Source organism: Lissotriton vulgaris, chromosome 11, assembly GCF_964263255.1.
Source record: "Lissotriton vulgaris chromosome 11, aLisVul1.2, whole genome shotgun sequence".
Classification (NCBI taxonomy): domain Eukaryota; kingdom Metazoa; phylum Chordata; class Amphibia; order Caudata; family Salamandridae; genus Lissotriton; species Lissotriton vulgaris.
In genome coordinates, this window is record NC_141699.1 from 64556289 (window position 1) to 64628377 (window position 72089).

The following is a 72089-nucleotide window of genomic DNA, read 5'->3' on the forward strand; positions in this document are numbered from 1 at the left end:
GAACAAAGACAAGAAATCTGTCAGTTAGTCCTTGACCCATTAGCTGCCTAGCAGAAAGGCTAAAACAATGCATGACCAGGACTGGACTAGCATGAACACAAAGGTTTTTCTCGAACCAAAACATATGAGTCTGTCTGGATCGAAGTTATCCTCATGATTTACTGTGGCATACTGGAAACGTGCCTATTGTTCAACAACTACATGCACCTCCTGGCTCAACTTTTGAGCTATATTAAATGAACTTCAAAATGTACTACAGCATTCAAATTTACTTCAGGCTGAAAAACACACATGAAAATCAGGAAAACGTTACTTCATGCCTAACCATGTATTTGTCATGATGAACTATCAAGTCAAACAACATACGTTTCGGAAAAAAACTTGAAAAGCAAACTCACTAAGTCATGGTCGAATGTGGAGATCAAATTAAGAATAGCAGGATAAATTCTTACCCTACCAGATCAGAATCTAACCTTCTAAATTCCTGCTAGAGCACACTGTTCTATCACATCGACGTCCAATGCTAGGAAGCATCAAAAAAGCAACCTGTAACGCTTTAAAAAACTACAAACTAAATAACTCGTCCTCAGGAAGAGCCCTATATATATTGCTCTACCATAGTCCTGTTATATGACTGATAAACATTGTCCAATCCGTCAAGAGGCTGCTAAAGTTGTGCTCCTGCTTTATGGACCAATAAGTAATTAAATAGCGTCCTGACCCTGACATGTGGCCTGCCCGATATAGGTAACCCTTTTGCCATGTGATACTTTTTTAGTCTGACATATTACTAACGTTGCTCCGCGCCTGCCTCTGACATAGCATATGTTCATTCTCTTAAGTCTTCACTAAAACTATTGAAACACCAATCGTGCTTTTATGATTGAAGTGGTCTATTTGCAAGCAGCAGTTAGGTAACAAGTTCACATTGATAACCATGTTGTTGGTGTATTGATGGTAGGGTAAAGTTGCGTAGCACAACGCCTCACCAGAAGTCAAAACATTTCACATCAAACCACTCTAAATCCCTATCTGGCACAGTCTCGAAACAATCTATATAATATTACACTTGGTTTATCAAAGCACTAAAAGTATTACATAATGGCACATTATACCAGTCAGCCTGTGACAAGGCTTAGTGTGCAACACAAACCACTTTAAGGCATGCCGTTTGACGTTTAAACAAGAAAGAAGGAGCCAAGAGTTTCACACATCCATGTATGCCAACTAACTCCATCAGGCGCATGGCTCTCATAATTAAAGTGTACACTTGTTATTGCCATAAATAAAACACCCAGGAAAAGAGGCCAGAGCCCCAGTGAATCATTTGTGGGCTTCCTGCATTTCTTATCTTAATAAAGCGCAGCCGTGAGGTGATTGTGCGCCTTTGTTAACGTTTTCATGTTAATGGCTGCGTCCATGAGCTGCAATTAACAGGAAAACTTGTAGAAAAAAGAAAGGCACAGAATCACACCCCGGCTCTGTTAAGACAAGAAATGTAGCAAGTCTACAAACACAGCGTTGGCTTTTAGGTGCTTCTAAAAGCACGCGCTGTGTTTTGGCGCTGCATTTCTTTTGTTCTCCAGAGTGTGGCTGAAGGGCATATCGTGTGCTTTTGTTTAAAGCATTCGTGTTAATCGCAGCTCGTGATGGGCTCTGCAATTAACACAAATGCTTTAAACAAAAGCATACAATGAGCCCCACAGCCACACTCTAGAAAACAAAACGAATTTAGCAGGAGGAAGCACTTGCTAAATACCTCTTCCTCAGCAAGTTACAAATGCCGGTTTTTCGCGCTGGTTAGGTGGCGCGAATGCTCTTGGAGATCTGTGTGCGCGCCACACACACAGAAGTGCGCGCTCCGGGGCACTGATGTGCGCGGGCGCCCAGCCGCGCGGGTTCCAGGGAACACTGGTGGTAAGTAAAGACATTTTTGTGTTTATGCGCGCTGATGTGCTTTGAACGCTGCCCCCTCCCCTTCCCCCCCCCCTTTTCCTGCAGGTCGCATCGGTACTTCGACTGGACTATGGAGAAGACCTAAGACTCACCATGTTCCGCGCAGACATTAGGCTAGCACTGTAAGATGGTACATTGTATGCGGGGGCTACCCCTGGGGACGTAAGGAATTTGTGTGGTATGAATGTGCGCGTGAATGCCCTGATGCGTATAGCTTGACTAAATACGTTTTGCACACGTCTGGATCAATAAGAGAATGCTTTGTGTGTGACTAAAGTAGTGATCGAACAGTCGATGGAATGGGGAAAGTGGGCCTGAACATGGTGCCTACATACGACAAACAAACAAAGACATAGCACTTCCTTACTCAGAAACGACTGTCTCTCTCTGAAGCTAGCGACTGGGAGGATGGCCTGCACCAGAAACTTGACGGGTTATCGCAGTATGACAAAACGTGACTCCAGCTGGCACCCCAAAATGTGCAACCAAAATAGCGCACGCCAATGAGTGAATTCATACACCGACTAAATAAGAAAAAGTCAAGGAGTACCCCGGGTTGAGGTTCACCAAGTCCCCCCCTCCTAGAAACTATGAATGTTGTCAATGTTTTAGATTTACCCCCTTCTTCTTGCACCCTCATAGACATGGAAGTGAAAGCTGCACCATTGCTCCCCCCGACTGACACCCTCCTTTGCCTCAGCTTGGATCATCATTTGCTAAAATGTTCGAAGACCCCACCGTGAGTATAAGCACAACCGGATTGGTCCCCGACCAATTGACAAAGAGTAAGTATTTTCAACAGAGGCCACCAGCGAAGGTTGCCGACAATTAGGGAGGAAGAAAAGGTAAAAAGAGACCTCCAAATGAATTCCGGAGAATACTGAAAATACGCAGCATGTATAGAAGGAGGAAAGGAAAAGAAAAGGTCCCCTTGCCCAAAATGGCTCTGTGTCTTCGTCTTAGGTTTCTGTGTTTGATGTATGTACTGTCACACTCTATCCGGTATTTGTGTGTACGTGAACGTCGAATTTATGTTTTCCCTCGGCTTGTGTTCTTATACGTAAACCTGACCCGTGTTGCTCTATGTTGTGTGTGCACCAAGTAGCCTATTATCGTACACGTTTGTCTCTCTCTCTCCCTAGTTTTATGTCGTTCGTGTACCAAATAGCCTACTTGATGCACACGTCTCTCTCTCTCTCTCTCTCTCTCCCTCTCTCTCTCTCTCCCTCTCACTCTCTCTCTCTCTCTCTCCCTTTCTTTCTTTCTTCCTCACTGAAGGCCCCTTGCCCTCTTTTATATAAATAACGACACTGTACCTCCTCGGTATATGTATAATTGGCTTAAACTCGACAAGGGTTCGAACAAATTAACAGAAGCAAAACAACTGTATCTTGCCACACTACTACCTCTCCTTTCTGTAAAATTATGGAACTTAATTGGCTGAGAAAGAAAGGACAGGTAAGACGACTGATGTCCCCCAATCTGGCCCTGATTACGGGAACTATACGTCAGTGGTTTTTGTTGTTTTAGGGCTCTAACAACCCCACCTCCATCGCTCAGATCGCCCTGCCCATTGCCCAAAGGTAGAACGTCTAAACACCCCCGTTCCTCCAGAATAGTCCGAGTTCTGTATTAGCCGTCCCTGGATATTTTAAGAAATAGCTGATGACCTTGTTTTTTTGAAAATGCATCGCTTAAAAGTGATAGAGGTTAACCATTGTCTCCAGCAAGAAAAATGTTTAGCTTATGTTCCTCCCCGGACAGATACTTGTGAGCCCATGACAATAGCACCTCGCACTTTTCCATAAACTTAGCAGTCCCTGGAGAAAAATATGAACCAACAAGGCTTGTGCTAGACAGACGAGTCTCTACCGGAGAAGCCGGTTCGAATTTTGACAGAACAGGTAGTTGATAGATGTCAGACTTCCTGCCACGTTTGTGAAGTACAGGAATCAACACCTAGCCGACCTGATGATGGAAATTTGCAGGAGCACTCGCAAACCTGTGTCACAGCAATGATTTATGAGTCAGTAGCATACACTGATATAAGAGTTAATAGACATCCACCATAGAGTGACCGATAAACGTTTCCCCAACTACTTGGGGTTGGGAGAGAGAATGAAGTATGTAAACGTCTTCCCTACCAGTTCCCTAAGATCTGGTTTTTTGTACTTATTCAAAGATAACATGCGGTCATCGGAGGAGAGGGGTCGGACGTGACGCACAGCCTGGCTGCGGATCATGGAACATCTATGGCCTCGACCAAGGGGGAGCCACGGAGCAAAGAGATGCGGGACGAGGCACCATTCTCAGCATGGAAAGTGATAGAAAGAAGGGCTATCCAGAAGCCCCCTGCTCATTGAACAGCTCGTGCCTGAAGTCCCAGCCCGTCGAGCCCGATTGGTGGGCTCATTGCTAAAAGATTCTGCTCTCCTTGGTCCGCTTTTGATCCGATCCCACTCCACCCCCTCTTCCCTCGGCCTCCCAAAGCACGCCCCTATCCCCCCCCCTTTTCATATGGTATTTTTGAACTTGACTTAATGAAAGAAGAACAAAATGCGGGTACCCCGTCTAAGGGTACCTATGATAAAATTTGTTAAGGAACAGGACTGTGATCCGAGAGCAAAGAGCGGTCACACCCTGCAACGTGAAAAATTGGGGTTGATCTGGACCTTAGCTCCACCGCCGGTGCTCAACAGTGCCAACGAAAGAAGAAGAACAATGAGAGCCTACCAGTGATGGCTCGCTTTAATAAGGACACTGGAAAGAAGAACTCCCTTTTGGACATTACCCCCCCCCCTCTGACTGTAACTCATGTTGAGTCGAATTCCTCTCCCAACCACTTTCATATTGACTATCTCCCAATCGAGCTTTCGAGATATTATATCGGTCACTTCCAACTGTACGCATAACTTTGTATAATGACAATTGTATAACATCAGCCGTGCACCTGAATATGCTGTCTAGTTTGATCCACACGAGGTCTAGGCCTTAAGTAATGTACGTAATATCCCTTGTTCTGCCAGAATGTTTTACTATCATGTTTTTATTCAAGCGAGTTTCCCTCCTCCTACCTCAAGGTCTGACGTATGACGCAGCTGATGTAATTTTGTATGCACTACCTCCTCGCCTCTCACATCAACTACATGTAATTATGTACAATGCTGTCAAGATTATTTCTGTCCGTCCTAAGACCCTGTATTGGGAAGAAAGAACGCATAAAATCATTTGCGATGTCGAGGTTCAAAAAAAAAAAAAAATTCATGAAGATGGATGCCAGCTAGACAAGCTGGCTAGATATGTTGAAAAGGGAGGACTGTTAAAACCTGGTTTGCGATGTCAACATAATCGGCTCCACCTTGTCCCCACTCAGGCCCGTACGCTCCCGTAAGCAGCAGCCATTTTTTTAGCCATGACCCCTCTGCCCCTCGCCGATCACCAGCGCATTCCCCTAGCGTTGCGAACACCTCCCCCTCCCCCCGCACTCTCTGACCACCCCCGCTCTCTCGTGCATGGACCATACACCCCCCAGCGCGACCCTACCTCGGAAGCGCATTTCACCCCCCGACCAACACCTCCCCATCCCTTGATGAACCCCCTTCCTCTGCCCTGCCCCGCTCCCAAGCCACCACCTGGTCCTAGAGCTGCCATTTATTGGCCCCCTTACAGTAAGCAGCTGTCCCGATTCAAAGGATTCCCGACTAATCAAGGTCCCCCACCCCGTGCGATCCGATCAGATACACCCATTCCGGGAATCGACAGGGTATCCTGCTGTGGAATAGCCATCGCCTACTGTGACCGGGGTGGGGACCTCTACTGAAGATATGTGTGGGAACGGGCTCATAGTGGGGATTCCAAGGATTTCTTTCCATACATCAAAGCCTTGACAAGAATGTGCCACATGTAATAAAGCTATAAACCTGTGTATAAAAGGCCAGGCCTCAGAGATGCAGTTAGAGCACCTCCCGAAGACATTCTGTGTGCGTGTCCGAAATGACAGGCTCTCCTCATGAGAAATAAACCCTGTTCTTGCGTTCCAGCTCCCAGCGCCTGTCTCTTTATTTGGTAACTATTTGCTATGGGAAATTAGAGGCGTCCTTGCGCCAACAGCCTGGGCATTCGACAGTAACTGGCTGCTTTTCCTCAATTGGCGTCCCAACGCGGGCCCATCAGCGACATGTGGGTTCAGCGAGAGAGGTCCTGACGACGGGGTGAACGTCTAAACGATTGGAGTATACCTGCCAGGAGAAGACCCTCGTCTGGCTGCCGATCGAGTGAACTTCACCGATTCTGAACGGACCTCTCTTGAGTGACCCGCTGTCCTGACTGGGACCCCACAGGAGTGCTGTGGTAAAACTGGAGTAAGAGGACGATCGGGCGCTGGAAGGGGAAGGCGAAGAACTGTCCTCGTGGTCCGGGTAAGGTTAAGTAGGACGTTTTACACGTCTGATTGGCAGGATGGTTTTATCCATCTAAAAGTGACTATTTGATTGATTGTTTGTATCGGAATTGTTTGAAAATACTAGTATTATTCGTTGATTGGTTCATTTAGCCTTGGTCGCTACTTGATACATTGGTTCTCTTTGGAGAATTCTCTGTCTACAAACGGGGAAGAATAAAAGTATTCTATCCTCCTTTGCAGATAGTGAAGGGTAGGTAACGCAGACTTTTGTCTCCCGTTGTAACCCGTCGTGCCTATCCCTTTCTCGCCATTGATTGTTTGATTGTCCGAACATTGGTTGTTCGATATTGGTTCTTTGGAGGTATTCTCTGCTTACAAATACCGTGGAATAGAGATATTCTGTCTAGTCTTTGCAAGCAGCGAAAAGATAGGTACTGCAGACATTTGTCTCCCGTTGTAACCCGTTATGCCTATCTTCTCCCCACTGATTGGTAATTGGTTCTACCCGGACCACTTATTTGAGGTAGCTCGTCCGGGTCCACCGGAGGGCACCCCTAATAAAGAGGACATATATATAAAATACGGATTAGCCGCTGTACCTTTCTGGCAAACTATGGCATAAAAATCGCTATAGAAAAACGAAAGAAATCGAACAAAATCAATAGGCCACTGATGAGATCCTTTTTACCCCGCTAAAATAGAAGTACTAAGAATAGCCCCTTACGAGAAGCATGAAACTCCCCCACAGCCCAAACATGTCTGCCCCACCGCCCACCACGCCCAATAACGGCAACATGGTACAGATAAAAGTCAACAGATACCTACCCCCATTCCGGAAACTCCCGAAGTGCAGCAGGTCCGCGGCTACGCCCATCCGGAAGACGAGGCCCCCGGCACGTGTAGGGCGGGGCCTTGCTGGCAGCCATCGGCCGAAGAGGTCGTTGGGTGGATGCCCCGGAGGCACCACGGCCACGAGGTTGTTGTACTGGCCTTTCCATTCGTCCATCCTGAGGTGGCATCCAGCGAGCCACGGGTGGGGGGAGGGTGAATGCCTTGCTGTTGACCCCCCCACCCCTCTTATTGCCTGATCCGACCATCACATATACCTGCGCCGGGAGACGGCGTGGGGTGCACTGGGAGGGAGAGGCGGTGCGAACGAGCCTCCCCCACCTCCCCAGGGGAGGTTCCCTCAGCTGCACCCCAGCGCTTCACTCGGCCAGCTGAGTTGCGCCCGCTCTTGCAGCACAGTGCCTCGCTCGGCCAGCTGAGTTTCGCCCGCTCTTGCGGCACAGTGCCTCGCTCGGCCAGCTGAGTTTCGCCTGCTCTTGCGGCTACAGCCTCTCATCCGCCATCCGGCTGAATTGCGCCCACTCTTGCGGTGCAGCGATAGGCGGCTGCCACGGAGCTCACAAAATGGCGGTCGGCTCCACAGAATTGGGCCTGGCCTGCAAGGATGGCTCTGGGCAACCCTGGAACTCAGACGCTTGCCTGCTAGGGCATGGGCCCCATTCCCGAAAGCGTTCCCTCAGCCTTGAAGATTCTACAAAAGTCATCGGGCCCCCGACTCCCGCAGGCTTCCGGTGGGGAGCGGCTGCCATGATTGCTTGCAGAATGGCCACGACGTAGCCACGAGATGGTGGTGCTCTCATGCTGACGCCAGCTTCAGTCTGAAACATCCAGAAACACTGTAGACTACCAATTCGATCAGTTCCGGTGGAGCCCCAACGTGACCCGGTAGGGAAGAACTTGCCCTCCCCTCTTTTGACTGATGGTTCTTGTTGCCTATCACTTCTGTTGTCATTTAACAGAACTTTTTTGTACTGCCGAAAGGGGTTCTGGTCCGACCGCTGGTTGGTGGAGACATTTTGACTATATTCTGGACCTGCTCGACCTCGCCCAAAATGGCGCCGGTATAAATGGGACTCACAACTCCTTGTTGTGTACTGGTTGCCCAGCCTTGATATCACAAGATATGTATGCAGTTTTGAAGCACATGGCGGGCGGGGACGAGTACTGATTGAACATTTGGACATCCCTATTGATATTAAGTTCTGATGTGTTATTGATTACTGTACTATTGAAAGTTTGAATTGACGTTACCCATGGTACTTGCCCGCAAATGTATATCTAGATAATTTTATTGTAACTGGTCCTGTCGTACTTTAATTATAAAATTTACGTCCACCGATTCCGCAACTGTTAGACACCTTAGTTCCTGCAACCTAATGGCCCGCCCGTTACGTTTTTCTACAGTGTAAATGTCCCCTCATCATATACGATTCCAGTTTGCTCCGTGGCCGGCCCACATGGTTATAGGCCCGTATTTGTATACTGATATTTTCACAATAAAGGTTTTAAAACAAAATATGGTAGTAGCACCTAGATTGGTAAAGTTTTGAATAATAGCCACTGTTTTCGAATAAGTAAAAGGCAAGTGAAATGAAGCAGTCCGATTACATGACGGTTAAAAGGTATAGTACGCAGAAATGCTGTAAAGATAAATGGTCAAGGACTGTTGTGTTTTCCACTCCTGCAGCATAAAGCGATCGATAAGAATCCGATATTCAGACCTATCAGCAACTAAGACAGTAGACCGAGCCTCTTTTGCTCAACGACTCCCTCGTGGGACGAAGAAATGCCCTTTCTTTTCTCGAAATAGGAATATTTACTTGCAGGACAGTTGTAAATTTCCCGAGAAAATACATTAGCCTGGAACATTGTTAGTGATAAACTCTAAATGCATCTGGGTCCTCGGAACCCAAAGACTTCGTAGTCTTTGCTTTACATGCCACGTGTATCAGGGAAGTTGTTTCAGATGCCCCTAAACCACTCCAAAGGAATACCATCTAACCCCTCTAGTTTCCATGCCCGGCGAATAGGAACGACCCTGTACTACTGCAGATCATTCCTCTTCTCCGAATGAGAACATGGATCCCTCTCCCCCTCACTTTACACTGACCACCTCTGGTTTTGACCCTTCCCTGCACAAGGTCTGTGATACCACACTCGAGCGATCTATGTAATAAACAGCCTACCATTGATTGTCTTTTCCGCACTACCAGTTCCTCTGGGCTTAAACGGCGAGATGCCAGGGACTGCGTCCCGCGGAGATAAGTCGAGTACGTGGTAAGTAAAGACATTTTTGTGTTTATGCGCGCTGATGTGCTTTGAACGCTGCCCCCTCCCCCACACCCCCTTTTCCTGCAGGTCACATCGGTACTTCGACTGGACTATGGAGAAGACCTAAGACTCACCATGTTCCGCGCGGAAATTAGGCTAGCACTGTAAGATGGTACATTGTATGCGGGGGCTACCCCTGGGGACGTAAGGAATTTGTGTGGTATGAATGTGCGCGTGAATGCCCTGATGCGTATAGCTTGACTAAATACGTTTTGCACACATCTGGATCAATAAGAGAATGCTTTGTGTGTGACTAAAGTAGTGATCGAACAGTCGATGGAATGGGGAAAGTGGGCCTGAACATGGTGCCTACATACGACAAACAAACAAAGACATAGCACTTCCTTACTCAGAAACGACTGTCTCTCTCTGAAGCTAGCGACTGGGAGGATGGCCTGCACCAGAAACTTGACGGGTTATCGCAGTATGACAAAACGTGACTCCAGCTGGCACCCCAAAATGTGCAACCAAAATAGCGCACGCCAATGAGTGAATTCATACACCGACTAAATAAGAAAAAGTCAAGGAGTACCCCGGGTTGAGGTTCACCAAGTCCCCCCCTCCTAGAAACTATGAATGTTGTCAATGTTTTAGATTTACCCCCTTCTTCTTGCACCCTCATAGACATGGAAGTGAAAGCTGCACCATTGCTCCCCCCGACTGACACCCTCCTTTGCCTCAGCTTGGATCATCATTTGCTAAAATGTTCGAAGACCCCACCGTGAGTATAAGCACAACCGGATTGGTCCCCGACCAATTGACAAAGAGTAAGTATTTTCAACAGAGGCCACCAGCGAAGGTTGCCGACAATTAGGGAGGAAGAAAAGGTAAAAAGCGACCTCCAAATGAATTCCGGAGAATACTGAAAATATGCAGCATGTATAGAAGGAGGAAAGGAAAAGAAAAGGTCCCCTTGCCCAAAATGGCTCTGTGTCTTCGTCTTAGGTTTCTGTGTTTGATGTATGTACTGTCACACTCTATCCGGTATTTGTGTGTACGTGAACGTCGAATTTATGTTTTCCCTCGGCTTGTGTTCTTATACGTAAACCTGACCCGTGTTGCTCTATGTTGTGTGTGCACCAAGTAGCCTATTATCGTACACGTTTGTCTCTCTCTCTCCCTAGTTTTATGTCGTTTGTGTACCAAATAGCCTACTTGATGCACACGTCTCTCTCTCTCTCTCTCTCTCTCCCTCTCTCTCTCTCTCCCTCTCACTCTCTCTCTCTCTCTCTCCCTTTCTTTCTTTCTTCCTCACTGAAGGCCCCTTGCCCTCTTTTATATAAATAACGACACTGTACCTCCTCGGTATATGTATAATTGGCTTAAACTCGACAAGGGTTCGAACAAATTAACAGAAGCAAAATGACTGTATCTTGCCACACTACTACCTCTCCTTTCTGTAAAATGATGGAACTTAATTGGCTGAGAAAGAAAGGACAGGTAAGACGACTGATGTCCCCCAATCTGGCCCTGATTACAGGAACTATACGTCAGTGGTTTTTGTTGTTTTAGGGCTCTAACAACCCCACCTCCATCGCTCAGATCGCCCTGCCCATTGCCCAAAGGTAGAACGTCTAAACACCCCTGTTCCTCCAGAATAGTCCCAGTTCTGTATTAGCCGTCCCTGGATATTTTAAGAAATAGCTGATGACCTTGTTTTTTTGAAAATGCATCGCTTAAAAGTGATAGAGGTTAACCATTGTCTCCAGCAAGAAAAATGTTTAGATTATGTTCCTCCCCGGACAGATACTTGTGAGCCCATGACAATAGCACCTCGCACTTTTCCATAAACTTAGCAGTCCCTGGAGAAAAATATGAATCAACAAGGCTTGTGCTAGACAGACGAGTCTCTACCGGAGAAGCCGGTTCGAATTTTGACAGAACAGGTAGTTGATAGATGTCAGACTTCCTGCCACGTTTGTGAAGTACAGGAATCAACACCTAGCCGACCTGATGATGGAAATTTGCAGGAGCACTCGCAAACCTGTGTCACAGCAATAATTTATGAGTCAGTAGCATACACTGATATAAGAGTTAATAGACATCCACCATAGAGTGACCGATAAACGTTTCCCCAACTACTTGGGGTTGGGAGAGAGAATGAAGTATGTAAACGTCTTCCCTACCAGTTCCCTAAGATCTGGTTTTTTGTACTTATTCAAAGATAACATGCGGTCATCGGAGGAGAGGGGTCGGACGTGACGCACAGCCTGGCTGCGGATCATGGAACATCTATGGCCTCGACCAAGGGGGAGCCACGGAGCAAAGAGATGCGGGACGAGGCACCATTCTCAGCATGGAAAGTGATAGAAAGAAGGGCTATCCAGAAGCCCCCTGCTCATTGATCAGCTCGTGCCTGAAGTCCCAGCCCGTCGAGCCCGATTGGTGGGCTCATTGCTAAAAGATTCTGCTCTCCTTGGTCCGCTTTTGATCCGATCCCACTCCACCCCCTCTTCCCTCGGCCTCCCAAAGCACGCCCCTATCCCCCCCCCCTTTTCATATGGTATTTTTGAACTTGACTTAATGAAAGAAGAACAAAATGCGGGTACCCCGTCTAAGGGTACCTATGATAAAATTTGTTAAGGAACAGGACAAAACAGGAGAAGTGTGGCTCAGTGGTTAGAGGCGGCAGACCCGGAAGCTGAGATAGGCCCGGGACCAGGGTTCGATTCCCAATGCGGCAGGGTCTTGGGTCAAAATGTCCGCGGGCCTGATAATTCTCGCCTCGGCGCCTACTCTACCTTGGGTTCCACTCTGCAACTCTGGGCAATAGCTTGCCTAATCTTCACAACGGCCCCTTCAACGCCAGGGATGCCTGGTCTCACCTTGGGGGTGCCCAGAAGGGACCATCTCACAGGGAAAGCCAGGACGAGTTCCCCAGCGGTATACAGCGCCGGGACGCCCGCGGTGCGGGCAGCTGTGAGCTTTACAAGTATACAACATTTACAAGTATACAACAGGACTGTGATCCGAGAGCAAAGAGCGGTCACACCCTGCAACGTGAAAAATTGGGGTTGATCTGGACCTTAGCTCCACCGCCGGTGCTCAACAGTGCCAACGAAAGAAGAAGAACAATGAGAGCCTACCAGTGATGGCTCGCTTTAATAAGGACACTGGAAAGAAGAACTCCCTTTTGGACATTACCCCCCCCCTCTGACAGTAACTCATGTTGAGTCGAATTCCTCTCCCAACCACTTTCATATTGACTATCTCCCAATCGAGCTTTCGAGATATTATATCGGTCACTTCCAACTGTACGCATAACTTTGTATAATGACAATTGTATAACATCAGCCGTGCACCTGAATATGCTGTCTAGTTTGATCCACACGAGGTCTAGGCCTTAAGTAATGTACGTAATATCCCTTGTTCTGCCAGAATGTTTTACTATCATGTTTTTATTCAAGCGAGTTTCCCTCCTCCTACCTCAAGGTCTGACGTATGACGCAGCTGATGTAATTTTGTATGCGCTACCTCCTCGCCTCTCACATCAACTACATGTAATTATGTGCAATGCTGTCAAGATTATTTCTGTCCGTCCTAAGACCCTGTATTGGGAAGAAAGAACGCATAAAATCATTTGCGATGTCGAGGTTAAAAAAAAAAAAAAAATGTCATGAAGATGGATGCCAGCTAGACAAGCTGGCTAGATATGTTGAAAAGGGAGGACTGTTAAAACCTGGTTTGCGATGTCAACATAATCGGCGCCACCTTGTCCCCACTCAGGCCCGTACGCTCCCGTAAGCAGCAGCCATTTTTTTAGCCATGACCCCTCTGCCCCTCGCCGATCACCAGCGCATTCCCCTAGCGTTGCGAACACCTCCCCCTCCCCCCGCACTCTCTGACCACCCCCGCTCTCTCGTGCATGGACCATACACCCCCCAGCGCGACCCTACCTCGGAAGCGCATTTCACCCCCCGACCAACACCTCCCCATCCCTTGATGAACCCCCTTCCTCTGCCCTGCCCCGCTCCCAAGCCACCGCCTGGTCCTACAGCTGCCATTTATTGGCCCCCTTACAGTAAGCAGCTGTCCCGATTCAAAGGATCCCCGACTAATCAAGGCCCCCCACCCCGTGCGATTTGATCAGATACACCCATTCCGGGAATCAACAGGGTATCCTGCTGTGGAATAGCCATCGCCTACTGTGACCGGGGTGGGGACCTCTACTGAAGATATGTGTGGGAACGGGCTCAAAGTGGGGATTCCAAGGATGTCTGGAAAGGGGCGACCACTCGGTCCCCCCGAACGTATGGTTGGGTGCCCCGATCCTCCCGGGAAACCATTTTGGGCGGGGGGCGTGTCTCGGCTGGTATGCCCGAAGCGGCGTAGCCGGCGCGCGCCTTTTCCCGCCCAAGAGGGGTTGTCCTAGACACCTACACCGATGACCACGCCCAGTAGGCGTACCGGAGGAGGGTACACGCCCTCCCGAAGAAGAATAAATAGAGCGGGAATCCGAAGAAGCGTCCTCTTGTTCCTGTGCTCTGAAGGCTGCACCCACTCGTTGCTCGTGAGCCCTCGACGGAACAAGGAGCAATTTTGAGAACTTGTAATTCTTGTGTTTCTCTTTCAGTGACTTTAAAGCGAAGGATCCAGGACCGTGTTGATCGACTCGGAGCAGATAATCGAGACCATGTCTGGCAAGAAAGCAGGAAAGGGTTCCGAGACAGACAAGGTGCTACGCATGTTGGTGAACAGAATTGCGGGCATGGAACGAAAAGTTGGACAAGTCCCAGCGCTTGGTCGAGATATGGCGGTCGTCAAGAAGCAACTGGCCGCAATGAACAAGCCTGGTAACCCTAAGAAGGTAATAGGCCCGGCCTTGCCGGGAATCGTCCCTGAGGGTAGAGGGAAACGGGTCAAGAGGAGGGCGGTTGCAGGGAAGGTTCCGGTCCCTGAGGTGCCACCGGTCACACCAGCTAATGACCCAGTACCAATCCCAGACGCGGGTCAACCGATCCCGGTTGTGATTACGCCCGCTAACGATGAGGATATGCCTCCTGAATTGGCCACCCAGTTGGCCGCATGGCTCAATACGAAGGCAGGGGGTGCTACGGCGCCCGGAGACACGGCCGAAGAGGCTAAGTTACTAATCCAGCAGTTGCGGCAGTCGCGAGATGCCGCGAAGGCGAATCTTCCTCTTGTTTCCCCACAGGTGATACCGGAAAGACTGGCGGCTGGTCGCGAGAAAACGGCGGGAACAACGACCGAACCGGGTAAGCTCGCTTTGCTGCTGGCGGGGGAGGGCTCATTGCCCTCAAGACGGGAGAGGGTGGTACAACATATCCCGATTGCCACGAAAGAATTGATATGGGCAGACAAGTATGTCAATATGTTTTCGTTATTAACTGACCATCGCGAGATGGAATATGCTAAAACACAGAAAGATTTGTGGCACCCGAGCGTCTGGCGCGCCAAGATGGCTGAGTTTAGGGTGGAGGAGACGATAACGAATTGGGCGAAGCCCTTTGCAATGTTTACTGCGATTATTGGTGAACGTAAGCCCGAGGTATTGACTGAACTGTCTTGTTATCAAACTCGTATAATGGATTTTTATGAAATGTATGAGGGGGACGAATGGAAAGGTTACGATATGAAATTCCGTAAAGCGAAAGAGTATGATTCCTCTCTGACATGGGACTGCCTCGACTCAATTTCTTGGCATAAGCAACTCCTGCCTGGGACCGCAGGGACATCCTCCCCAGGCGGGAGTGGGTCGGGGGTTTCCCGCCATAGGCCCGCGGTGCCCTTTCGAGCAGGCGCCGGTGGTGATCACCAGCCGAAAACCGGCGGAAATGGTGGAAAGCGGGGGGTCTGTTGGGGCTTCAATCGAGGCAACTGTAACAGACCGCAGGGAACATGTAGGTTCAAGCATGTGTGTGCGGGCTGTGGGAATTCCTCACACCCGGAGAGTTCATGTAGATCGAAAAATAACGGGGCGGGAGGTAAAGGAGGGTCCAAGCAGGACTGAGGTGGATCAGTATGAACAATTGCCTACTCCCGTTGATCTCATGGCTATAACTCCTTGGTTAAACAAATACCCTGATCATGTCTCCGCTGGGGTGTTGAGGAAGGGATTCTTATACGGCTTCCACATCCCGGCGGGGGATTTTCGTGGGGAACCTTTTTGTAAAAACCAGCTATCAGCGCAGCATAATCCAAGTGTGGTAGAGAGAAAAATCGCAAAAGAAGTGAGTCTAGGGCGAGTGGCGGGGCCTTTTCAGTGCCCGCCAGTGGCGGATTTCATCTGTTCCCCATTAGGGGTGGTCCCGAAGAAGGACCCGGGGGAGTTTAGGCTGATCCATAATCTGTCTGCTCCAAGGGGTTTCTCGGTAAACGATGCTATTGACCCAGAAGTTTGTTCGGTGTGGTACGCATCATTCGATGATGCCGTCACCATGTTAAATCGCCTGGGCCCCGGGGCGCTGATGGCGAAATCAGATATCGAATCAGCGTTCCGGTTGCTCCCGGTACACCCACAGGATCAGCGTTTGCTCGGTTTTGCATTCCAAGGGAATTATTACATGGATAAATGCATGCCGATGGGTTGCTCCATTTCTTGTGCCTATTTTGAAAAATTCAGCTGTTTCTTAGAGTGGGCATTCACCGAGGCCACAGGGCATAGGCATGTTATGCATTATCTAGATGACTTTCTGTTCTTGGGAGCAGCCGGCAACACGAAATGTGCGCAGGCACTACAGGACTTTTGCATCCTCATGAGGGAGTTTGGAGTCCCATTGGCACCAGGTAAGACGGTTGGACCATCTACTTCACTGGAGTTTCTGGGAATCGAGTTCGATTCTGTGGAGGGATGTTTCCGTTGGCCGGTGGGAAAAGTAGCTAAATTTAGGGCTTCCCTGGAACTTTGCCTTAGTAAGGAGAAAGTGACCCTGTACCAGTTACAGCAAACAGTGGGTCAGCTTAACTTTGCCTTGAGAGTTATACCAATGGCCCGCCCCTTTTCACGCTCTATTGCACAAGCTATGGTTGGTCTCAAAGAAGGACACCACCGCACGAGACTGTCTGCAGAGGTTTGCCAGGATATGCGCATTTGGTTGGCATTTCTGGCGGACTTCAACGGTCGAGTAGTGTGGAACAAGCCGCCAGCGTCTTCGGACGAGCTGGGTTTGTGGACTGACTCGGCGGGGAGCGTGGGATTTGGCGCCATCTTTGGTAACCGATGGTCGGCGCAAACATGGCCGGCGTGGTGGCACTCTTGCGGTCTCACAAGTAACATTGGGTTTCTGGAGCTGTTCCCTATTTTTGTTGCTCTGGTGGCATGGCCGGACGATTTCAGAGACCGCTCTGTGGTATTTTGGTCTGATAATATGACTGTTGTCTAATGCATTAACAATCAGGCAGCACGCTGCAAATGGATCTTGAGATTGTTGAAGGAAGTTGTGCTGCTTTGCATGAGACTGAACGTACAGTTCAGGGCGAAACATGTGCCGGGCGTACTGAATCATGCAGCTGATGCACTCTCTTGTTCACATATGCAGGCGTTCAGGGGTTATCTACCTACAGCGGACCTAGTGGCAGCACCATTCCCCGAGGCGCTTTGGCTAATCGGTGCCCCGGATTACAAGACCTCGTGGCAGCAAGTTAAGCCCCCAGGACAAGGAAAGCATACGAAGGAACGTTTCGTTCCTATTGCGCAGTTTTGGGTCCGACAGGGAGTCGGAACTGGGGTCAGGAGGAGTCCTTCCTGGGGTTCTTGGTAGCTCTACACCGAGAAGGCCGATCAGCGGCGACGGCCAGTAGGCATAGGGCGGCCATTTCATTTATGGCGCAGCTGCATGGCGTAAAAGACCCAACAAGTTCCTTTTTGGCGAGGAAAGCCCTTCGCGGCTGGCAGCGCCTTGAAGGTCGCAAGCAGGATGAGAGGCGCCCGATTGGCTTAGAAAGGTTGTCCCTACTTATGGCGAAACTAGTCGAGACATGCTCCTCCCAATTCGAGGCGGTTTTGTTCCGGGCAGCTTTCGCATTAGCGTTCCATGGGGCGATGCGGGTGAGCGAACTGGTCGCTAGGAATAAAAAAGACGTTGAGGGAGGCCTGTGCAGGAGTCACGTCCTAATTAGGGGTGATTCGATGGTAGTGACGATAGCCAGGTCCAAAACCGACCAGGGGGCTACGGTAAACAGTGTTATTGTGCAGCGCATGCGAGGGTCCCCCACGTGCCCAATACTGTGTATAGAGGAATACTTGGCACTGAGGACTGCTACGTGGGGGGGAACTTTGCTGAGGCACAGGGACGGCACCCCACTGACGAGGTTTCAGTTTCAGAGGGTGCTAGCACTGACAATCGCTGCTGCGGGCATGGACCCGTGCGATTTTGGGACCCACTCCTTTAGGATAGGGGCTGCTACTGAGGCTACAGCCAGGGGTCAGAGTGCGGACGAAGTGAAGCAGTTGGGACGATGGTCCTCGAATTGCTTCAAAAGGTATGTGCGATTGCACATGTTGTAAGTCAATTGACATGCACTCACGCTTCTTGTCTTTTGTTTGAATTACAGTTTCGCGGGCATATCATGCGGGGTGGAATTTGCAGTCGACCCAGTACCAGGAGACCAGCGGTCATGGATCACCGTCTGAGGAGAGAGTGGTGTGGGTCGTGGGCCACTCATACGTGAGGCGGGCCGGGGACGTATTCAAAGCAGGTGACGCGACTCGCGCAGCTGGGGAATACGGGTACAGAGTTGCCTTCCACGGAAGGGGCGGGCTCTGTATTGACCAATTCGAATCTTTTATTGAGGGTCTCTTAGGGCGGCAGAGGTCACCGCCATCTGTAGTCATAGTACACCTGGGGGGCAATGACTTGGTGACTCTGGGTAGACGTGTATTGTTCAAGCAAGTTTTGTCTGCCGTTAGCTGGTTGGCAAAAAGAATCCCGGGGTGCACGATTGCCTGGTCCCACATGATTCCCAGGAAAGTATGGCGGGGGGGGCCTTTCGGTGTCAGCACTGAACCATTCGGTGAAGAAGGTTAACAATAAAATTGGTAGATTGTTTCGCTCTGCGCAGTTGCACAGTATTCCTCATGGATGTATTCGGGGTGATCACATGTATCTGAATGATGGGGTTCACCTGTCCCGGGAGGGGAATGTTTTACTCATAGGAGACTTCATAGCATGGCTAAGGGGTTTGAGGAAGCATGACCTTTAGGAGGAGTCTGGGGGGCCGGATAGCCGGTCACCGGTAAGGTCATGATCGGTGAGCAGTAATTTCAAGGTCCCTAGAGAGGGGCGCCACCCACTATGGATGGGAGCGCCCGGGGGGAGGCGGCCATTGGCCCCTCCCACTGAGAGGCGGAACCCACTAAGGATGGGTCGCCTAAGGGGAGACAGCCATAGGCCCCTTCCAGGGGAGGAGGCGGCTATATGCCCCTCCTACGAATTTCCCGGGGCCCGGATATCCACGACGGCGGATAGAGAGTGTGGGGATGGGGGGGGAGTCCATGCTGTCCTTCCTACAGATACCTCACACGGGAGCTCGGACGACCTTTAAGATGGCGTCGAGCGGAAAGGGGGGCCCCCAACAAGACAAGGGAAATTGCAGTTGGCAATGAGGGTACAGTCCTCTGCGCATGCGTCATTCACACCGTGAGGGCGACAGTTTTGGTAGTAGGGATCTGACACCGGTTAAGACCTTGCCGTTGGCCCTAAATGCTAGGATGTACAATTTTAATTTAGAATGTATGCATTTGCCGGATGTTAGACTCGGCTAGGAAACCTTTGTATTAGAGATTTGTTAAGGTTAGCCAAAGAACATGTCTTCATCGAAATGTAATAAATGTAAAATTGTACATGATTATGAAACTTTTATTTAATGTTTTAAATTTTGTTTCATATTTTAATAAATACGGCCGGGAGGGTGACTCCCTCCCGCCTTCCAAAAGTTCAGAACTGCGTCCGACTTCCCATCCTTGGGGATTGTGTTGGGAGGGGGTGACGGGCTTCCCGGCCATATGGAAAGGGGCGACCACTCGGTCCCCCCGAACGTATGGTTGGGTGCCCCGATCCTCCCGGGAAACCATTTTGGGCGGGGCGTGTCTCGGCTGGTATGCCCGAAGCGGCGTAGCCGGGGCACGCCTTTTCCCGCCCAAGAGGGGTTGTCCTAGACACCTACACCGATGACCACGCCCAGTAGGCATACCGGAGGAGGGTACACGCCCTCCCGAAGAAGAATAAATAGAGCGGGAATCCGAAGAAGCGTCCTCTTGTTCCTGTGCTCTGAAGGCTGCACCCACTCGTTGCTCGTGAGCCTCGATGGAACAAGGAGCAATTTTGACCCACCCACCAGCCCCTTATGGCAATGTTTGTTTTTTGCAATAAAGTTTTGCTGTGATAGGCATTTTTCCTCCGTATAAAAGTAAATAAATGTTTAGGTTGAGGATGTGCCTTCTGACTGTAGGATTCTGTTTCTTCTTTTTAGGAGTAAAACAGGTTTGATACAATTAGACATGCTGATATTTGCTTCCTTAGTAGGTGGACAACTGTCGTATTTATTTTTTGGTCGGGCGGTAAGGTCATGATCGGTGAGCAGTAATTTCAAGGTCCCTAGAGAGGGGCGCCACCCACTATGGATGGGAGCGCCCGGGGGGAGGCGGCCATTGGCCCCTCCCACTGAGAGGCGGAACCCACTAAGGATGGGTCGCCTAAGGGGAGATGGCCATAGGCCCCTTCCAGGGGAGGAGGCGGCTATATGCCCCTCCTACGAATTTCCCGGGGCCCGGATATCCGCGAAGGCGGATAGAGAGTGTGGGGATGTGGGGGGAGTCTACGCTGTCCTTCCTACAGATACCTCACACGGGAGCTCGGACGACCTTTAAGATGGCGTCGAGCGGAAAGGGGGGCCCCCAACAAGACAAGGGAAATTGCAGTTGGCAATGAGGGTACAGTTCTCTGCGCATGCGTCATTCACACCGTGAGGGCGACAGTTTTGGTAGAAGGGATCTGACACCGGTTAAGACCTTGCCGTTGGCCCTTAATGCTAGGATGTACAATTTTAATTTAGAATGTATGCATTTGCAGGATGTTAGACTCGGCTAGGAAACCTTTGTATTAGAGATTTGTTAAGGTTAGCCAAAGAACATGTCTTCATCGAAATGTAATAAATGTAAAATTGTACATGATTATGAAACTTTTATTTAATGTTTTAAATTTTGTTTCATATTTTAATAAATACGGCCGGGTGGGTGACTCCCTCCCGCCTTCCAAAAGTTCAGAACTGCGTCCGACTTCCCATCCTTGGGGATTGTGTTGGGAGGGGGTGACGGGCATCCCGGCCATATTTCCGTACATCAAAGCCTTGACAAGAATGTGCCACATGTAATAAAGCTATAAACCTGTGTATAAAAGGCCAGGCCTCAGAGATGCAGTTAGAGCACCTCCCGAAGACATTCTGTGTGCGTGTCCGAAATGACAGGCTCTCCTCATGAGAAATAAACCCTGTTCTTGCGTTCCAGCTCCCAGCGCCTGTCTCTTTATTTGGTAACTATTTGCTATGGGAAATTAGAGGTGTCCTTGCGCCAACAGCCTGGGCATTCGACAGTAACTGGCTGCTTTTCCTCACAGGAGTGTATTAAAGTATCTAAGGGCCCGAGTAAAGACCGGCAGGTTCCAGGAGACCAGATTGCACCCTCTCCTTATGGCTTGAACCACGGTGCCTTGGGAAGTAATAAAAGCCTTCTAAGCACTACCCATCGAATCTGTCACATTCATATATCGGATAAGGGGAAAAAAACTCTCCTCCATACAGGCCCAGCAGAGGTATCTTTCTTTTGTAAGCCCTTAGTAATGGAATATGAGAAAGCCCCCCCAAATCTACTATTAAATCTTAATAGAGAACAGGCCTGCAATAGGGTCTTCTGCTTGATGCAATCCCAATGCATACCCCAAATCCAGGTTCCTCCTGAAGGTTTAACCCAAATATTTATATTGGTCGACTTGCTCCGCCTCCCGTGTGTCTAAGTGCCAGCTGAACTTCTTTACTTTTTTAACCCCCCCCCCAAACAAATCTTGGTGTTTTCGAAATTAATGTGGAGCTGGTTCTGCTTGCTATAAGTTGCTAGATCATTTAGTTTCCTCTGAAAACCAATAGGGGTATAATCCAGTAATACCAGATTGTCTGCATAAAGCAGATTGGCAATGTGCGGTTTCCCGATTTTAGGGGAAAAAGACTTAGGGCCTCATTTATGAGGCCCCTTGCGCCATCGGAACTTCTTTTTTCATGAAGTTCCGTGGCGCAGAAGCCAGCGTGGTATTTATCAGGCAGCTGTACGCCAGTTTTTGTGGCGTACTGCTGCCTGATAAATATCAGTCCCTTTAACGCAGTGTACTGCGTTAAAGGGGCGTGCAATGGGTGTTGCTGGGGGTGTTCCCAGCAACATCCATGGCCTTTTGACACTTCCCCAGATTTACGAGAAATCGTAACTCTGAAGCAGTGCAAAAAGCTTACGCCTCCCCAGGGGAGGCGTAAGGGAGGCGCAACTGGGAGAAATGTCATTATTTCTCCTCGTATTTCCTTTTTCTATGTGTGCTGCATTCTGCAGCACACATAGAAAGAGGAAAAGGCTCTTGTGATTATTTTTGTACAGAAAGGTTTCCCTTCCTGTACAAAAATAATCTTCCCCGCAACGCAGGCACCCTTGCACCATTGTGCAAGGGTGCCTGCGCTGGCGCAGGCAGCCCATTGTGCGCCGGCACAGGGGAAAAGGACAGGAATGCGCCGTATCTTATAGATACGGCGCATTTCTGCCCTTTTCTTTTGCCGTAGGGAAGCGCAGCAGTACGGCCTGCTGCGCTTCCCTACGGCAAAAAGTCATAAATGAGGCCCTTAGATTGTGACATAAAGGTGAGATGGTCGGCTAAAAATAGGATAAAAAGCAGGGGTGCTGAGTCGCACCCCTGCCGGAGGCCATTGCCAATGGGGATTCTTTGAGATAATCAACCCGACATATCTAACTCCACCTGAGCCCAATTACCAGAGTGCCAAGATTGAAATACACTAAGGAGGTTTTTTTTGTGTTGTATTTCTTTATTAAGTATTCAAACAGTTGGACACAGAATACGAAGTAGGACTGTACATACCCTGTTCTAGGTTACATTCACAACATCATGTCTTCCCAGGTACAAATATGTAATATGTCGCCATAGATTTGAGACTTTGTTCCTGCGAATAACAATCACACACTGCAAACATTAAATGGGGGTAGTAGTGGGAAGAGGGGAGGGTATGGTAGAAAACATGAGGGGGGAGGATGTATGTGCCTGTATAATTCCGCTTTCGTGCCACCTCTCCTACCAGACTTGCCATCATCCCCCCAAGATGCTTGGAGACGAGTATGGGTTATTTCTTTAATAGCTCGTTCTTCGTTTGAGAGCAAAACTAGGGGGTGTATGGGGGGCGGCGAGGAGGGTGAGATGGCGATAGGCCCTGGTGGGAGTGCAACAACAATATACGAGGTCTATGATAGTTTAGCAGCGTATCGGTCCGACTCTATGGCCATGTGGCAGCACGGGCATGTACGTGTATGGGTGTTCCGGATGGGTATGGGGAAGAAGGGAGGGGAAAATAGCACCTGTTAACAAGAATAATGATGATGGTGGTGATAATAATGGTAATATTAATAATAATAGAAGCAATGACAATAATAGTAATACTGGGAATACTGAAGCAGAACCAAAGAAAGAAGAATAGAGGAGGGAATGAATAGAAATGAATAGAAGAATAGAGCGGTAAGAGGGTGGGTCAAAGAGTGAAATAGAGGGGAGTGGCGACGGCTTCTAGAGCCAATGTGGCGCGCTATGCATTCCATCACCAGAGCCAGCTGCTGGCAAGTCTGCCTTCGTATCCGGCACCTCTAAACGCAAGAAGCGTGTCCATATCTCTAGATAGGTGTCTGATTGATCCTTTAAGTTGTATATGATCCTCTCACGGGAAGCCGTTTGAATCATAGCTGCCCGCCAGGACTCTTGTGTTGGGGGGCCACGGCACTCCATTGGCGCAATGTGCAGAGTTTGGTCGTAGCCAAAGCTGTCTGAAAGAGGCGGAGCTGCGGTCTTGATGGGTCCAGGAACCGCTAAAAGTCATGCAGAAGAACCTCGGGATGTCAGCGGTAGGCAGGGTGGCATGGTAGTGCTCAGGGTCTGGCTCTGAGGAGCACTCACAGCGGATATGTGTTACGTCGCGTCAGGAATTGGGACATCCCCAGCAGTTGGCTTGTGGAAGAAGACTTGCTCTGTGTAATTTCGTGGGCATCCAGTAACAGTCCTGCAAAACCTTTAAAAGGCAGAATTTTATCCACGCATCTCTTGCACCCTTATCCAGGGCCTCTAAGATGTCAGTCCATTCGTCATCCTCATATGTAATCGCCAACCGTTCCTGCCATCTTGCACGTAACGTCTGTGTCAAGGGGGTCGAGAAGCGGTGCGACGACAGTACCACATAGAGGCCGGACATCACCCCTTTGCACCTCCCCCAGGTGAGGAGGAATGGCAGCACCCGTGATGTGGACACGGTCTACAGAGGGGTCCCAAGCACTGCCTCAGACAGTGTTGTAATTGGGTGCATCTCCACTCATCCCCTGGTTGCGCCAGCTGTTTCAAAGAACTGTTGCAGATAAGCTGGTCAATTGTATGGATACCTGCTGCCTGCCATACCTGCCACATCAAGCCCTTCCCCCTATGCGTATGGCGTCATTCCCCCATAGGGGAGACTTTTCATGCAGACGGGGGTGAGCACCCAGCAGCTTGTGTGCCCGGTGCCAGGCCATGTGCGTGGCGGATAGAATCGGGTGTTTAGTACCAATGTTCCCAGGCTCCGTCATATATAGGGCAGATAATCCTGCCTCTGCCAAAAGTAGGTGGCGTTCCAATGGAACCCATTGTGGTGGGTCCGGAAAGTCTGGTAAGAAGCACGTCATCTGGGAGAGATGTAAGGCCAGTGCATAAAGTTCAACCGAGGGGAGGTTAAGTCCCTCGTGGGTGCGGCGAGCTTGTAACTTGGACGCTGCTATGCGCGACCTCGAAGAACCCCACACAAATAACCTGATCTTGGAGTCTATCTGTCTCAGGGTGGTGAGGGGCACCTGCACCGGAAGCATCCCCAGGGTATAATTGAAGCGCGGTAGCTTCACCATGCAGACTGCTTGCGCCCTACCCCACGGCGAGAGTCCCAAAACCTTCCATTTCTCGAAGTCTCGCTGCATCTGGGTAATCAGTGGGTTGAGGTTGTCCTGAATCATGCCTGCTAGGCCTTTATTAACAAGAACTCCCAGATACTTAAGGCGCGATTGTTGCCACTGGAAGGGAAGCTCATGTATGGACGCTTTCGTGGTCCCGTCCGAGATGGGGGGTGCTTCACTTTTACCCCAGTTAATTTTATATCCCGATAGGGAGGAGAAGTCGTCAATAACCTTAAGTAGGGATGGTAGTGAGCAGGCCAGATCCGTGAGGGTTAACAAGATACCGTCTGCATATAAATACAATTTGGAGTCGCCCATCGGAAGTGGAACCCCTGTGATGTTGGCCAAATTGCGCATGGTGGTGGCCAGTGGCTCCATTGCCAGGAGAAAGAGGAGTGGCAAAAGGGGGCATCCCTGGCGCATCCCTCTGCGTATTGCAAAGGGGTTGGATAGGAATCCGCCACAATTCACTTGTGCCGTGGGGTTCCCATAGAGGACGGCGCACTTTCGCTTTCAATTGAACCCCAAGGTCATAATGTTCCATCACTCGGAAGAGGTATTCCCACTAGATTCGGTCAAACGCCTTCTCCGCATCTAGGGAAAGGGCGAGAGCCACAGCAGGGAGGTTGTTGGTCTCCAATAGTGTATGGGCAAGAGTATGTAAGTGGTTCCTGGAGGACCGGCCCGGTACGAAGCCCACCTGCGAGGTTTGCACCAGGGATGGCATGACTTTGGGTAGGCGTGTGGCCAGGATACTTCCAGTATTTTTATATTGCAGTTTAACAGTGAGATAAGCCGATAACTTCCGCACTCCAGAGGGTCTTAATGACAGCATTATTGGAGATGAGGCCCAGGGAAGCAGACTGTTCTGCTTCCCAAAATGCTGCCTGCAGCGTGGTGACTACCCAGTGCTTTAAATGGGCCGGTACTCACCGGTACTGAGTACCGGCACTTCTAAATGTTCTGACCTTGAGTACTGGAACTTATTTTTGTCAAAAGAGAGTACCGGTACTCATAGGGCAGCAAGCCAACTCAGTGCAATTTGGATTTTTTTTTAAAAAGCGTAACGCACAGCTGAGAAATTGGTCTGTTTTCTGTGAAGCACTCGACTGTTAATCTCCTATAATCTGCTAATTGAGCAACGCCCCTCTCCCCCGCCGTGCTCTCTAGCCTGCTGCAGCCTCCACGGGACACACTATTCTTTCAGCAGACCTGCACACTGGGCTATTGTGCTTTGTTGACCATCCAAACACCTTCGAAAAGTGGAGGAAGCTCTGTTTTTATTTTTACATTTCTTCTTGTGTCCCCTGCAGTCGAGCCTCTTCAACCCATTAGCAAGGCGTAAAGGCGCAAAGGACTTGGTGGGGGACAGATGAAAGGTCCAATTTGCATCCCTCCCCACTGATAAACACACTGCAGCTGTACTTTGTCAGAGCTTAACTTATAAAAAGTAACTTATTAAAATGTAATTGAACAAGAAAGTTAGTGATATTGTGGTATGTATGTTTGATTTCTATAGCACTTTCCCAATGTCTGTGAGGCCCAAGGCGGTATTACACTGGAAACAATTTAAAAGGGGTTTACATTCAATTAAAATTAAATATTAATGAGAGAAAAAAAATTTAGTGAACTTTTTTCTTAGTGCCTTTGAAACAATTTCCCCATGTAGCGCCAAATAAACAAAATCTTAAATGAAGAGTTGCATTCGGTCATGAGGTTTTATCAATGATCTTACTTAATGGCCAGCCCTTCACGTTCATCTGCGGGCTCCAGGTAATTGTTGCTTTTAGCACAGTGTATTGTGGGTGCACATGTACTAAACACCCTATCGGCATGCACAAGTGCTTCTATGTCCCTGTGTGTGTTCTTGTATGAACAAGTGTTGCCTGCAGTGTGCATATCTGCACACCAATTAAATCTCAATCAAATTAAACGTGTGCCTCTGGCCCGGTCCCTTAGCACTATCCGTAGCCCCGCCCCCATAGCTCCACCCCCATCCCTAATCCCGCCTCCTAGCCCACATCTTGATTTGGTGAGTACCTGCACTTATTTTTTTACATTTAAAGCACTGTGACTACCTCTTCCCCTGCCCAGCGGTAAAACTCCGCCAGGAAGCCATACTCAGCAGGGGCTTTGTGATAGGGCATTGCGGAGGCTATTTCTTCTTTGCTGATCTCCCCGTCCAATAGCTCCCTTACTTTGTCCGAAAGGCACGGGAGTTGCGCCGCCTGCAGGAATGAGGCCAGTCTGTCCGCTTCTATCGGCGGGCCTGGGGTTTACAGGGTTTTATAAAAGGAGGCAAATGTGTTTGTTTTGTCCTGGGGTCGGGTAAGGGTATTTCCCGACGCTGATCTGATAGCGGGGATGGCCATGGTTGCTTCTCGTTGGCGGAGTTGTGCTGCTAAGAGCCTCCCTGCTTTTTCCCCATGCTCCTAATGCCTCCCCTTCATTCTCTGCAATGCATATTCTGCTTTGGTTGTAAAAAGGCTATTCAAAGCCATCTTTGCCTGCCCCAGAGACTGGCGATGTTGTGGTGTGGGACGTGCAGGGTAAAGGAAAGAATGCTTCCTGATGTCGGCTTCCAGCGGTCTTTGCTTGTCTTTATTTTGCTTGTTGGCTTAATCCGCATCCCTCATGAGTCTGCCACGTATGGTGGCCTTTGCTGCCACCCATTGGGTTCAGCTGGAGTTGACTAATCCCTGATCATCCAGTCGGAACTCAATAACGTTTGTCTGTAAGAGAGATTTACCAGTCGAGGCCCGGTAGTGCGTGATATTCATCCGCCAGGGCTTGCGTCCCGGAATGGACAATTAGTTCCAGGGAGAGGAGGACAGGGGCGTGACCCAAAAGGGCCGCCTCTAGGGCCTTATTTATGAAGGCCATGCGTCAGTTTTGCGCCGCCGGTGCGTCACTTTTTGTGACGCACCAGCAGTGTAAAAAATGCGCCTCGTTGCGCCATATTTAAAAAGTGACGCATCTAGGTAGATGCGTCACTTTTTAAACCCCTGCGCCACATTATGCCTGCGTCAGGTATAATGTATGCAGAGGGGGCGTTCCCCCGCAAAAAGCCTCGTAATAGTGACGCAGTGAAATCTATGAGATTTCACTGCGTTACTTTTAGGACGCTGTTGTGTCAAAATCTTGCGCCGGCCTCACAGCAGGCGTAAGACTGACGCAAGCCCTTTCACATGGGCCTTGCCCCATATGAAAGGACGCATTGCTGGAGTTGCGTCACTTTTAGGACGCTGTTGCGTCAAAATCTTGCGCCGGCCACACAGCTGGAGTAAGACTGACGCAGGCCCTTTCACATGGGGCTTACCCCATGTGAAAGGACGCATTGCTGGAGTTGCGTCACTTTTGTGACACACTCCAGCAATGCGTCACTTTTGTGCTTACAGATACGTCAGAAATACTGACGTATCTGTAACTCCTTGCGACATGATGCGTCATACATTAAATATGACGCATCTGGAATGTCGTAAAGAGTGCGCAGTGAAAAGTGACGCATCGCTGTTTTCACGCAGCGATGCGTCACTTTTCATAAATGAGGCCCCTAGAGTTTGGGATTCCAGGGTAAGCTGTACCACCCTATGGGAAATGAGAAAGTAATACAGGCGGGAGAGCTTGCAGTGTCCTTGGGAGGCAAAAGTATATTCCGCATCTGCGGGTTACTCAAGCCCCAGTGATCTGCCAAGCCATTATCTTGCATCACGTCCTCCAGCAACGCCCTGTCGGCTGCGTTGCGCCTGTCCATCGGTCTAGTCCTGTCCAAAATCAGGTCCTTTGCTGGGTTCCAGTCCCCACCTATAAGGAACTGGGAGGCGCCTATTTCTGACAGAACCCTGTTTAACTGCAAGAAGAATGGCTTTTTCAATCTGTTGAAGCGTAGACCGACCCCACGCATATGTGGTGATTACCTAGTTTCAGCTTTGCAAAAGCGTAGCGTCCATCAGTATCCATACAGGTCTTTGTTACTGTCGCCGGGAGGGATTTCTGGAGGAGAATTGCTACTGCGCACTTGCGGGTATGTCCCTCGGTTCCAGGAACCTCAGTTTCCGTACTACTGTGTATCACCCTCCCTACCCAGACTCGTTGCAGCTTATCCGATTCTACTGCATCCAGGTGCATTTCCTGCAGTAAAGCCATATCTGCTCATTTAGATTGCAGGTCTGCCAAGGTTTTTTCCGCTTTATATTGCACGTGAGACCATGAACATTCCATGTGACCGCTCGCAGAGGGCGTGGGGAGGTCATAGTGCTTGGTGCAACAAGTGCAGGCCAGGGGGACCGGCGCAGTGTAGTAAGTAGTGGGCCATGCAAGGGATGGGTGCGATGTGTGAATGAGGCTGCGTGAGAGTGGGAGGGGGGACTTCGGACTCCACGGAGGGTTACAAAGCTGGCTGTGTTGAAGTTCGGGCCGGGGTGTGTTTTAAAGAGAAGGGGGGGAAATCCCGATAGTAGGGACCCAAGGAGGAAAGGGAGGGAGAAAGAGAGAAAAAGAGGAGAGGAAAAAAAAAATAAAGGAAAGAGAAAGGGAGGGGGATGGGGACCCTCTGGCACTTCCTTGACAAACTACATCTGTTGGATGTCTAGGCCTGCCTGATGATGATAAGTGGTCCTGTAAAGCGGAGTGTGCTGCAAGGTCGTCCCAGTCAGTGGGGGTGGGGTAGGGGAGGGAGTGCTAGGTTGTTGCAGTGAAGGTATGCGATGTCCGATTAGGAGGTTTCTCACGGGGGAGGGGTAGAAGGGTAGAAGTGGTAGGATAGTGGAGAAGTGTGGCTCACTGGTTAGAGCGGCAGACTGAGGCAGAGATCAGGCCCGGGACCAGGGTTCAAGTCCCAGTGCGGCAGGGTCTTGGGCTCAATGTCCGCGGACTCGATAATTCTCGCCACGGCGCCTACTCTAATCATGGGTCCCACGCTGCAACTCTGGGCAATAGCTTGCTTAATCTACACAACGGCACCTACAACACTGGGATGCCTGGCTTCACCTTGGGGGTGCCCAGGAGGGGCATCTCACAGGGAGAGCCAGGAAGGGTTCCACAGCGTTATACGGCGCCAGGACGCCCCGTTGGGGCAGCTGTGCGCTTTACACAATACACTACATTTACATAGGGGAAGGACAGTGGGTAACCGAAAGTGGGGTTTACCTTCTTGGCCCTTAGTGCGCCGTGAGTGCTATCCTGTCTACTGCGGGTCTATACTCGGCAGAGGGCTGCTCCGAGGGAGTACCCGTCTCCCGCAGAGGGGTGGGCTGCTGCCGTAAGAAATAGCACCATTGAATATAGAGGAGGGGATTGAAAAAAGAAAACAAGCGATTGGAGGTCCAGAAGGCGGGGGAAGGATGTGTAACACCCTACTCGCTGGAAGACCTTTACGTGGTGTCGTGTGGGCATAGGGGCTCGCCGCCTGCCCGAGATCCTACCAGGCATAAATATGTATACCGAGACGTATGATGATGCGATTCCCTGAAACGTCCGTGTCAGGCGTGGGACCGATGTCACTATCGATGTGGATAGGGGGGCGGAGAAGAAGGCGCAGTCGGCCGGGGTGGTGGGGAGCTCAGGCATATTTAAGCAACACTACTAAACAACGCCATTATACAAGCAATGAAATAAAAGACTGTTTTGGTACAGTATAGAGAAACGTCCATACATTTCAATAGATCAGATATACAGTGTGAGTGAGATAGAACAGGGTGGTCCACCAAAACCTAATTTACTTAAAAGGGGTTGCCACGTGCACTCTGTATTTCATTCATTTTTAACTTCCTGTCAATCATTTTTGTTCTTGAGCGTGCAGCCTCGGTGAAGTGGCATGGCCAAATGCCGAATGCTGTGCCGATTGCTGTGCGTCCGGATGGAGTGGAATGTTGCTTCAGTTTTTGTTGTGCCACCAAAACCTAAAACACCCCACAATGCCATACAGTGGATAGGATACTCAGCTGTCCGTTGGTTCGATAATGTCCTAGTGCGCCGTCGGTCACATACCCAACTGTAGGAGGGGTCATCAACCTGTGCCCTCCACTACAGACCCACCGTGCCCCTGGTCAGGTTCAGTAGTAGGTTTCAAAGGTGAATGAGATTTGTCCCTCTGTGGGTCATGAGCAAACGTGGCCGCCACCTGGAGCACGGATGCCCTGTCCTCATGGGTACGCGCCGTTCTGTCCTGGTCCCTGCTGCATGTCCACATTCCTCCATAGGTTCACCTCCTGTTCTCTGTCGATTGAGAGGGGCCAAACGGTTGGGAAAGTTCTGAGTCGCCTGTGTGAGTGTCCATGTCCTGACATGTTACATTGTCCAGAAACATACAGAGTTCCGCTGGATCATAGAGATCCCTAGTTTTGTTGGCCTTGGTTATGCGGAATCTCGCAGGTTCGAAAAGACCACATTTAATGTTCAGCTGTCCGAGCCGGGGCATAAAAGAAAGGAAGGTTTTGCAGAGCTCATTCGTTTCTTTAGAAAAGTCAGCAGCCATCCGAATGCTGTGGCCATCCTAGGTGAACGATCCTTGGATGTGCGCTGTGGCTAGGTTTTGCCTCATCTGGTCATGTCGTAGAAAACAGGCAATAAGCGGCCATGTGCGTACGTTAGAGTCCTTGCATAGCGATCCTATGCGGTGGGCCTGTTGAATCTCCAGAGGTGGCTCAAAGGTGGCTCCAATAAGTTTCAGGAGAGTGTCTGTTGGAAAGTGGGTTATTGGTAGGGGCAAATGTAGGTCTGCCACTGGCAAGTAGGCCACTAACACATGGTAGGCCTCAGCATAGATCTTAGTTAATTATTTCTATGCTCAACCCTTGGTAACGTGGCGGCGAGCAGACAGGCTTAACTTCAATGACAGGTATGCAAAGCATTTAAAAACACAATTTCAGTAAATAATTAAGACACAAAACATAATAAAAATCCAACACCAACTTATAAAAATAGGAAATATTTCTATCTTTAAAATGACAACAAAACGACAAAAATACAATGTAGGGAACGGGAGATATGAATTTTCAAAGATTTAATAAAATATAGCACTTAGAAGATTATAGCACCATATTATGATACTTGCTCGCGATAGACCGGGCCAAAGTTAAAGTTTCAGGCCAGGCGCGATGGAGCCCTGAGCGGCTACAGCTCGTGGCAGGTCCCGGTCTCAATTTCTACTTTCACACTTAGAAACTTTTCTGGAGCTTTTCTCCTCGAGGCCCCTCGAAGCTCCCAGCCAGTCCGGATTCAGTAAGGGTTCGCCGGCTTGACTTGTGACGAGGTCCCGGAACCACCTTCCCCAGAGCGGACGTAGAAAATTTCTCAAGATCGCTTCAGTGGGGCAACCCAGGAATCCAGGCCGGCACTCAATGGAAGGCAGGCTGATTGGCTCTCGCAGTTGCTCCCGGTCACCTTTTCTACGAGTGGACTTAGAAACTTTTCTGGAGCTTTTTCTCATGGGGTCTATCGATTCTCCTCATGTAACCGGATCCAGTAGGGTTCGCCGGCTTCAGATTTTTTTCTAGTCCCGGTCAATCTCTGAAAGTTGGAGCAATGGAGCTTTTAGCAGGATGAACCTGGTTGGCTTGGCTGGATCGCGGTTGAAGGCAGTTGTCCTGGCTGGCCCGGTTGAGTCGGTCCCTCTATATAGCTTTTTTCAAAGTTGGTCCAAAGTTCTCCAACCTTCTTGAACTTCTTCCTGAAGTTCCTCAAAGGGCCCCAAAGTGTCTCAAACTCACTCCAAGGGTCTGGAAGCTCCAAGCTGGTCCTTGAAAGTTGAGGACTTCAGTTCCCACAATCAACTGGTACAAAACCCTTACAAATCCACTGATGGTTCTCCAAGGTGTAGATTTAGTTGGTGATGTTCCAGATGATCTCTTTTAATCTGTAGCTTTCAGGGAGTCCACTCTTTAGTTCTTTTCCAGCAAGATAATCCACAGGGCTGTAGTTTCAGATGGTGCAGTCTTCAGAGGTCAGGCCTTAGAAATCTTTGCACAGCAAAACTTCTCAACAGGGCACTTTTTACTTCAGTAAGTTTCAAGGAGCAGATCTGGAGGGCTCTGCCCCTCTCAGATACTTATTCCAAGTTCTCTGGGTCAAGCAGGAGGTCACTTCTGACCAATGGGAGCAGGGTAACTCCTCCAATATATGACCACATCCTGTAGAGTGTGGCATTATTTTGTCCCAGAGTGCATCACATCTTCCAAATCCATAATGGCTGATTTTCCAGCAAGGAGGAAAGAGCTGGCTAAACACACCCCTAGGATGGCTAATTTACTTAGACTCTCCCCCCTGCATCTGCTCATACCTTCCTTAATCCTACCATCTGCCTAAGGTGGGAAGTTCAGAGCTGTAACTGACACTGGTCTCAACTCTCCTCTTTGAAGAACATAGTTTATAACTCCTTCCCCTGGCCTGGCATTCCTATGGACCAGCACACTGCCCCGCCAGCAGAACTGGTTAACCTCAGGGTCTCTTTATCACCTCTTCAACACAGTCTGGCTAATTCACTTAGCTCTGACCAATCAGGGCAGACCCCTGAAAGGTTGAATTATTAACCCCTTCCCTGCGGCCGCGATTCTGCGCCTGTGCGGCAGAATCGAGAGTGGGCGGGTTTATGACGGCCCCCAGCCGTCATCAGCACACGAGAACCGTAGTGCATGACGGCTGGGGGCCATCATCAGCATGGAAGGGGTTAATACCATTCTGAGAAGTTTTTGAATGGCATTTCTATCCCTCTCCTACCAAGAGTTATTAATCAATAACTTCACACCATGTTAACCTATGTAACAAGAGATTTGCAATGGGAAAAATGATTTGGGCCATTTTTACAGCACCAGGGCTTACAAAAACATTTTTATAAGTACTTTGCTTATTTCTACAGGACCCCCACCCCATGTTTAACTAGGATAGACTTTAGGGCTTTTAAATCTGTATAAATATTGCAGATACTCCCTCCACAGTGCTCCAAGCATCAAAGTCGAACTTGAGCAGCACTTGACCAAAAAGGGGGGTTAGGTGGGTAGAGGGGGTGCGGGGGGAGTGAAATGTGAAATTTCACTTTACCCAGGCATACAGAAGGAAAATGTTACTTACCTGTATGCATCTGTTCTTGGCATGTAGACCTGCAGAGTTGCACACAGTGCATAGATCGCCACCTAGTGTTGGGCCCGGACGTTTGCAGTTTGTTGTTGTCCTAAAAGTTCTTTGGAAGTCACGAGATTGGTGACTCCTCCTTTGAACCACATTGCGCATTGGGCATTGGCTCCATCCCCAGATTGTTTTTCGCCATTAGGGAAATGATGGAGCTTTGCAAGAAAAGGAAGGATGCCCATGTAATTTGCATCTAATGAAGTTAATTCTGGAACAGACAACAGTAGCCGGGGAGGCGGGTGGGCATGTGCAACTCTGCAGCTCCACATGCCAAGAACAGATGTATACTGATAAGTAACATTTTCCGTTCGAGGCATATGAGCTGCAGATTGCACACTGTGCATAGATTGTATAGCAGTACCCATCCCTAGCGGCGACCACCCCTATCTGTTGCAGTAGTTTGGAATAATGTTTTGAGAACAGCCTGGCCCACATTAGCTTGTTGCTTGGTTTGCACATCTACACAATAGTGTTTTGTGAATGTGTGCGGTGTACACCATGTAGCTGCTCTGCAGATGTCATCTAGGGGAATGTTCCCTAAAATGCCATTGAAGCCCCTATTTTTCTTGTAGAGTGGGCTTTAGGAGGAACAGATAACATACGTTTAGCTTTGTGGTAACAAATCTGTATGCATTTGACAATCCATCTAGCTATCCCAGATTTTGAAATGGGATTATCTTTGTGTGGTGGTGAGAGACACAAAAAGTTGTTTTTTCTTACGAAAGGGTTGTGTCCTCTCTATGTAGTATAGCAATGCTCTTCTGACATCTAATGTGTGAAGAGCTATTTCTGGTACTGTCTGTGGTTGCGAGAAGAAAACGGGCAGTTCTACAGATTAATTGAGATGGGAGGGAGAAATGACGTTGGGTAAGAATTTTGGATTAGTACGCAGAACTACCTTATTGTGATGCATTTGCAAAAAGGGTTCTTGAATGGTTAGTGCTTGTAGTTCACTAACTCTCCGCAGAGAGGTAATAGCTACTAGGAACGTAACTTTCCATGTTAAAAATTGTAGTTCACATTTGTGTAAGGGTTCGAAGGGAGGCCCCATTAACCGTGTGAGAACAACGTTTAAATTGCACACAGGTGAAGGTGATACTCTGGGAGGAAATATTCTTTTAAGACCACCTATAAAGGCTTTAATGGCAAGCAAGTAATCTAATAGACGTATAGGCTAAGTTGCAAATTTGGAGATGCAGTAAGTATCCTATGAGGTGTTGAATAGATACATCTAGAGGATTAATATTGTTGTGACAATATATTACAAATCGTTTTCACTTGGCTGCATAACATGCCCTAGTGGTTGGACGTCTAGCTTCTTTTATGACATTCATGCAGTCTGGAGGAAGGTTCAAATATCCAAATTCTAGGATTTCAGGAGCCAGATCGCAAGGTTGAGCTGAGCTGGGTCCGGGTGTCTGATCTATCCACTATTCTGTGTTAAGAGGTGTGGAGACAGGTGTAATTCTTGGTGTGGTACTACCGACAATTGTAGCAGTGTGGTGTACCACGGCTGTCTGGCCCACGTTGGAGCAACTAGGATGAGGGTCAGAGAATGCTGCTGTAGTTGCATACAACTAGTGGCATGAGTGGTAGAGGTGGAAAAGCGTACGCAAATCTGTTTGACCAGTTCATCCATATCGCATTGCCTTTGATCAGTGGGTGTGGATATCTGGCGGCGAAGCTTGGGCATTTGATGTTTTCGTGAGTGGCAAATACGTCTATCTGAGGTTGTCCCCACATCTGAAACAATGGCTGAAGAACTTGCATATGGGGGTCTGTTGTGTTTGTCGACTTAATAGATCCGCTATGGTATTTTGTACTCCTGGAACATGCTGGGCTAGAAGGAATATGTTTTGAGGTATAGCCCACCGCCATATGTCCTGCGCTAGTTGAGATAGCTGCAGGGAGTGTGTGCCTCCCTGCTTCTATATGTAATACATGGCTGTCATGTTGTCTGTGCGGACTAACACAGCTTTGTTTGATACTTGCTTTTGGAAACCTTTCAGTGCTAGGAATATTGCTAGTAACTCCAGTGATTGATGTGGAGTAACTTTTGTTGTGGTGTCCACCTGCCATGCATGGTGTGTTGCAGTAGGTGGGCTCCCCAGCGGGAGAGCGATGCGTCCGCAGTTAAAATTATCTGAGGAACTGGCTCTAGGAGCGGTTGTCCCTCGGAAAGGTTATTGGTGTTCCACCACAGCAGAGAGCGATGAGTCCGACCGTCTACCAACACTAGGTCTGTCAATTGACCTTGAGCCTGGTTCCACTGACGTGATAAGCATTCTTGTAGCAGACGCATTTGAAGTCTAGCATGGGGCACTATGAAAATGCAAGAGGCCATCATCCCTATGAGTTGCATGAACACTCTTGCTGGAAGGGAGTGTTGTAGCTGAAACCTTGTTAGAAAAGTTTGTACGCTGGCTATCCTTGCTGGAGTGGGATAGGCAAGCGCTTTTGAGGTGTTTATTGTGGCACCGAGGTACTGTTGTACTTTGGATGGTTGTAGATAGGACTAGGCATGGTTTATTGTGAACCCCAGTCGTGAAGCAGTTGATTTGTGGCATGAATGTGTTCCACGCATTGGTTGTATGAGCTGGCTTTTATGAGCCAGTCGTCGAGGTACGGGAAGACATGGATGTGTTGTCTTCGTAAATGCACTGCCACCACTGCTAAGCACTTGGTGAATTCTCTTGGTGCTGTTGTGACTCCGAATGGGAGTACTTTGAATTGATGGTGCTGTCCGTCTATTACAAATCTGAGATACTTCCTGTGAGCCTTGTGAATGGGAATGCAGAAGTATGCGTCCTTGAGATCTAAAGTAGCAAGGAAGTTGTTTGGCGACAGAAGCGGAAGGACTTGTTGCAGTGTGACCATGTGAAAATGGTCTGACTGTATGTTTAGCGGTCTGAGGTCTAGAATAGGCCTTAGAGAGCCATCCTTTTTCGAATCAGAAAGTATAGAGAGTAAACCACTTTGTTTTATTGGTGCAGAGGAACTGGTTCTATTGTACTTTTTTGTAGCAGGGATTCTACTTCTTGCTTTAACAGTGCTAGATGTTCTTGTGACATTGGACGCTGTTTGGGTGGCATGTTTGGGGGGTAGATGTTAGTTCTAGACAGTAACCTGATTGAATAATTTGTCGCACCCACCTGTCTGATGTGTTGCAGTCTTCCCCCCACAGGAGTGGAATGTTGGGGGGGGAAGGGGAGGAAAGTCATTGGGTAGAGGCAGAGCGGGAGTTGTTGGTTTCGCCTCTGCCTTTGTTGTTGTTACCCCTGTAACCCCCTCTTTGGTAGCCCTTAGTGAATGTGGATTAGCTAGTGGTTTTGTAAGAGGTGGAGGGACTTTCCGAGGAGTAGCCTCTAGTGTTGCCTCTGTATGATGAGCAACGAAAAGAACGTCTGGGAACTTGCTGTTGCAAGGCTCCCATATATTTTCCTGTATCAGTGTCTTTTTTCTTTTCTAAAGACACGTCAACATTTGGGCCAAATAAATGTCTCATATCAAATGGCTGATTAAGGATGGAGTTTTGTACCTCCAGTTTAAAACCTGAGATACGTAGCCAAGCATGTCTACGTAGGAGGGTGCTGGTATTAATTGCTTTTGAGGCGGTATCTGCCGCATCTAGGGCACAGCGAATGGAAGTGTTGGTAAGGTTTTTACCTTCCTGTATAAGTTCATTGGCCCTATTTTTGTATTTGTCAGGTAGATGCTGTATTATGGACTCTAGTTCATCATAATGACCTGTGTCATATCTGGCCAGCAACGCTTGGGTGTTGGCGATGCACCAGATGCTTGAGACGCTGTTCTTTTTACTGAGGCGTCAAGAATCTTGGATTCCTTGTCTGGTGGTGAGGCCTCACCTGATGTCTGAGAATTGGCACGTTTTCGTGCATTAGACTACTAAAGAGTCTAATGGTACTAGACCTTTAATATTGACTGAATCTGTAGGGGCAGCTTTATATTTTTTCTCAATTCAAGGATTGAGGACCCTAGCCCTGACGGGGTCCTTAAAAACCTCTGTTGCATGTTTAATTACACCCTTAAGCATTGGTAAAATGGCAGTAGACCTTTGTGTGTTATCAAAAGTGTCTAGTAGGAAATCTTCCTCCACGGCATCTGTGTGTAAGTCCACTCCATGATATTGGGCAGCTCTTTGGACTAGTAGGTTAAAACCTATAGTGTCCTGTGGTGGGGATGGTCTAGAAGGGTATATATCGTCTTGTGGGACATAAGGCACATCAGGGGTGTTGTAATCATCCCATGGATTAGGTGACTGAGAGGGACTATTGGTTCCTGCTGGGTCATGTGCACCTCCATCTGTGTCGTCAGAGTCTGTGTCTACATCATCGTGTGGATCAGGGGATGGTGTAGGTGAATGGTGAGGTGGAGTAGGTGTAGGAGGGGGAACAGTATGGGAGGTGGAGGAGAAGGCACCCTTAATGGAGAGTTTGCAATGTCTCTCTTCTTTGGAGGAGGAGGAGGAGGAGGTGCTGCTGGCACATCAAGTGGTCTCTTTTTGGAACGGAGAGTCAATTGACCAGTCTTAGGATCCTTGACAAGACTTTTTTGGTCAGGATCAGGTATGAAACGTTCCTCTGAACAGGGCAGATCCTTCGGTGTCGAGGTTTTCGGCTCCGTAGGTTTTTTCGGCACCGAGTCGGTAGCTGATTTCGGTTTAGAAGTGTGCCCTTTTGAAGTGTCCTTTACCGGAACCCGCTTCTTCGGTTCCGGGTGTTTTTTCGGTTCTGAAGCGCGTGAATATGGAGCTTTAGGTGGTTTTGTTGTTGACTCAGAATGCGGTTTCGGCATCGATGAGCCGCTGCCAGTCTTGGTGCTGTGTGCTTCAGTGTAGGAGCAACGGTCGGCGTGGTTGACGAAGATGGCCTTTTCTTCCGTGTCGGTATAGGCTGGCTCGAGCCCGAGGTGCCTGAAGGCTTATTGGGCTTCTTTGCCAGGCCTGAAGGCGGGGCGGTGGAAGCAGTCTCTCGGTGTGCACCCAGGCCCGAAGGTGAGGGTGTGCCAGAAGCCTTTTTAGAGGGTGTCGAGGAAGGGTTGGGGTCGACGATCTTACTTACGACCCGTTGAGCTGGAGTGACTTACTCGACGTCTGAGTCTTCGGCGTCTGAGGAGCTGGTACTCTCCTCGGCGTGCTGGAGTTCTGGCATGTCGACGCCCTCTTCGAAGATGTCGTCGGGGATCGAAGCTGACAAGCGGGCCATTGTTCTTCAAGCTCGTCGGTCCAGGGTAGTCTTCTTGGTGCGGAAGGAGGCACGAGCGGAACAGTCTTTAGCCTCGTGCTCCAGTAGAGGCAAAGGTTGCACACCTCATGTAGGTCGGTGTGGGGAAACTTCGACCCACATCAAGGAAACTTCTTGAATGGCGTCTTTTCCATGAGCCAGAAGTAAGGCCTAGGTAGGCCCGAAGGCCTTCGTCAACGACCGGAATCGAAGACTTCGAAGGTGAAGAATCGCGTCGATGTGGAGCACAATCGAAACAATACCGTCGAACTGGGTGAGGATTGCGCACCAAAGAAAATTTGTTTCTTAACCGGAGTGCAGGAAACACATCCGAGCCTGATGGTGGAAAAAAACAATCTAGGGATGGAGCCGATGCCCATGCGCAATGTGGTCCAAAGGAGGAGTCACATATTTTGTGACTTCCAAAGAACTTTTAGGACAACAACAAACTGCATATTTCCGGGGCCAACAGTAGGTGGCGATCTATGCACAGTGTGCAATCTGCAGCTCATATGCCTCGAACACTCATTTTATAAGGGTGTACCTTATAAATACCTGACCCCCCACCTCTGGGATACCTAGGGGGGACCCTGGGGGTCCCTAATATGGCAAAACATTGTAGGCTATCCATTTTTAAGTGTCCCAAACACCAAAGTATAGTTGTGCACAATTAACTTTTTAAAAGCAGGCACCCAGGGCTGTTTTTAAACTGACCTCAGGCTTCAGCAATGCACACATGCAAGTGCAAAAAGAGCTGCTGGCCTCTAAACTGCCATGCCCCAGGGTACTGGGGACTTCTAGGTAGTGTCCATCCCCCTGCCCTATTATATACTAGGGGCCTATAGGGTAGGTCATGTCAATCAAAGGGGTACCCCACCATACCATTGTGTACTCTAGTGTATGTAGGTGCTTTAACTGCATTCTAACGTGTCTCTTTCAGGATAGCACTGGGCCTGGTTAGGCAGAGCCCAGGGTCATTCAGAGTCAGTTACCACCAGTATCAGTCAGCAAAAAGATGGGGGTGCCCAGGACACAGGATGACTTTGCAACAGTGTCCTTCCGAAACGCGGCAGCATTATGGCCCTCAATGGATTCCGGAAATCGAACAAAGCGGATGTTGTTCCTGCAGCTGCAGTCCTCCAAGTCGACAAGCTTGCTGCTGAGGAAGAGAATTTCTGTATCCTTGTCCTGCATTGTGTTCAGCCTGTCCTCTACCACCGTCGACCTTTGATCCAGCACCTCAGCACAGGTGTGGAACCCAGCCAGGTCCACCCGTATTGATTTGGCTTCATCTGCCGGGTTAGAGATATTAGAATCCATCTCTTCTAGCCTGCGGCTGACTGAGGAGATCTCTTGACGTATGCGGTCCATAGTGACACCTGCTGCTGGGGTCCCGGGGGCTCTGAAGAGCCGCTCGCCGGGATGTTGTCAGTTTTCGTGGCCATGGTGTGCGGTTGTTTTAGCGCCTCAGTGAATAAAATCTGCCTGGAGGTCATACTTCCTGGTTTTGTCGTGGTCATTCGTGCCACGTTACTGTGCTAGTCCCGTCACCAATCTGAGGAGGGGCGAGACGTGGGGGGTTGGGGGCACACACCCCAGCCCACTGCAATATTGAGGTGCTCCTTAGGTCACACAGCCAAAGATAAGGATCAATGGTCGGCCATCAGCAGGCCCGTGGGTGGAAGAAGTCTGTAACCACCCACTAGTGTTGTGCAGTCCATGTTACATATCCCTGGCACTGGATGGGAAGTTGTCGGCCTCTGCTGGACCTGGGCACTCGCCCTGGAGTGCGCAGGTTGCTCAGTGACATGCCCTTCACCAGGGATGAGGATCTAGGCAAGGGGTCCACTGTGCAGCAAGAGGAGCAACTGGTGAGGTATGGAACCTGGGTGCGCACACGAGTCTCGGGCCCCTGAAAAGCCTCTAGACCTCACCTTCCAGTTACAGTGACTCCGTCTCGCCCTCTGGTTCCTACGCTATGGCTCACCATTCCACATTTAAGAGTGTGCTCCAGCACCTCTGCAGAGTGATCCTTCGCTGACCTTGTGCCTCCTCGACCCCACGATGGGGCTGCAGCATGTTCAAACTGGCTGTGTTCTGTAAGGTTCTGGCCAGCTGAATGGGCGGATAGCGCTCACCCTCCACGCAGGGGGCTGTCCATGGGGTGCAATGGTACTCCGCCGGGCACGGGGAGCAGCCCCGGCTCGGCAGGATCACGTAGCTGTTGCAGACGGTGGGGCCAGGCAGTCGCACTAGACTGAGGCTGATATTCTGTCTCCAAGCCCACAAGCCATTCCTACGTCTGTCGTCCCCATCAAGTGCTCCTCAAATCCAGCGATGGGACTGGAGCAGCAACCTGAGAAGGCGCCCGCCTCTAGGGCCGTCGAGATGGTGAGGTCCCGATTCAGGAGGGTTCTCCTGCACCTCTGGGAAGCGATCCTCTGCCGACCTCGTGCTTCCTTGGCCCCACGCTGTGGGGGATCCCCCATGTCCGTGTCAGCTGGGGGCCAGGGACTGTGACCCGTTCATTTGGGCTGGTTTCTGTGAGGGTCTGGGGGCTGGGTGAATGGATGGCACTCACACCGGGGGAGGGGCAGTCCGTAGGGTGCAATAGGACTCTGCGGGGCACAGGGAGCGGCCTCGGCTCTGCAGGAATACGTAGCTGTTACGAAGGGAGGGCCGGGCAGCCGTCCCCATCGAGTACTCCCCAGACTCAGCGATGGGACTGGAGCAATCCGGGAGGGCTCCGCTTCTAGGGCCGCTGAGATGATGATGTTTGGTCGCCTCCGGAATGCTGCATTTCCTGCTCGAAGGTTCCATTGGAGCGGATCTCTTTGTCTTGGCGGCTATCTTACTCCCTGGCCAGATGACGCCCCCCACACTAAGGAGGTTTAGTGGGAGCTCCCAGGCAACAAGTTTCTCCCACAAAATATCCCTATCCACAGAATCAAAGTTTGTCCTGAAGTCTACGAAATATAAGCACAGCTGTGTATTTTCCTCAGAGCCTTCCAAATAATGGCCCATAATGCTAAACAATGGTCTATAATGGAGTGACCCTCCTGAAAGCCCCCTTATTCTATTGGAATTCTCTTGGTTTCAGTAGCCAAGTCTTCAAATTTGGATAAGATAATCTTAGAAAAGATCTTTAGTGAAATAACAAGAAGGCGGATAAGCCTATAAAGTATGGGGTCTGTACCACTCCCTTTTTTAAAAATAGGTTTCACTATAGACCCTTTCCAGGAAAAGGGGTAAAGGCCAGACGTGGTAATCCAATTAAACAAGGAATAGTAAACCATGGCCCACCAAACACTGTTCATCTTAATTATTACGGCTGGAATGTTATCAGGGCCAGCGGCTCGGGAGAGCTTTACTCTCTCGATAACAGCTTTTAATTCCTTTATTGAAAACAATGTAAGAGGGAGTTTTTGTCCAAGAATTTTATGGGGTCTATCTGAGCCGGAGGGTCCCTTGTATAGGTATGTCAAATTAGTAGTCCACTGAGCTTCTGGGAATTTTTGGGTAGTTTATGCTAGTGTGATTACCTTCAGCAGAAAAGGACCAACTCTCTTATCTCAAAAGAAGCTTCTGTGATTGTTCACTTATTTCCCAGATGAACACACTATGTATTGGAAAGACCTTGCAGTTTGTCAGATTTAGCAAAACAAAATTCAAATATAATACATGCACGTATGGCTTTTGATATGGTTGAGTGGCCCTTCCTTTTTGCTGTCCTTAAGTATATGGGCTTGAGCCTGAAATGCTGTGCCTGGATCCAGCTGCTTTATACAAAACCCTTAGCACACCTACCAGTAAATGGCTGAGTCTCTGTTGATTTCTCCCTTGGACACAGGACGCGTCAAGGCTGCCCCTTGTCGCAGCTCTTATTTGCTCTTGTGCAAAACCGCTGGCAGCCTGGATAAGGAGAGGCCCGGTCATTCGAGCGGGATGGGAAGACCGCATATCTCAATATGCGGATGATATACTGCTCTACATGGCATCTCCCAAGCGCTCCCTTAATAGGCTCCTGGACATCTGTGAAGTGTATGATAGGTTCGCCGGTTACACCATTAACTGGGCTGAATCGGTTTTATATGTATAACATGGTCCCCCACCACGGCTCACTAAGGGATGCAGAGTACAAATAGCAGACGGGGGGCTTTAAGTACCTGGGAATTCACATTACGCCACTGCCTGGGGAATTTATGGAAAAGAATCTCCTAGAACCCCTGAAAAGACTCCGCCAAGATACAAGGCATTGGCAATCCCTCCCGTTAACTTTCCTTGGCAGAGCTGCACTTTTTAAAATGATGGCGCTCCCCAGATTTCTGTTTGCTCTACAAAACACCCCATTCCTGGTGCCCACAATTTATTTTAAGACAATTGAGGCAGAAGTGTGTAGTCTTCTTTGGAATGGAAAACCTGCTCTTATAGCCAAGACTAAATTGGTTAGGGGATGGTATGATGGTGTAATCGCCCTCCCAAATATACATCTGTACTACTGGGCCTCACAACTGACTGTAGTCAATCACTGGCTTCATGCCCCTCAAACGGAACCGGCTTTCCGCTCGGACAGATATAATCTGGGGGAGTCATGAGAGCACTCTACGATAAAACCCCATTAACACCACTGGTGAGACCAACTGCGCATATAGTTAAAATCTGGCACATAGTCCATAAACAACTGGGATGGGAAGGTATCATAACGCAACTCACTTCGCTTTGGGAAACTCGGAAGCTGGGCAGACTTGGTGTCAGCAAAGGCTTTAAGCAATGGGACTCCATTGGAATCTCAAAAGTGGGAGATCTTTGGAAAAAGGGGGAGGTCATTGCTTTTACTCAATTACAAGATCAATATGAGATGGCGCGCACAGAAATATTTAGATATACCCAGATAAGGCATGCACTCACGAAAGCAATTTCGGCAGGCACTCAACTGCCCGAGGCCTCCCCACTAGAGGATAGGCTCCTAACTGAAAATATGGACAGGAAGGCCATTTTCCTGACCTACCGTAAGATTGTTAACAACCTACCAGGTCCCACAACACTTCCCCATGAACAATGACAGGCTAAGGTGGGAGACCTAGATGAGGCAGACTGGCAGGAGGCACTTGCATCCCCACAGGAAGTTGCGATATCCACAAAGTTAAGATTGATACAGTTGAAGATCCTCCATCGTATCTACTTTACGAGAGTGGCCCTGCACAAGATGGGGTGGACGGATAGCCAACTCTGCTTGAGAAAGTGCAGGATGGTTGGTACCTTCTATCGCATACTATGGGCCTGCCCAGTGATAGCAACATACTGGGGGGAAATTATGCAATAACGCAAGTTAGCAGAGTCACCATCACACCGGAACCCAAGAGATGTCTTTTGAACATCTGGGAACCAACAAACCTCAACCATGCAGCTCAGGACTGGGCGACGTTGGGTATGATGTTCGCTAAGGGCAACATCGCCAAACACTGGGGAACACAGATCTCTACGACGTACAGAGAGTGGAGTGGTGATATGTTCGTAGCTATAGCAGCAGAGAGGGCGACGTATATACATCGAGGGTGTCCAAAGAAGTGGGAGCGAGTATGGGGACTCTGGAACAAATATAGAGGGTACATCTGTACTCCACCTCCAGAGGAGTCGATATCGGACACTAATTGATTTAAGAGGGGATGAGACAATAACAATCAAATTATTGCAATATTATGGCAATCACTGTATAATTATAATGGAAGAGTTACCATGTACTAGGAAGCGAAAATGTATACTAATCCGATATTCTGTAACTGTATTTTCACCTGTTTCATCCTTAATCAACAAAAAGAATGAAGAAAAAATCAAATATAAGTAAACTGTGTACATCATGTAAAATTGGCTATATTTCTGCTCTGATGGGGGTTTTCTTTCATTTATATATATTGCAGATTTAGCCCATCTGTGTTTGGGGAGAAGTGTTATAACTTATTTGTGATTTCATTTCATGTTTTTGCTTTTTTGGCCCTCTTTGTCAGCCAGGGCCCGAGGCACTCCATAACTTAGTTCTCAGAGGTAAACTTGTTAAGTTCAGCGGTAAAGAAAGTAGAAATTCAGCAGTCAGCTACTAGTTCAAGTTCTATTATTTCAAATAAACAGCTCCTGTTCAACCCCGCCTGTGGCTCTATCCCCATGGTTACACTCATGACATCACTGCACATTTCATCATAAGTATAAAGAGACAGCAAACCAAGCCACAACAAAACCTTTTAGGATCAAGTACCTTAACAATGCCAGTTGACCCCAAATTAAGGTCGAAGTAAGACCAAAGAGATCAGCATAGATGACAGAACACGTGTTCTAAGGTCTTCATAATCCGCATCGAAGTAGAAATGTTCTTCCAATAGTACACATTGTGAGAGTATTGAGAAAAGGTGAATATAGAGGCAGATTCTGTCTCATCAAAACAGCTGTATACTAAAATTCTCTTTCCAACAGTAATAAAGATTTAGCCTGATGGTCTAAAACAGGGGTGTCCACACAGGGCCGTCTATAGAACCGCTGACTATTTAATTCTATAGCTGGAACAAGGTCTCACATATGCAGAGACTTGCTTGGATTTAGCCTTCTCGAAATAACACAGAATTAATTAACCACATGTTTCGTTAACTAATATTCTCATTACACAACATTTCTAGTATCTAGGGGAAGCTCGCCTATGTGCTTTTACTAATATTAACTCAAGTGTATTAAAATGGCCGCCGAAAACGCGGGAACTGTTCTGCGCATGCGTCCGCCACATCTATGTGGTGTGACGTACTTCTGCTTTGGTGGGAACTTCTTGCATCTGCGCACTAGTGCCAAAATGGCCGCTTAAATCTCACATGCTAAGGCTTATGCTGCCGCTTGTACTAAGCTTGTTCGTTTTGCTCAACTATTAATGCAAAAGATAAAATAAACTAATGGGGTTAGAGTAGAGATAAGTGGTATACAGAACATTAATTTATTTTTGTATTCTAATGTGTCTCTCTTTGATTTTACTGCTAGCTCGTACTTGGGCCTGAATACCGTGAAAACCCCATCTTTGAAAAACTGTGCATGCGCACTCAAACCCCGAATTTGCTGAAACATTGAACCTCAGCCAAGAAGCATCTTACCCGCAATTTGCCTGAGAACCTCACCCCATGACCTGGGAAAAGGAATAAGGCTTACCAAATGTGTTAACATTGTATGTAAAAATGAAATAATGTTGGTGGGCGGAATAAAGATGTGAGAAAATAAATTATGGGTGGGAACTTGATCAATTCAAGTGAATTTAGATGATCTCATCTTGGTATGGTGTGATGACCTCTCCTCGTCTTTCCAACCAATCATTGAAGGGGAACACATACATTTGCAAATCTAGGGTTGGTACATTTCCCCCGAAATGGTATAACTAAGGTAGGTTTAGATAGAGAAATTGTCAGACTTGTCCGAGTACCTGACCTGTCACTGACCCAATGACTGCTATAGGAGATCGAGACCAAAGGTGCTGGCGGAGCACTCTGTCAGAAGAATTGAGGTGTTGGGGAAAATTATCGATTACCCAGTCGGGGTACTAATTGGCTTTTCCAGAGAGAGAGAGAGGGGTGTGACGCTGGCGTTGCACTTAGTTGAGGTCACCTGTCCTGATCCGCACCGGTCTTGTCCTGTGGGCACCTGATTAGTCGGGAGCCGGTTCCATATTTTGTCCCAGCCCGTGGCCAGGATTGGTCATTGCACCATTCTAGATAAATATAATCTATGTGGTATGTCCTTGTGCTATTTCCCTTTTTCACCCTTCCCAGGTACCAATGTCTAAAGGTGTTACTGTAATTTCTTACAAACTTTATGTCCTACTAGTTATATTCTTGCTTGTAAAATTTATGGTCACAAGATTGTGGCCTTTTTCATTTTGACTCAGAAAATCTTTCATAGATAAAAAGTTTGAAAACTTTCCCCGAGTTTGTGGTTATTATAAGAGAAACGCAAATGTTTTTAAATATTGCCTGTTTATCCTAACTCCATTTTTGATCCCTAGGACTTTTAGTGAAGGTGACAAGGATTGGTAAATCATGGTTTACAGGTATAAGTCCTAAACGGACTTCTAGGCACTGATAGGCGATTAAGTAGTATTCAGTTAAGCAGTTCAAAGTGTGAATGTTTTATGGACCTAGGTGCGTATGGTAAAATTGACCTAGTAGGTCCCTGCATGCTCTATCACTACTGTCTATGTAAAATTATATTATGTTCATAAACTGACTATCTAGCATGATGCCAGCTCTGATGGATGAACATGTATGTGTCATCTCAGTCTAAACCAAAAACAATCAGTTTAACATGAAGGTAAAATTGAAAGAGTTTCGATCAAATTGGGGCGGGGAGGGAACAAGTGATTGAGAGTGGCTTGCAACTTAGAGAAAAGCAGAAAGTAATGCATCAAAATGACTGATAACATTTTATACACTGATAGTTATTTAGGTGGCATTCACTGCCATCCTTCGTGAGCGGGTCTGCGTTCTTTCCTACTTTCTCTGAAGCAACCATACCTCAGACTTACTGAACAGAGTACTGAGTCTTGCGGAAATAGAATGAATCTGAAAACTTCTGGAACGTTGATGATCCTGCATCGTTAGGACAGTAACCAGGAACCTGATGGAAGCTGCCCAATGTAGCATGTTCAAGGTGAATTCCTCCTTACACCAAGAATTAACAGAACCAACAGATGTACATGCAATGCAGCCTTACAAGTGTCTCAAAGTGTGCAGAGGGATTGAGAAAAAACAGGAAACATTTGGTTTACTTTTGTGAGTAATAAGCAAAATTGGAAAATATTAAAACTCAGAAATGTTGATTCTGTAGAGATGTCTGGACTTGACCAAATTGGACTAACTCAAGACAGTCTCTGACTATATTCTATCCACTACTTCACTGAGAGGGTAGGGAAGTGAACATGGATATAGGGAGGCTCGGTACAGGCCCCAGGCAAAGGGAACATGGGGTAAAGGAATGGAGACGGAAAGAAGACCACATTGCTGCAAAGCCTCATCTCCTGGACTCAGAAAGGCAGGTAAGTTAGCAGGTTACTGGTGAGCAGCTCACAGAAGAAGGGTGCAATCATTAGGACACAGAGGAGTCTTCAGCATACCATAACTAAGACAATATGAGAACAGTAATCTCAGGCAGAGCAAGATGTGGCCCGTGATGGAGACATGGGTCGTAGTCACAACCTAAACACTACTAGTCTTCGAGTTTGGGAGCACAGAAGGCAGCAACGCATACCAAGAAGGTATCACTGGTTGCTAAAGGCACACCAAGAGCCCCACAAAACCAACAGATAGGAAACACAAAGAGGGTCAGAAAATGCAAAAGGTGTAGGATCACAAACAGTGAACAAACTGAACATAGAGGTAACCTTACAACAGAGCCAGTCGAGAAGCACAGACTGATTGCCATTGCCACTACTTAAGGTAATCTGGACATGTCAGACCTATCGTGTGAACTGGGAGGGCATCCCCGATTTGTCCTGTCTCCATCCAGTTAATAACCTATCACTCTAATTAATGTTGTGGGTGAATGATAAGGAAATCTTAACCGCCTTATAGGCTAGTTTTTGCAACTCTTCATCAATTGTTGATCAGGTTTTCAGATTACAACTCCTTTACTGGAAAACTGTCACTGTGGGAAAAGGTAGACTTTACATGATGTTTGTTGATCTTAAATCAGCATTCGACTTGGTCCCAAGAACAATCTTATGGCAAGTCCTGGAGGATATGAGAGTCCCAACCAACCTTTGTACAATTATAAAACGATTACTTCTGGGAGGCTGGGAGAATCACTAACCCCTTTCCTGTAACCAGAGGTGTTAGGAGAGGGTGCTTATTAGCCCAACACTCGCCACACTATTCATCAATGATCTTGTCCCCTATTTGAATCTGTACGATAATTATGCCCCCTACCTGGGCGAAATGAAGATGCCCACCTTAACGTTTGCAGATGACACTTTGCTCATTTCCAAATCTCCTATGGGCCTACAGAAGTTCAGGAATCAATTCAATAGCTATTGCATTCTTAGAGGCTTGGAAATAAACACCAACAAGCCAAAGTACTTGGTATATAACCCAAGTCGCAAATTAAAATGTGCATATTATTCAATGGATTGGAAATGTATTTCCTGGACATCGAAACTAAGAAGGATAGAGAGATATAAGAAAAAACATTCAGCTAATAAAACCTGTGCTATGTTTTTAGCTACTTCGCTAAAAAAAGGAATGAATCTGGACGAATCACAATCTCTCTGTATACCAAAATACTGTAAATGTGCGAAACGTTATCGGTATTTTTCAAAAGGTGTAAATCTCCACCCTTGTATATGATCTTGCGTTGTGTTCTAACTGTTATTTGTGTGCAGAGGATCTAATCATGAACGAGTATCATGCGTAATTTTACCCTTCATTTTTTTAATCTATGTGCAGCAATAAAGAGTTTCAGAGCATAGTATCCGAAACTACTTGCACCAAGGAGTAAAATGTAATAACCAAAATTACAAAAATCCAATAGCGGGACCAGCAGATATGAATTTTTAACCTTTAAGTAGAAATGGCGCCAAAAAGCACATTGCGCCAATGAAAGTCAATGGTCACTGTAGCCGAGGACCTAGGTGCAATTTGAGTCTAACAGTGTGGGTCCGATACACAATCCAGGGTCATCCTGGTCAAAGATTTTACCTTTTGACTTAGTCATTTAAGAACCAATCTACTATAGCAGTACACTTCTAAAGCCCCCCTGGACTGCAAGGGAGGCACTTAGAAACTCACAGGGCGTCAGGTAGAAGCCAACACAGGGTCCAGTTCAGATCCAATTGCCACTGCTCAGCTGGATACTTCCAGGAAATGGCCTCTTGTAGCTTGGTGTATCCATGTAGTTTGAAGAGGAGGTCACCCTTATGACTATTGGAGTCCATTCTTTTGTCCTTGGTACAATAGGGAGCAGGTGCAGTGCTTCAGGGCTCCTCTCGATTCACAGACAGCAGGTCCAGTCCTCTTCTGCAGGCCCAGAAAGTGTTCTGAAGTTCGTGCCTGGAGATGCCACATTTATGCTTGGAACCAGCTAATGAGTTGAAAGGACCCCTGGGATTACCCCCAACGAATCAGGTAAAAGTTCCTGGGTCCAGCCCTACCCACTTTGGGCATTTTTAAGATGAAGAAGTCTTTGGGAACTCTAAACTTGGGCTTTGAAGTCTGGGGGCGTGTGTGGGGAGTGTACTTTAGAAATCCTGGTGTCCTCCCATATCTAACACTAAAATCCAGTTTGAAGTAGTCACTGTACCCACAATAAACTCAGAGACAGACATATGGTGGAACAAAAGCAGAGTTCTTCAGCAACCAGACAGTAGATACACAAATGCTTTGTTGACATTCTGTTCCTTTCTTTAAGGTGCGCCCCAAGTGTTATATGTAAAACCCAGAAAAAAACAACTGGTAGGACAAAAACAAGATTCTTCAGCAATCCGACAGTGCATACACAAGAATTGCCTTGGCATCATGTTGTCTCCATTTGAAGTGTTACATGCGGCTTAGCAGACCTGTCAAGCAGGGTTTGACATTGTGCTGTCAAAAGGGGGCCAAAGCTTCACCCTGCCTGAGAGGCATATCACACCTATTCAAAGGCCAATCAGTGCCTGGAAGCTGGCACAGGATTATGCTAATAAGCCTTTTGACAGTTCAGGCAGGTAAAGTGTAAGTTTCTGAGAGTTTATTTTCCTTAATATTTATTACAAATCAAACTTCACTATTGAATTGGATTTTCGATATCTATTAAAACTAGTTGTTCATTTTTCTTACTAGCCCCATTATTAAGAAAATGGTACAATCCTAGGATTTTAATCTGTACTTGGGTTTTTATATATAGGACAGCTAAGCCTGCCACAGTGAAAATATCATTAGGAGCGGACTCCAGTAGAGATCGGTGGGCTATTATTGCTACGAGTGTTAAACGGCTTACTTTTTCTACGAAAACGTTTGTAACTATTTAATCTCTTATGCACTGCTGCGTGTTGCAGGGTGCAGTTGGCCATTAGTCCACGACCAGTGGTGAAATTGTTTTTATTGTTTGTTGCTCACTGTTTTCTGTTGTATCTTTATTTTAATCCCATTTCATTTGTTTTGCACTGCTGCGTGTTGCCGGGTGCAGTAGGCCATTCTCTGTCCTCTCATACCTGGGACATCTTTGGGCGGTGAGTTCTCTTCCGGCCCCTGGCTCTGCGATCTCCTGCAGCATAGCGCCTCCGACAAAGCTGCCATTTTCAGTCTCCCGAGTAGGACACAGTCAGGCACCATGTTGGGTTGGCGGTCTAGTTGTTACCGCCTCACCTCAAGATTCTCTACTTAATGGGAGCCGTGACGCGGACGCGCATAGCGGGTGTGCCGCTGGCACGCCAAAGGCAAGCCTGCCTGCACCTGTCCATGGCCAGCACCAGCCATGCTGTTTTTTTTGCGCCCATAGCCAGATTTGACTTGTCCAGAGAGCAGCTACTTGGTATGAACAAAGCGGCTTCTCTGGGCCCATCCTGGTTTGATCTCTGCATGACTGATCTAGAGTGGCACCGTCAGGAGTTGCATTGCAGCGCATGTACCTATTCTTTGGGGAAGAAGGATAGGAGGGAAAATGTTGGCACTATAACTGGAAAGTCACCTACAGCACACTAACTCCAACATAAGGGCCTGTTTGATAAATTGCAGATCTCTCCCCAAACACGCAGCTGATGTGTGGCTCGCACTAGAGTCTTATACCTGGGACCTTATGTTCTTAACCGAAACTTGGTTACAACAAAGCACTAATCTTGACCTACTGCTGGCGATACCCAAGGGTTTTCGGATCGTCACTGTTAACCGAGATGGCAACAAGAAGGGGGACGGGCTTGCTGTTATTCTGAGAGATGACTGGGAAATCTCGTGCAGGAGAATTAAGAGCACTGGGATGACTGAGGCACTGTCTTTCTGTATTAAAACAAACCTCCCCAGCATCATTCATTGCTGGATTGTTGGCTTACAGATCCCTGGACACTCCAACCGGCCATCTGCTGGCGGTATGTGACACTATTACAGACCTGTTGTTGAGGTATTCCACTTTTATAGTCCTCGGAGATCTTAATGTCCATATGGACAATGGCAACTATTCCTTGGCCTCTCAGCTGGCAGACATGCTCAAGGGTCTGAATCTGGTTCTAAAGGTGTGCGCACCCACCCATAATGCCTGCCATATGCTGGATCTCATTTTCACTAATGATCCCACTCTGAAATTAGAGGTCCCAATACCTCTAACCTAGTTCTAGACCAACGTATGAGAAAAGGAGAAACTGGAGGAAGGTCTCCCCTGAGACTTTGGGTTCCGTGCTACAAACGCCCCACTTGAGCTGATGGGAAAGTAGATACATCCTAGCAGGGATGTATCTACTTTCAACTGCTGGGTCACCTCAGCCCTGGACAGAGTAGCACCATTTAAAACAATGAAACTTGCCAGGAAAAAACCCTCTGCTCCCTGTTTCACTACGGAACTTCGCTTGGAGAAAAGCATATGTAAGAAGCTGGAGCGTGCTTGGCGTAAAGCCTACAATCTGGAGGCCAACTGCATGTACAGAACACCTTTAAAAAAATGTCATGGGCTAAAACGCAATACCATCAGGGACCCCCGAATCTAACAGTAGGCATATCTCTGACTGGTTCATCCATATTGCACAGGCCAGGATCCAAGGGTACGGTATCTGGAGGTAAAGTGTGAGCAACTTGCATTTTCAGGAGTGGCAAACTGATCCATGTCGGGGACTCACAACCGATGGAAGTAGTGTTGTAAAATCTGTGGGCTGAGTTCCCACTTAAGGACTTGTTGATGCGTCCTGCTAAGAATGTCCGCCAGATTATTATCCAATGCATTCAGTTTAGAATGTGCGCAAGATGGTTGTCAGATACATCCTGCTTAGAAGGTCCGCCATATTGTTGTCAACGCCCAGTAGATATTCTGTCATCAAATGAATATGGAGATGAATGGCCCAATGCCCGATCGATTAGGCTTGGTGACAAAGAGTAATAAGTGTATACCTCCCTGCTTCTGAAGTTAATACATGGCAGTCATATTTTCTGTCTGAATAAGGACTAGCTTTCCCTGAAACAGTGATACGAATGTGCTGAGAGAAAGGTGAATAGCTAGGAGCTCTAGGTAATAGAGCAGTGGTCTAGACCGTGAACTGTGTTGTGATTGAGGTGAGCTCCCCAACTGTGCTCTGTGGGAATGGGTCGAGGAAAGGCCTGCTCCGCAACAGGTTGTTGTTGTTCCACCACTGCAGAGTGATGTGCATTGGCCAATACCGATACTAGATATTCCATGCAACGCTCCGCATGACTGTGAACCTAGGCATCGTTGTGGCAGACACGTGTTAGCTGGCATAAAGAGCCATCGCAATACATGATATGATCATGCCTTAAAGGCCCATTACTGCTTTAACAGTGAGATAATGGCGTGGCTGAAAAAGATGTGGAAGTTGATCAAAGGCTGCCACTCTTTAGGGAATTGGATAGGCGTTTGCCTGTTTTGAGTGTTGCGATTTGCTCCTAGAAATGGCTGGATCTGGAGCAGTGGCAAATTAGACTTGACTGCATTTGTAGTACAACCAAGATTGTGTAGAAGTGAAATAGTCTATTAGTTGTGCTGCAAGCAATGTTGGTGGCTTGCACTCTCGATCACCTCGTCATCAAGGGGGGAGGGGGGGGGGTACACCTGCATGACCCTACTTCTTAGGTGTGCAGGGACCACTGCCAGGCACTCCATGAAGACCCTTGTGGCAGTGGTGACCCTGAATGGTAGCACCTTGAATTGAAAGTGCTGCCTGCAAACTGACTGCCTGTGTGGTGCTGATTGAAGGGCATCCATAGCCTTTGTTGTGCTGTGCTGTGTCCTTTTTTCAACTTTTCCAGCGTTTGTTCTACTTGCGGTTCAAAGAGGTGTTCCCTGTCTAACGCAAGTTCAACAAATGATGCTAAATCTCTGGCTTCAATCCAGACACTCGTACCCAGGCATGCCTCCTAATAATAGTGCTAGTGTTAACACCTCGTGCAGTGGTGTCTCCTGCATATCAAGCAAATTATATGACTGCATTGGAAATGGTCTTCCCCTCATTTTACCAGCTCTTACCTTTTTGCTTGTACTCACCTAGGAGATGTTTGTGGAGTTCTTGTACCTCATCCAAGTGTGCACTGTCATAATGCCAAAGCAATCCCTCCAAATTAGCAATTTCCCAATGAGCCATCGTTTGTACAGCGACCCCCTTTCCTTCTGCATCACGTTTTCTTGCTCTGTTTGTCTAGAGGTGGTGCGTCCACCATGGCTTCTGCATTTGCATGCTTATGTGCCATATTCATCACTAAAATGCCAGGCAGTATTTGTTCTCCCTAGGGGAGGCTCTATATTTTTTATCCACCTGCGGATGATAACTGACCCTCATAAGTTATTCGAATGTATCAGCTGATGTTTGGAGCATTCCCATGAGAATCATTCAATGTGTTTCCTCTAGGACATACATGCTTACTTTGTGAAAGCTGGCCACCCTTTGTATTATCTCATGGTAAGAGATGGGTCATCAGGCAAGGAAAGTCTAGCTGGGTAGACATCTGGGTCACCATATGGAACAACACTGTAAACCTCCCAAGGGTCCCCTGCAGACTCTGGGTCATAAGGAGCGTCATAAGGGTCTGCAGTGTGGCCGTCCTCTCCTTGTGAAGAGTGTGGCGACCCCTCAGAAGAATATGGCTCAGGAGACATATGACGAGGTGGTGGGAGAGGAGGTGGCTTCGGAGATGGAGGAGCAGCAGGCACGCTGCAGGACTAGGTGGAGGGTGAGTGACCCTGACTTCGTACTTCATTTGCTTTGGCAAAGTTGGCTCCACAGCAATCTGCTCCTCAAAGGTGAGCGCCTTTTATGTGGGAGGGTCTTCATTGGTTTCACCGGAGCCCTGCTACTGAGTTCCACGGTTTGCAGGTAAATAGGTATTTTTGCCTATCATCAAGCAGATCCTGCAAACGCTGGAGAATCAGCTCCGTCCCCTCCAACATCAAAGAGTCAGCTCTTTTCACCTCTGAAACAATCTTGGTGTCTACGTCTGTTTCAGCGCTGAGCTTGTGTTCGGCATTGATTCAGCTTTCGGCATCAATAGTGGTTTTGGTGGGTGGCTGGCTGGCTTTCGAGGCTGGTGCTGCATGATCTTTTGGATAGACGGCTTAAGTGGCCCTTTTGGGTTCGAAGCTCGAATAAGTTTGGTGCTTGACACATTAACCTGTGTCAGCTGAGAGCTCTAGGTTTAGCGCCGACCATGGGGCGTGGCAATGTGGCAGAAAGTCTTGGGCTGGGTCGATATAGTCCTCTGAGAACATAGTACTTCCAGTTACTGTCTTCCTTGTATTGTAGGGGGTCTCAGAACTTTGCTGCTGTTCCTCCTTGGATTCCAAGTTCAACACTGTCTCCCTCCTTGGAGACAGTTTGGTAGCTCCTGCTGTTAATATCTCGGGTTGATACTGTCCCTCACCTTCGACGTCCTGTTCACCAAATATGTCAGGAGTTTGTATGTTCTATGACTGCATCCTTCAACGGCCCCACCAGCGCTCCTGTCATAGCAAAGAGTGGTCTTGGACCAGAACCCAAAGCAGGTATCACACATGGTCTTGTTGTGTTCGAGGGAGAGGCACAGGTTGCAGACCTAGTGCTGGCAAATCCAGGGGTATTTTGCGTGGCTTTGTGGGCAGTTTCGGAAAGAAGTTCTTTCCATCAAGAAAAACTTGCAAATGCCAGAGCCCAACACTAGATAGCAGGAGTTTGCTAAGCAAGTGTATCTACAGAAAAAGATGCTAAAACACACATTTTCTGTCTCTCTCTAAATGTATATATATATATATATTATCTACTGGCGGTCGCCAGTAGGTAGTTATAGTTAGGACCTAGTTTGCATAGGAAATACGTAACATTCTATTTGGATTAACTTTGGCGCCGGTGGACGAATCTTTGCGAATTTCTCAAAGATGGCTTGGTTCGCTGCGCTCCTTCCCTGAAGTTTTGGGGGGATTCGTCAAGTGGGGGCTGAGATAAAAGGGGGGTCCCAAAACGTGTTTTCCCCATGTTATTTTCCATAGGACGTTTAGACACGGCTACAGCTCGAACGGCTGAATGGATTTATTAGAAATTTGGTAAAAAGGTAGAGTCCGGCTCGCAGATTACGCTTTTCTTTGAATGGTGTAAGTCCGTACAGTAGTTGCTGAGAAAATTAAAGTTGAAATCAATTATATATCTATAAGCGCGCACGGGTGCGCGAGCGGAATTCTGATTTGCTGTTTGACGTCTGTAAACATTCGATTCGGAGGAAATCAGGAAGTGTTGAAAACAGCAGGTCTGGGAGCACACCGCTGACCTATCAAGCAAGGGTCGCCCCTGGCATTCTGGGTAATGCAGTCTCTGGTAGTTTGCCTCGTAGTAGTGTTATCGAGTGTTCCGCCAAGGTTGGCGCAAATGTGCTGATCTCTAGACACCGGTGTTTCAGGTTCATTAACCTTCGTCAGTAGAGATTACAGACTAGTTTTAGGGGTTTGCTGGATAGGTTGCCGAAATCATCTCAGGTCTGGTACCGCTCACTGGCGCGCAGGGCATCAACCATGAGCTCGTCAGCTCCATGACTCACGGGAGTCCATTTGAAGAAAACAGCAGGTCTGGTAGCACACCGCTGACCTATCAAGCAAGGGTCGCCCCTGGCATTCTGGGTAATGCAGTCTCTGGTAGTGTTGACCGCCATTTTGTTAGTGTGAGTGAATATATTGTACAGAACAAAGGGGTAGAACATGGAAAGGGGACAAGGTAGAGATTGTCTGGCCCCGTAGGTTTTCTCAGGGGGTGCAGTAAGGACCCTGAAAGCGAAAAAGAAACTTTTTTTTTGCAAAAAAGTTGCGGGGTGCGCACACCCGGTCGCGCACTGCTATTTACAAGAGTGTGAAAAACTATAGTGGAGAGCATGGAAAGGGAGCAGGGTGGAGACTCTTCGATCTCGTAGGTTTTCTCAGGGGGTTCATTAAGGACCCCAAAAGTCTAAAAGTAGCTTTTCTTTGCAAAGAAGTTGCGGGGTGCGCGCACCCAGTCGCGCACGGCGAACAAAAAAATTTAAAAAATGAAGTTAAATTACAAGTTTGAGCGTTTAGATGTAGGTGGCTCTAAAAAGAGCCGTTGTGTTAATTGTTTTTTTTTGTACTTATAAGTAAGTACCGATGCAGAGTCTCATGTTACAGAGGAAGATTCTATTCCCCTCATGCATGAAATGAACTCTATCTCTCCTATAGATGCCTTGCATGTTGTAACGCAAGTTGTTGTGGTATATAGAACCCATGCTATATTCTCTGAGGAAAGCAGAAACAGATTTATTTACATGTTTCCTTGCTTTCTCAATCTGTGGACAATGTTGATTGGACCAATTCCATTTCTGTCTTTGGCATATATTGGAATACACCAAGGCAGTTTGAGGAAAAAGGGTCATCAATTGCCGAAAGGTGTCCGTTATACGCATTTCCAGACCTACCCCAGTCAATGTGCCTAGATCATTTCCACCACAGTGTACAATTATAAGGTCAGGTTCTGGGAGATGCATAAAAGTTTTCACCAATGGTATCAATTGGTGACATCTCAATCCTCTCGGGTCAATCCACGTAATGTCCACATTTGGTAAATCAAGGTTGGAAATTCGTCTGTTTGCTGCATATTTTTCACTCCAGTGAATGTAGCTGTGTCCTAAATGCCAAACCTTCATTTTCAAGGCAGATACAGTAGTACTCCGATGGGTTCTGGAAGTGGAATGGCAGTTAGAAGCTGAGAGTTAGGATAAAAAAGTGGATGAGGTTTGGTGCACTTGAAAAACTAAAAATGATTAGTTGATTCTTATAACTCAAGATTGAAGACTAGGTTGCATGTTAATGGTTTTTTAAAATAAAAAGTGCTATTGGTTGTGAAAAATAATGAAATCTAACAAAGCAGTGGATAAGCAGGTGTGTTTGGAGGGAAATCAGCCTTGTTGGTTTGATTTGGAACATTGAAATATGAACTTTTGACCTGTGCCTTCAGCCAGGTGCAGAATGAGGTGTTACCATGGTAACAGCCAGAGAAGGCAGAGGGTGAAGGGTGACCTTTATGTGACTTTGAAAATATTGAAAGGGACAACCAACTGAAATGTTGATTTGATTATTAAATTGTGCTGGAACAAATATGATTGGTTGAACAGACATATATGAGTCTGTATTGAGAGGAAATCTGTGCCATTAATCTTTGGTTACAGTGATAGAAGCATTATTCAGAGTTCCTTCAAACGAATATCTGTTTTGTGACTGTCACTGTTCTACATCTTATAAAGCATTGGTAAAGGTGAGTCTCTAATTCTTTTTATTGTGATTTACCGTATATTATGCTTTAGTCACTATAATTGTTTATTTCCCTCTACTACTCTTCCATTTTGTTTCCTCACTCTTTATATACATTATTTGTTCACAGTTACTACTTTTAAATTTCTATTAATAAGTTTGATTATGCTCAGTGCTCTTCACTCATCTTCTTATGTAATCCCTCACTGTTAGTTCTTTTTATTCACTGTCAGTCAGAGGCGGAACTGGAGCGAAATTTCAGGGGGGGCTAACAAAACAAAAAATTTTGTTAGGGGGGCCTGAACGTTTAATCAGTAGGCAGAGTGAAGCTGCAGGGGCTCTTGGAAGGGGTGAAACAACTGCAAGGCCTAATTAACATTCAAATGGTTCTTTAAACACAAGTGAAACGTTCGGGTGCGGCTCTGTGTGTACCCGGGATCTATCTTATCTTGGGCTGCCTAACCGGATGGGGGCTGAAGCCCTGTGAATTTAATGGGGGTTGCGCGCCTGCTGTCAGTTCATTTTCCTTATTCTCCTTCTTCAGTTTCTTTCTTTCAACTGTATATTATAGTTTTGCAACTATTTTTGTATACTGAATAAATGGTATATAAAATGTGTTTAAAACAGACAGAAGTGGAGAAGTGTGGCTCACTGGTTAGAGCAGGCAGACCCTGAAGCAGAGGTCAGACCCGGGACCAGGGTTCAATTCCCGACGCGGCAGGGTCTTGAGCTCAAATGTCCATGGACTCGATAATTCTCGCTTCGGTGCCTGACCTAATCTTGGGTTCACACTCTGCAACTCTGGGCATTAAGTTTGCTTAATCTCCACAACGGCCCCCCGCGGCGGGATGCCTGGCTTTCACCTTGGGGATGCCCTGTAGGGGCTATCTCACAGGGAAAAGCCAGGACGGGTTCCCAAGGCAAGCGCGGAGATACCCCTTCGGGGGTCGAATCTGGCGCTATATAACAATATAATAATAATAATAAATATTTGACTGATTTGGAAGCGTTTTTCTGTAATCTGTAAAGTTGGTTTAGAGATCGAGAAATGGTATTAGCAGAGATACAGATAGTGCAGGTAGAGAGAGAAATGGTAGATTGCATGTGATACCGTCGTCATGTGTCTAAAATTACATAGTGAATTAAGTTTATTTTTAAATGAATCTGGATGAATAATTATGTCAGTTGATGTGTTAAAAAGTAATTTTTTGAATTAAGTTAGTCTTCGTGAAATGTACTGGTACAGAATGTTAGGCAGCATGTCGGTTAGGTCTGTTACTTGCCAAAAAGAGGAAGGGTGTGGTGTTGAAATGAGAAAGGAATGTTTTTTCTTGCATACATATATATGGTGTATTTTTTGCTAGTAAAGCTAGTGAGATGGTATGAGTAGAGATACATATAATGTAGATAGACAGAGACATGGTAGATTGCATGTAACATCCTGGTCATGTGTGTTAGATGAAACTGTGAGTGAAGTTTGATTTTAAATGAATCTGGGTGAATAGTTTGCTTAGTTGATGTGTTAAAAAATCAATTGTTGAAGTTAGTTAGGCTAGATGGTATGCACTGCTTGAGAATCTTAGGCAGCATGTTTCTTAGGCCTCGTCGTTGTCAAAAGATACATGGAAATTCTTTTTGGCAAGTAAGAGGTCTAACAGACTGTCGCAGGGATTCCATGCTTAGACAGAACTGTGCATAGAGGCATGGAACCTCAGTGAATTACGATGTCCCAAAACTTACCTTAGTACCCAAAAATCCACCACCAGAGTAGCAATCAGTGACTTATTGGTCATCATAAACTGCCAATGCTTAAGGTACTCATAAACTGTCTCTCAGGGGATAAATTTACTGTGTGGTTTGTGGCCGAGGGCCGCACTGGTGGGGGTGGGGTGAGAGGGGGAGGGGGCCGAGTAAAGTAAAATGAAAACTTGTGACCATGAGGTTGTACACAGGTCCGTGGAGTAGATGCCTTCATACATTGAGGTACCAGACCGAGTATACATAGATCTCTCTCCCTCCTGCTGTCTGTCTCCATCTCTATCTCCCTCCTGCCTTCAGTCTCCGTCCCCCTCTGTTATCTCACTGTGTGTGTGTCTGTGTCTGCCTTCAGTCCGGGCTGAGACAGTTTGCTCTGCGGGCACACACAGATAGTCGCATCAAAGTACTTGGCAGGTGTTTAAAAGACCATTTATATAATTGTGATGCTTTGTTGAAGCGCCAGTGAATCTCCACTTTCACAATTACCGCTCGCTCGGCTCCACAGAGCAGAGGGTTTGTTGTATTTCACTTCTTAGTGCCTATGCATCTCCACTCTGTTCTGTGGTGGCCGGGGGAGAAGTGATTGTCAGAATGGAGATGCAAGGGCGATAAGAAGTGAAATTCGACAAAGCCTCTGCTCTGTGGAAGCGGGGGAGCAGGGATTATCAGTCTGAGTGAAGCGCTGCTGCGGCGGTGTTTGGTAACACTAATAAATTATATTTTTAGAAGAGGTACGATTGTCTGCATGGTCCTCAAGCTGCCAAGAAAGGCTTGCCGGGCCGTCACCGGCCCGCGGGTTGTACTATGAGTAACTCTGGTCGACAAACCACAACATGAACTTAGTACACCTGAGGTTACGTGGAACACATGAATACTCTTTCAGTATACAATAATTTCAGTCCAGAATATGGATTAAAAGAAGGAACGTGCATATTTGAAATGATTATTCACTAATGCAGTGCTTTCAAGCGCAGTATCTTATCTAATACAAGTAAACATATTATAAGAAACAAAGTAATCGGCATAGTTACTAGTCCATAGAACACAAACGGTGTAAGCATAGTATGATGCAAAATGAATAGGGTTTAACAAAACTTATTCCACACCCTCCCGAGCAAGTATATTATATCTAAGAAGGTCTCTTTTGAGTTTAAGTAGAGCGACCATAACTCAAAATCCTAGTGGTTAGAGATCACATCATTAGCAACCAGCTCTCTGCATGCGAAGCACCATCAAGTTTGTGTTATGCTCTTGTGCAAGGAAATAAAAAACGCGCCAAAAGCGAGAACTTGGCTGCAGCTGCATGTATGTTATCTGTAGGGACGTTCGAAGATCAGTGCTCATAACAACTACTGTATTGAGATATCTTTGAAGGTTTCAGTAGTCGCTGTACAGATACAGCTCGGCAAGCAAGGCTGATATCAGTGTAACATATTATTCTCGTATGAATCGAAAACATTTCACTAGGCAGAAAAGTAAAGCAGCAGATGTGTTTCAGGCGCAAAAAAGCAGCAGAAAGGAAAAATGGCATTTAAACTCATAAAAAACTCATGCTAACTTAACACAGTAATCAGGGCACATTTATCCATATATTACCCTGCCTTGCTCAGAGCACGTATCAGATAAGATAAGCGACTCAATTGTTGAAATCAGAGTTCAATAAAATGCTTAGTTCGAAATCAAGTAGGTGAGGAAAAAAAATTTAGTCCACATAAAAAACAAAAATCTCACCAGCACGAAATTGTAATGTCCACTGTTAGTAAAGCCAATAGGTCTGTTTATATAAAAAAAAGTCCATAAAAGGTCAGAAAAATAGTGATACAAAAAAAAGATTATGACGTCAATGACTTCCATAAAACTCAGCCTAAAACTGAGTAGGAGAAATAAGCAGCAACCGCTTCTAAAAGGAAGTCACTGTTATCATCCGAAAACAACTCAGCCATCCAATTCAATAGAGGAAAAGAACATACATGCTCTTCAATTACCGGAGCCTCTAGTACCATCAGAGAACAACTCAGTGGGTTTTCAATGTAGCTGTGTGGCAAGAAATCTTGCACCGCTGCGAATATATTCCAACGACCCAGAACTCCATGTATCGCTGAAAAGGCCATAATCCCTCCGTCAGAACAAAGCAGTTCATGATCAATTAACGGATTCATGAGACGATTGTAATTCACTTCAGGAGATACCAAGTTGCAGAGACATAAGTCCAGGGCCCACATGAAATCACAGCTCATGCAATGAAATACAGGCTGCACACAGGTATAATAGGAAAATCAAAATAATAATCCATATGATGCACTCAAAGTCGCAAGTGGCAGGATCCCATAGTACTCAAGCATCCTGTGGCGAAACAGTCCTAAGTGCTCCGGCTTGTTTGCGAAGACAGGACGGACATCCATTTTGTAATAAACAAAATAGGCACAAAAAACCAGCAGCCTGTGGTAGTAAAACAGGAAGTCCACAAAATAGACCGGAGAATATGGAGTGAAGGATAGCAGGAATGACTCCAAATATTTTCGGCAAAGAAGTCACTAAACCATTGCTCAGTACTTATAAAAAAAAATGAGCCAGCCCTGAAGTGGAGGATGCATTAAAGATTATGGGAGTCAGCTCAGCAAATTGTAAAGGAAGGCCACGATTTAATAAGGCATGCACTTCTCTGCGAGTGTTAGCTAAGTGAAGGAGATATGTTTGCGAGCAAATGTTAAGGTAACTTGTTTTTTGTGACAATAAGGCTCTTGTTCATCTCATGTGATTGAACTTTGAATTCAAGGCCGGAATTTGCGGCCAGATGGAAACATCAAGGTTCCCATGCGGGGGTGGATAAAGTACATTCTTACAGGAAACCATATGCTGAGTGACTATTACAACGTAATCTGTGTTGTTTAATAACTCATAGCAATTCTCATTGTTTGAAAATAAATAACCCCCGTTGACCAATAAGGTAAAAGTCGGCATTATAGCAGGCACCGGTGTACCTTTGAACACATGCTACATTACAGCGGTTCTGGTTACATGACTCATGCAATTGGAAGTGCCTACACATTAACGAGTGATCCCGTGTTTCTGTATACTCATCTCTATACAGATATAATTCTTTGCCGTCTCTAAGGCATTTATAAGTGAAAGGGAGCGACTTGGGTTCATGCAAGTAGGAGGTACTGAGCCGCTCGTATCTACTCATGTGAAAATAATTTATGGAATTTCAAAACTGAAAAAGCGCAAAAGGAAGAGTAATTAATCCGTGGATTAGGCACGTTGCAGCTGTGGCTTCTGATACTAAAAAGGGCAAAGTCTCTAGGCGTTGAATGTGGAACATCGAAAAAGAAGCGTGTCTCATGGAAAGCAAACATTGTTTGTCAGCCAAATTTAAGGGTGCAAAGAGAAAGGAGACATTAACATAGTTTCAGGGATATACGTTGGCCGGGTCTCTTCGGGTCTGAGCACCGGCAGTTTTTTAAAGGCAGGCTCGAAACGGGTCTCTATCAGGCTCTGTTTTGAGCCCTGGCACAGGCAGACTGTTTTTTTGCCGTCCTGCAGTGACAGCCTGCTGTTGCTGCAGTTCAAGAAAAAGTACCAGGGCATAAAACAGAGCCCGATACAGACACGTTCAGAAACTGCAGGTAGATTATGTTCGCTGCTGACACTGCTTAGTTGGGACTAGTGGAGAAGTGACGGCATGAGGTCATGCTAGGTGAGCGTAGTAAAGGAAGGGAAATCCTTTAAAGAGAGTCATTTTCTGTGTGGATTTACCATTTTTTCTGAAACTCGGGTACAGCAATATTGTTGTGGCGTCACCAGGACTGTAAGTGGAAGTTTTCTGAAGATTATCGACAGGCCAACATTTCTGTTTATTTAACTTGTGCAGCTATGAATCAGTGTCAAAGCCAATAGTCCTCATTTGCTGTAGGTATGATGTTACTTGTTGTATCATATTTAGATGCAATGATATGGGGGCAAAATTTGCAGTGTGGTTTGTGGCCGAGGGCCGCACTGGTGGGTGAGGGGTCAGAGAGGAAAGGGGCGGGGCTAAAGCGAAACAAAGAGTTGTGTCCATGAGGTTATACACAGGTCCCTGCAGCAGATGCCTTTGTGCACTGAGCTACTAGACTCAGCATACATACATCTGTGTTCCTCCTTCCCTCACCATCTCTCTCTTTGTCCTGCCCTCCCTTTATATATCTCTCTCTCTCCCTCTGTATCTCTGTCTATTGTGCAGTTCCTCTCCATCTTGCCTACCTTCTGCTTTCTACCCTTCCTCTCCCTCATGCACTCTCTCTCTATCCTGCTCTCGCTCTCTCTCCGTCTTTGTCCTGCTCTTCCTGTTCCTCCTGCTCGTCCTTTTTCTGCTCTTTTTCTCCCTGCTGTCCTTCCTCTCCTTTCTGGCCTGTCTAACCCTCTTGCCCTTCCTCTACCTTGTCATCTCTCTCTCCTTCCGGCGTTCCCTTTGCATCTCACTCTGCCTCGTGCTCTCAGTCTTTGTCCTGCACTGTCTCCATGCTGTTCTACCTCTCTCTCCTTCCTACCCTCCCTCCTCCTCTCCATCTCTCTCTCCCGGTCTGCTTCTCTATCTCTGCGTCCCTCCTGCCCTCTCTCTCCCTCCTGTCCTGTTTCTCTAATGCCTTCTGTCTCTCTGTGCCTCCTGCCGTTTGTCTCCGTCCTGCCCTCTCTGTTCCTCCTACTCTGTGACTCCCTTTCCATCTTCATCTCTCTTTTTTGTGCCTTCCTTCTGTCTCCTGACCTCTCTCTGCCTCCTCTCCTTTTTCTCCCTCTCCATCTGTGTCTTTCACTGCTGCTCTCTCTCTGCATCTTCCTCTCCCTCCTGCCCTTTCTCTCTCTCCTGTGCTCTCTCTCCCTCCTGCCCTGTGTCTCCTTCCTATTCTCCCTCTCCCTCCACCTGTCATTAGTTTTGTGCAAGTTGTGATTGTGAAAGTGTTGGAAAGAAAACAAATCAGTATAATTAGCAGAATCTAAATATAAATCTAGTAAGCAAATTATTCACCCAAAATCATTTAAAAAGAAGCTTAACTCATAGTGTGATCTTGGTGTTCCATGGTGATTTCTTTTGGCAAGTAAGATTCTCTAGCAGTACATATCAAAGATTGTATGTAGCATCCTGGAAATGTGTGGATGATCACACTGTAAATGAAGCTTGATTTTAAATAAATCTGGGTGACAAATGTGGTTATTTGATGTTCTTAAAAATCATTTCTTGAACTTAGTTAGGCTTTAGGATATCGTTATTTGCCACAAAGGCTGCATGTTGTGTAAAAAATCTGTGTGTAATATGGCAATACAATTTGAGTTTTTTTGTTTTTTTATAGTGTTTGCTGCTGAAAAGCAAGAATCTGCAGTGTACTCAATAGAGTTTTCAACGCTCAAAACTATTTATAAAGGTGAGTTGGTAATTTGTAAAGGGAATTTATTTTTGTGCAGATTAAAATAATAAGCAATAATTTTCAGATTGTTTGCACTATTTATCTTCTGTTGTAGCATTTTATCTTCTATTTGTACCAAGTCTGTATCTGCTTGCACTACATATGTATGTTGTCAAACTATTTTACTGTCTGTTGGCACTATCTTTTTATGGGCCTGGTCCATGTGTTCTTTTCTTTGCAGTTCTGCTTCATCTATCGTCTGACTGTAACAGTTTACTGTCTGCGTGCATTAATTCTTGCTAAGTCTGCATTATCTCTCTAACTCATGCTGTACCATCTGTCTGCACTCGTTCTTCTGTATTTGCAGAGGCGTATTATGATATGGCTGTTGGTGTGTTGGGCATCATCTCTAGATATCTGTGGCTGTACCATCTGTCTGCACCCTTTTATATGCATTTGCAGAGGTCTATTATGATATGGTTGCTCATGCTTAGCATGACATTTTGTACATGCTGTGGAATTCAGATGCTGAGTGTGCTGTTGAAAGGCAAAAGCAACTGTCTCTATGGCAAGTAGTAATCTGTTTAGTGAATTTTCATTTGTACATTGGGAATCCCACCTTCAGACTGTATACAGTTTGAATAGCAGTTTATAGTGGTAAACTCAGAAAATCGATCCCTAGAAATAAAGTATAAAGTCTTTCAACAGTTCTACAGTCCAGAAAACCTAAAAACAAATCTCACAGTAAGATCTCCTTCACTGCAGTAATTATTTGAAAAAATTATAAGGGATAGTGTTAATGTCTAGGATCACAGTGTGAGTCTGTTTTCAAAGAAGAGGAAGGTGCTACCTTAATCTATGTAGTTAATGTGTTTCAAAGTATGATAATGTATGTACTTATCAAATTAGTAAAGGTACTTTTTAGTTATCTATTCATGAAAAAGATATAATTTAGTCTTTATATTTTTTTGGAAGGACCAGCAAGAAAATCTAATTCTTAAAATTGAAAATCATCCAGAGGGCGTTGATTTGCATTTCGAAATTGCAAATGATTTAATAGAGGAACTAATTGATGGAGTTTTTAAAGAGGATAATGAAAGTGGAAATGAGGACTTTATGGATGACACTTTGGACAGTGCCTATTTAGAAATGGTGGAAGATTTGGAAGGGGAAGAAGAGAATTTGGAATAGGACAATTTTGATTATGAAGGAGACTAAGTATCTAATGAAATTATGTTACAAGTATTATTAGAATATGAATTTTTAAATGAATAAATTTCTTTTTTATAAAAAACATTTTTCGAGTCAGTCTTCTTGTAGTATTCATCGTTGATCTGCTTAATGAAAATGAGAATAAATGTTTTGATGAAGTGTGTTAGAGATTATAGTCAAAAATATTAATTGCACTATGATCATCTACAGCGCCTGAAAAGCAGTGTACTGTTCTTAAGCCTGAAAAATTATTATCAGAAAATATGTCTATAATGTTGACACAGCTATGGACTGTCATAAAGTTAGAAACAGCATTCACTACATGATTTCCTACTCTGTTCAGAGACTGCTGCTTTTTCTTTATTTTACTTATAAAGTAAACCAGTGGTTATAATTTCTATGTTATATGCTAGTAGAGGTCTATAAAAAAAATTTCCTTTTTTCTTAACAGATTGTCATTTTGATCCCAAACAAAAATCAATATGCCGATCAAAAATGAAAAAAGAAAGCACTATAAACGGACATACCATTCGAAGAGAAAAGAATAAGAAGAATTACGTAATCAACAAAGGACGGATAAAAACAAGAGTGCTCCTGGTAAGATAAGCAAGGGTTTCATAAAAAAGTTGTCTCAAAGGAAAATTCTTTTGGATAATGTTGAAAAGGAAAAAACATTTGTCAGTATCTACAAGGAGAAATCAGAGAAAAAGGAAAAATATTTCTCAACTCTGCGGTGAGGAAAATGTGTACAGTAAAATACGTACTAATCAGGAAGCGCATGTTTTATAATAGAGTAGTTTCAAATTTATTAAAAAAAGGAAAAACTTTCTAAAAGGAAATCAGCTCTTTATAAGAAAAAAGTATATATTGAAGATGTTGTTGAACGCGCGTTTGAGACAAAAAAGTAATTATTTGTTTTAGTAATTAATAGAATAAATACACTGAATAAGGCAATCAAAGTTTTAAAAGCTAAGAGTAAATGGAAAAGACACATAAATAGAAGTAATTTTTGTAAAGTTTTTTCTGGAAAATGGATGCATACTTCAAGTTCTGAGCCATTATTTAATGAAGAGAGTTACTTTCAAAGTAACGATTTGTTGCATGCAGTTGACATCAGGGGTCGAGCATATAAGGTGAAGGATGGTTGACCTATTGAAAAAGAGAAAATTGTGCTTAGAAATGCAGAAGATGTGATAGCTGATGAAGTTTTAGAGGGGCATCCTAACGTTCCGGTGTACAGTTGGAATTGTAGTAGTATTTGCTGTGTACAACAGGATTCAATTGATTTCTTTTGCAATTTCTTACGAAAGTATACTAAGGAAAGTCTTAAAAAAAAAGATTGTAATGTTGCAAGATTTAGGCCGTTGCAGAGTGAGAGAAAAAACAGGTCTGCAAGGGCATTCTCTGGCTTGTCTTTCTAAAAAAATATGTCAGAGTGTTTTTCATCACTTCAGGATGTTATCAGTGCATCATACCAAAATGAGGAAATTAGTGAGAAAGTTGTATTATGCAAAAAGTCCAGCACTTAAACTTAAACAGTTAATTAGTGCTCTTTTGCATGGATGTGAAATAGATGTTAAGAAGATTTGTGCAGAAATTGAGGTTAGTTACTTTGGTCCAGAAGAAGACAATGCAGAAACTGATACAGTTATAAAAGGAAATGTGGTAGAAAATGTCGGAAATTTTAATACTGAACATTTTGAACCGGAAATAACAAAGTTTAAGGTCATTGCAGGTGAAAAACCACATTTTCCTGGTGTGTGTTGTCGACGCACTCATTACAAAAATCAAACTAGGTTAGTTGATTTATATTTAAAAAGTGAAGAGGAAAATAATAGTCAGTGGAAAGATTTTGCGACTTATTTGTTGGTAGAAAACTGTTTTGATTTGAGTTTTGATCAACGTATTTGTAAATATTGTTATAATAAATTAAATGCAAATAGAATGCGTGCTAGAGCTGTACATAATAATCTTGAGTTGATAAATATTCCATCTGAACTGAAGGATTTAAATACCTATGAGACTATTCTGATTCAATGTGTACATCCTTTTCAGGCTATTGTTCGTATGGAGCCTAAGACTGGGAAATTAAATCCTTCAGATTTACAAAGAGGATTAAAGGGTAGAGTTGTATATTTGCCACTTGATTTAAATAGAAATATTGAGACAATTGGTGTTGAAAATGTAGAAGAGGAACCTCTAGTTATTCTAGTTAATGGTGTACCTACAAAGAGTAAGAAAATCTGGCAAGATTTAGTGGTTGTTAGAAAAGTCAAAAAGGCAACGTTGTATTTAGTCAAAAACAATAAATAGTATAAAAATGTATATGTAGAAGAAGAGGAAGTAAGTGAAGAAGAGGATAATGATTTGTCTATTGGACAAACTGAAAAAGTGGATCTGTCCAGAAGTGAAGAAATTTATGAACATTACAGTGTTCATCCACTGCATTCCAAAGAAGCAATGGGGAATGCTATTGAATTATTTCAGATGAAAAAAGCAAAAGGAAGTCCTATTAGTGTATGGGAAGAAAGTTTGGAAGCTCGTTGTTTTCCACAGTTATTTCCAACAGGTCAAGGTGCACAATATGATGACCGACCTATGCAGATTCCTACATCTGAATACCAGACAACAAGTTTATATGCAGAAGATCAGAGATTTCGTCAATGTATTCCATATTTGTTTCATCTTCTGTTTGAGAGTGACTTATCTGGACTTTCTTAAGCAGTAAACCATATCTTAAAAAGTGGAGTGCATCTGCAAAATGTTTCAGCAAAGGAATTTATGGATAAAGTGCAACAGAAAGACACTGTTTTGGATTCTCACCTAATTAATTTAATGGCATGTCAGCGTGGTACTAATGAGTATTGGTACCGTCGTCATGGAGATTTGAAATGCATGCTAAGAAACTTAGGAGCACCTACATGGTTTTTAACTCTAAGCTGTGCGGAGTATGCTTGGGAAGATTTACTTGAATTTCTTTGGGAGGCGAATGCAAATATAGAAAATAAAGAGTACAAGACACCTGGAGAACTGTGCTCTTTGGATCCGGTTAATGTTTGCAGATATTTTAATCATAGATTTGAAGCTATGATGTCTTTCACTACAAACAAAAAAAAACCTCCTCTTGGCGAAGTTCTGGATTTCTTTTGGAGAAAAGAGTATTAAGCGAGAGGTGCTCCTCATATTCATATGCTATTATGGATCAAGGATGCTCCCAAATTTGGAACAGACTCAGATGACACTGTACTGTCTTTCATTGAAGAATATGCAACATGTGAGATACCTAAAAGTACAACTGATAAGGACTTAAGAGGAAAAGTGTTACGATTTCAAAGCCATCGTTGTGGAAAATATTGTCGGCGAAAATTCAAATCAAAGGATACATTCTATACCAAATGTCGTTTTGGATTTCCACGACCGGTAATTTCAAAAGGAAGAGTCAACAGTTTTATGTCATCTTTGCGACATAATATCACAAGATCATCACCCAAAAATACCTACAATTTAAGAACAGGTGAAGAGTCCAAATACATAAATGACTATAACCCAGTCATTTTGTCCATGTGGAATGCTAACATGGATATTCAATATGTTGCAGACAACTCTATTGCTGTGGCTCGATATGTAACGTCTTATATCACCAAATCTGAAAAGACGGAACTAAAGGATATGTGGGAAGACATTTCTCATGAAAAGAGCCTAAGTAAGAAATTGTATACGTACAGTTTGAAGATGTTATCTCATCGAGAAATTGGAGCATATGAATGTTGTGATCGATTATCATCAGCAAGTCTTTATGCGAAATCTAGAACTATCCTGTGGGTGAGTTTAGGTCTTGCAGGAACACTAAACTGTGTTTTGAAACCTGTTCAAGAAATTTAATATTTAGCAGAGAAAAAACCAAATAGTACAGACATTCTGAAGACAAACATGTTGGATACATACTATCCAAATAGAAGTAATCTGCTTGAAAATATTTGTCTGTATGAAATACTTCAAAACTACACTTTTAAAAGGAATATTACAGAGAATATCTATAAAGGTGTATATGCTGTGATTGGACATGAAGGATGTCTGGTGAAACAAAGAAAAGGACACTTGATTAATCACCGAACACTGAGTTGCGAAACTCCTGACAAAAGAGAATTTTACTATTTAGCTCTTTTGCAACTCTTTAAACCATGGAGTACAGAAGAGGAACTACTTGGTGAGTTTGATAGTTATGAAGATTCATTCAACGCATCTAAAAATAGTATAGAATGTCCTGTTTTTAGTAATTATCTCTAAATGTTGAATGACGAAATAGAGCAAGAAGCAACAATTGCAGCAGAGATTGCTAGAGACAGTTCTCAAGATAATCAAAGTTCTGCTTTGTTGAGTCAAGATCCACTGGGAAAACCAATTATCCAAAATGATGCAGCCAATGCCATGGATGAGGTGGAAAGAGCAATGGAGCAAGCTCAAGAGGATGTAATAAACTTAGAAGAATTGGAAAAGCAACTTAATCTTGAGCAAAAACAGATATATGATGAAGTGACAGAACAGATTGAGCATGGTTTTCGTCATGAGAAAAAAGAATGCTCATGTATGTCATTTGAACCTGTACGACTATATGTAAGTGGAGAAGCTGGAACGTAAAAGTTTTCTAATTAAAGGAATTACCACATATCTACAGCAAAGAACTCAGTCATCACTCTCTTGTGTTGTTACTGCTCCAACTGGATTGGCAGCACATACTATTAAAGGTATTACTTTACATCATTTATTGATGCTGCCAGTTGAACATGAAAATAAATTACAATATCACAAGCTATCTGGAGAAGCTTGTTGTGAAGTTTCTAGAGTCCTTAAAAAAATGAAACTTCTCATTATTGATGAGGTAAGCATGGTATCAAATTTAATGCTTGCCTTTGTGCATTTAAGAATGCAACAGATTCTTAAAACAGACTATGATGTGTTATTTGGAGGCAAACATGTCATAGTTTTTGGAGATCTACTGCAGCTAACTCCTGTAAAAGGACAACCTGTATTTGAAACGGTTACACATGAAGACACCAGAAAGTGCCTAGGCAGTATTGGAAATGTTAATATATGGTCACATTTCAAATATACTGAACTCATTCAAAATATGCGACAGGCAAAGGATACTAAATATGGAAATATTCTTCAAGATATAAGAATTGGAAAACTAAGTGAAGATGCGAAAGAAACTTTACAAACACGATTACTTT